The 72,089-nt window shown below is 46.8% G+C and overlaps 1 protein-coding gene across 2 annotated transcripts; it reads right to left on the reverse strand.

The window, feature by feature from the left end:
• Positions 1 to 9,912: 9,912 nt before the first annotated feature.
• lfng (LFNG O-fucosylpeptide 3-beta-N-acetylglucosaminyltransferase) lies at positions 9,913 to 41,922 on the reverse strand. Of its 2 annotated transcripts, none has more exons than XM_078240061.1 (8): positions 41,259 to 41,922; positions 23,227 to 23,275; positions 21,080 to 21,182; positions 17,929 to 18,082; positions 17,092 to 17,177; positions 15,720 to 15,885; positions 15,525 to 15,610; positions 9,913 to 12,234 (listed from the first exon to the last, which is right to left on the reverse strand). In XM_078240061.1, exons 1-8 carry the CDS (start codon positions 41,700 to 41,702, stop codon positions 12,168 to 12,170), a joined length of 1,155 nt encoding a protein of 384 aa, XP_078096187.1. In that variant the 5' UTR covers positions 41,703 to 41,922; the 3' UTR covers positions 9,913 to 12,167. The 2 variants fall into 2 exon arrangements, with proteins under 2 accessions (XP_078096187.1, XP_078096186.1); XM_078240060.1 differs by having other exon boundaries at positions 21,080 to 21,179; positions 41,259 to 41,851.
• Between the last annotated feature and the right edge of the window lie 30,167 nt (positions 41,923 to 72,089).

Below are 72,089 nucleotides of genomic sequence, written 5' to 3' on the forward strand. Positions count from 1 at the left end.
CCCCGTAACCCCACAAATTTACCCTTCTAGTCCCCCGACACTAAGGGACAATTTAGCATGGCCACATCTTTGGATTGTGGGAGGAAACCGGAGCACCCGGAGGAAACCCGGGGAGAATGTGCAAACTCTGCACAGACAGTGACCTGAGGCCAGAATTGAACCCGAGTCCCTATCGCTGTGAGGTAGCAGTGCTAACCACTGTGCCTCCATGCCACCCCACGAAGAAAGACAGCTGGATGAACTATTGACGGGGTCCTTTTCCCACTCCAAAAACACATTTAAATCACTGCGGAGTTCAGTTTTTTGATTTGATTTGATTGGATTTATTATTGTCACATGTATTAGTATACAGTGAAAAGTATTGTTTCTTGCGCGCTATACAAAGCATACTGTACATAGAGGAGAGGAGAGAGTGCAGAATATAGTGTTACAGTCATAGCTAGGGTGTAGAGAAAGATCAACTTAATGTGAGGTAAGTCCATTCAAAAGTCTGACAGCAGCAGGGAAGAAGCTGTTCTCGAGTTGATTGGTACGTGACCTCAAACTTTTGTATCTTTTCCCCGATGGAAGAAAGTGGAAGAGAGAATGTCCAGGGTGCATGGGGTCCTTGATTATGCTGGCTGCTTTGCCAAGGCAGCGGGAAGTGTAGACAGAGTCAATGGATGGGAGGCTGGTTTGGGTGATGGACTGGGCTTTGTGTGATGGACTGAACATGCATGCAAACATACAAACCAATTGCACTTAACCCGCACATTTTTGGATCAACGTAGCGCGGGGTAGATCCATGGAAAAGTCTGACGGCAGCAGGGAAGAAGCTACTCTTGAGTCGGTTGGTACGTGACCTCAGACTTTTGTATCTTTTTCCCCATGGAAGAAGTTGGTGGAAGAGAGTGTGTCCAGGGGGACGTGTGATTATGCTGGCTGCTTTTCCGAGGCAGCGGGAAGTGCAGAGGGAATCAATGGGTGGGAGGCTGGTTTGCGAGATGGACTGGGCTTCATTCACGACCCTTTGTAGTTTCTTGTGGCCTTGGTCAGGGCACGCAGTTGCCAATCCACATTAGTTGTCTTCGAAGCTGCTAAAATTAAAAATACACAGGATGTACACAGTATGGCCTGGGGACCTGCAGATACTTTATCTTTTGGAGAATTGAGTAAAGAGGGCTGATAATAAGGCAGAAAAGTATTGTAAAGATTGCTTCAGCAGGTGGACTCCCTCTCTATCAGTTTTGGGCACTGTATACTTCACCATTGAACGTGCGAGAGGGACATATGAAGTCGAGAGAATTGTTCTTGTCTGTTGATTCAACAAAAAGTGGATTTATTGAAGTTAATGTTCATGTTTTCCTTCTTTACACCAGGCTAGGCATATCACCTGCTTCTTTGATTGAGCTTGCTTAAGCTTCTTATAGATGGGGTATTAACTGATGAACAGGTGAACATATTAGTTTGATTTTAATCCAAGTACAAACAGTTCAGTGATATCAGTTACTGCGAGCAGATGCTCCCTACCTACTTGCGGTCATTTCTGGACCTAATAATAGGAACGTGCGGAGGCCAGCCATAAATAAACAGTAGTTTTAGTCTAGTGCACGCTTAAATGAGTTCAAACTATTCTTGAACAAATAAAGGATTTCCCTCAGGGAAGAGTGAAACAAGAAGGTTATCTTCTCATCTCTGTTCTGTAGGATATCCGCATCTTTGATCTTCCATAAACATTTTACATGGGAGAAAGAAAATAAAGTTAAACCATTAAAATCAGTCCTTAGTCAAATCTCAAGGAGAGACAATATCAACATTTATTGCCATGGGATGCATTGAAGTAAGACCCTATCTTTTGTGTTAAATGAATGATTTTCTTTTCCCCTCTTCCTTTCTGAAGATGTTGATTTGCTGCTGAGCTTGACAAGGCCCAAGAACTTACAGTATCTCACCCAAGAGGTATCTTGCCCTTGCAGTCGAGGGCGCATTAACTGAGCTCTTTATTTGCATTCTTACATGGGATGTGGGCATCGCTGGCTGAGCCAGCATTTATTGCCCATCCCTAGTTGCCCTTAAACAGAGTGGCTTGCTAGGCCATTTCAGAAGGCAGCTAAGAGTCAACCACGGGGCGGCACGGTAGCACAGTGGTTAGCACTGCTGCTTCACAGCTCCAGGGACCTGGGTTCGATTCCCGGCTCGGGTCACTGTCTGTGTGGAGTTTGCACATTCTCCTCGTGTCTGCGTGGGTTTCCTCCGGGTGCTCCGGTTTCCTCCCACAGTCCAAAGATGTGCAGGTTAGATTGATTGGCCATGCTAAAATTGTCACTTAGTGTTCTGAGGTGTGTAGGTTAGAGGGATTAGCGGGTAAATGTGTAGGGATATGGGGGTAGGGCCTGGGTGGGATTGTGGTCGGTGCAGACTCGATGGGCCAGATGGCCTCTTTCTGCGCTGTAGGATTTCTTTCTACATTGCTGTGGGTCTTAAGTTTAAGTTTATTTATTAGTGTCACATGTAGGCTTGCATTAACACTGCAATGAAGTTACTGTGAAAATCCCCTAGTCGCCACACTCCTGTTCGGGTACACTGAGGGAGAATTTAGCATGGTCAATGAGTCACATGTAGGTCAGACCAGATAAGGACAGCAGATTTCCTTCCCTAAAGAATATTAGTGAACCAGATGGGTTTCAATGACAATTGACAATGGTTTCATGGTTATCAGTAGACTTTTAATTCCAGATTTTTATTGAATCCAAATTTCCCCATCTGCCATGGTGGGATTCGAACCCAGGTCCCTGGTATGTTAGAGTCATTGAGTCATAGAGTCATAGAGGTTTACAGCATGGAAACAGGCCCTTCGGCCCAACTTGTTCATGCCGCCCTTTTTTTTTAGACCCTTAAACTAATCCCAATTGCCCGCATTTGGCCCATGTTAAGCTGGGTCTCTCGATTACTAGCCCAGTGACAATGCCACTGCCTTTTGATCAACATCCAAGCACACGCTTCCAAGAGAGAGTCCAACTTTTAAAAGATATATATTTTTCTCCTTTGTCTTTCTAAATGCCAACCTTTATTGCTTAAAACAGTTGAAGCAATTCCTTTTGGGAGGAATGTAAAAACCAGACAGGTAATGAGTCCTTGGCTGGTTTTCTCCTCCTTGTCTGTCAGTGAACAGTGTGGACAAGCTCCAGAACTTCCCACACAGAGACCTCAGTACAAAGTGTGGGTGTCCAACACACCCCATCGACTCAAAGCAAAATACTGCAGATACTGAAAATCTGAAAGAATAAAAACAGAAAATGCTGGATAACCTCAGCAGGTCTGGAAGCATCTGGCAGAACTGTAGAAGGGTCATACGAAATTGAAATGTTAGCTGCGTTTCTCTCGCCACAGATGCTGTCAGACCTGCTGAGTTTATCCAGCATTTTCTGTTGTTATACCATATAATCTGTTATTTAACATTCAACCAATTTGTCCTTCCGTCTTACACTTGGAACATAAGGTGGCGATGCCGGTGTTGGGCTGGGGTGGGCACAGTAAGAATTCTCACAACACCAGGTTAAAGTCCAACAGGTTTATTTGGAATCACGAGCTTTCGGAGCGCTGCCCCTTCATCAGGTAAGTGAAGGATGAGATGAAGGTGCTCCGAAAGCTCGTGACTCCAAATGAACCTGTTGGACTTTAACCTGGTGTTGTGAGACTTCTTACTTAGAACAAAGGAACAGGAGTAGATACAGCAGTAGGCCATTCAACCCATCAAACCTGTTCCACCATTCAATGAGATCATGGCTGATCTGTCACCTAACTCCTTATACCTGCTTTTGGCCCATTTTAAATCCCTGCAGTACAGAAGGAGGCCATTCGGCCCATCAAACCTTCACCAACAACAATCTCACCCTATCCCCATAACCCCACATATTTACCCCCAACAGTAAGGGGCAATTTATCATGGCCAATCTACCTAACCTGCACATCTTTCGGACTGTGGGAGGAAACCGGAGCACTCGGAGGAAACCCACGCAGACACGGGGAGAATGCACAGACAGTCACCCGAGGCCGGAATCTAACCCAGCTCCCTGGCACTGTGACAGTGCTAACCTCTGTGCCACTGTGCCACCCTAATATCCCTGAATACCTTAATTAACAAAAATGTATCTACCTCAGATAAGGATAGCAACAGATCTAGCATCAACTGCCATTTGTGGAAGAGAGTTCCAAACATCTACCACCCTTTGTGTGTAGAAGTGCTTCCGAACATCTCTCCTGAATGGTCTGGACCTCACTTTTAGACTATGCCTTCTAGTTGTAGAATTCCCATCCGGTGGGAATACTTTATCTTTATCTACCCTGTCTTTTGCTGTTAATATCTTGAAGACTTCGGTCAGATCACCCCTTAACCTTCTAAATGCGAGAGAATTTAGAAGTTTAATCTGTGTAATCTCTCTCCTCTCTCTCTCTCTCTTCTTATCAAGATATTGAGTGGTACTTGTAAACTTTCCCAGAGCAAGGCTTATTTTTGGAGAGAGTGTTTCAATTATACGCAGCTGCAGAGCGAATATTTTGACGAGTAGCCTAAACTGACCATTTGTGAGAGTTTTCCAATCTTTCCCATCAGAGGTCAGGTTGGAAAAGTGGTGTTGAAGCCATTGATGGCAATGAAGTTTAAAGTTTATTTATTAGTGTCACAAGTAGCTTACATTTACACCGCAATGAAGTTACTGTGAGAATCCCCTAGTCGTCACACTCCTGTTCGGGTACACTGAGCCAATACACTTAACCAGGACGTCTTTCGGACTGTGGGAGGAAACCAGAGCACCCGGAGGAAACCCACACAGACATGGGGAGAACGTGCAGACTCCGTACAGACAGCCAAGGCGGGAACCGAACCCAGGTCCCTGGCACTGTGAGGCACAGTAAGAAGTCTCACAACACCAGGTTAAAGTCCAACAGGTTTATTTGGTAGCAAATACCATAAGCTTTCGGAGCGCTGCCCCTTCGTCAGATGGAGTGGAAATCTGTTCTCCAACAGTGCACAGAGACACAGAAATCAAGTTACAGAATACTAATTAGAATGCAAATCTCTACAGCCAGCCAGGTCTTAAAGGTACAGATAATGTGGGTGGAGGGAACATTAAACACAGGTTAAAGAGATGTGTATTGTCTCCAGACAGAACAGCTAGTAAGATTCTGCAAGATCAGGGGGAAAGCAGTGGGGGTTACTGATAATGTGACATAAATCCAACATCCCGGTTTAGGCCGTCCTCATGTGTGCGGAGCTTGGCTTGTGCGAGGCAGCAGTGCTAACCACTGTGCCACCGTGCCACCCCACTATATAGTGCAGCACTTTTGAAAGAAAGCCCACGACATATTGCTGACGGGCAGCCTCCGAGTCACCCACCCCGCCATCATAATCCAGGGTGCCATTTTTAAAGGCCTCTCCAGTGCACAGCATATAAACCGGTTACCCAGGTGTACTCCCCTGGCACACCCCCCTCCTCCCCCAGCACTATCCTGACATCAAGCTGGCACTACCTAGGCAGGGTAGTGTTAACTTAATGTCAGGGCACTCGCCAGGCGTGACCCTCTTCCCTCACTGTGCGCTGTGTTCACCTGAGGTCCCCGGGAGGTCCGCTCGCCAGGTGCGTGCCTCTGGAGACCAGTCATGCTTCCCACCGTCATGCCATCACGCCACCATGGGTGGATTTTTTGACGTGGAGGGATGATTCTGGGGTATCAACCTGATAGCAATATGTTAATTTATTATAATAATGTTCCCGATGTTCAATATCAAGAAACGTGGCCCTTCACTGACGGGGAAGGGGACAATTGTGTCACGCTTTGATATAAAACACAACTTTGCACATCTCGTGATATTTCCCGCTCCTGGTGCTGAACCTGCCCGATACAAATAGGAGCAGAAAATCCCGGCCATAGAGTGAAACAGCAGAGAAAGAGCCCGTCCAGCTGTAATCTTAGGTAAATCTATCTAATCGGTCCTCTTGCCTGCTCTTTCCTCATAACCGCAGAATTATTTTCCCCTTCAATGGTTTATCCACTTCTACCCTGAGTGCCGTTATTGAAACTCCTTCCACCACCCTTTCAGACAGTGAATTCACATCACAACCACAAAAACCTTCCTTTAGCCAATCTGCTTATCAGACTGAAGTTAATGGATGTGTCCTGGGAGACAAATTAAACTTCAATTTTTAAAACTAATACATGGGAATGGCTATAGTATAACACAGTAACATGTCTTTAATGAGTGTAGCTAAAAACTGGTACAGGGATGATTTTACAGTTCAGTGGAATGTTCATGATGCCGTAGAGGTGTTTAACATTGAATAAGTCATATTTAATACATATAATAAGAGCCTGGTGCAGTTTGATCTCAGGATGCAGTTGAACCATAGAATCCCTGCAGTGCAGAAATCCAGCCTGCACCAACTCTCTGAAAGAGCATCCCACCCAGGCCCAAACCCCACCTTATCCCCATAACCTCACACATTTACCATGGCTAATCCACCTTAACCTGATTTGATTTGATTTGATTTATTATTGTCACATGTATCATTATACAGTGAAAAGTATTGTTTCTTGCTCGCTACACAGACAAAACATGGGAAGGAAAGGAGAGAATGCAGAATGTAGTGTTACAGTCATAGCTAAGGGGTAGAGAAAGATCAACTTAATGCGAGGTAGGTCCATTCAAGAGTCTGATGACAGCAGGGAAGAAGCCGTTCTTGAGTCAGTTAGTACGTGATCTCAGACTTTTGTATCTTTTTCCCGACGGAAGAAGGTGGAAGAATGTTCGGGGTGCGGTGGGATCCTTGATTATGCTGGCTGCTTTTCCGAGGCAGAGGGAAGTGTAGACAGAGTCAATGGATGGGAGGCTGGTTTGAGTGATGGATTGGGCTTCATTCACGACCCTTTGTAGTTTCTTGTGGTCTTGGGCAGAGCAGGAGCCCTACCAAGCTGTGATACAACCAGAAAGAATGCTTTCTATGGTGCATCTGTAAAAGTTGGTGAGTGTTGTAGCTGACATGCCAAATCTACACATCTTGGGGCACTAAGGGGCGATTTAGCATGGCCAATGCACCTAAACAGCATGTCTTTTGGACTGTGGGAGGAAACCCATGCAGACAGGGGGAGAATGTGCAAACTCCACAAAGTAAGAAGTTTAACAACACCAGGTTAAAGTCCAACAGGTTTATTTGGTAGCAAAAGCCACACAAGCTTTCGGAGCTCCAAGCCCCTTCTTCAGGTGAGGAAGGGGCTTGGAGCTCTGAAAGCTTGTGTGGCTTTTGCTACCAAATAAACCTGTTGGACTTTAACCTGGTGTTGTTAAACTTCTTACTGCGTTTACCCCAGTCCAATGCCGGCATCTCCACATCAAACTCCACAAACACAATGACCCGAGCCGGGAATCAAACCCGGGTCCCTGGCGCTGTGAGGCAGCAGTGCTAACCACTGTGCTAAAAAGTGTTGGGCTTAGTTAGCATTTGGGTGGGAGACCACCCGGGAAAGTTTCTCGATTGTTTAAAAAAAAGACAAAAGGTCAACCATACAATGGGAACTAAATGGTGAGCAAAGTCCACTGGGCAAATACCACCTTCAGTTGAGAAGGATGTAACCTTCAATCAACTCAGTCAACTCCTGCTTCTGGCTAGACCATAAAGGACAAAGCAGAGGCTAATTTAACTCTACCTCTTGAGCGCACGAGCAAATAACAGGTCACAGAACAGTGACAAGGAGAACATGCTTGCAGATTTTGAGCGATACACTGGATAATGAAGAGTTACTCAAAGAAATATCATTTTAAAAATTGCTGCATTTAACTGAAGTGCAAGTGGAAAATAGAACTTCAAAAAAAACTGTAAGAGGAGCATGCTATAAATAATGTATTGTCAGGAATTCACTATTGTTGCCAGCGCCGTCTCAGCAACAGACTCCCTTAAGACCAGTATGGAATGCAGTGTGATTGGATTGGCTGTCAGACACATTCACACAAAGCAGACCGGGCGAACCTATCTTCTCCTCCCCAGCAACTCCCAAATTGAGCAGGAGTTTTGAACATCGATATGGGGTGAAATACTGCACTATTGTGGGACAGTAGGAGGAGCTCTAATGTAATTCTCTGCAAATACAATTTGCCAGCTTAAAGTGCAGTATTAAAGATCTTCTCAAAAGAGCTTTGTTAAAACCTATTGTGCCTCAAATTCTAGCATGAAAACCTTCCAAATTCAAGCCCTCCTGGTCGGGAAAGAGTTTAGGTTATCTTTACGTCTGATGCTATCTACATCACTATAATTGCATGCACTATCTTTGCTGCCAGGTTTAGCAAGACTATTTTACAATCCGTCAACACAATCATATGGACCATCTAGCTCTCCTTACACAAGCAAAGACCAGTCACTTCCAATGATCCACTCCAGCTATGAAATGCAAATGGTGGATATTGGACGAGCGCGTCTTGTGGCACAGTGGGTAGCATCGCTGCCTCCGAGCCAGAGGCTCTGCGTTCGCGCCCCACTCTAGGGGGCCGATTCTCCAGGAGAATTGCATGGGGGGGTGATGTACGGGGTTCCTGCGAGTGTTTGCTAGTGTCTCCCAGTGCCGGATTTCCAGCGCGGTCTGTTCCACTGGGTGCAGGGCCTATTCCCACCTGTTGGTTTCAGCCTCCCAGGTGGGAATAGGCCCCACCCCCTGAAATTTAATGCGATTCAGAGACTGGTGGCCTCTGCAGTGCACAGAGTGTGGGAGATTCGAGTGCGAACTCCCACTGAAAAAACCAGCGCGAATGACTCCAGTTTTCCCGCAAATTCAACACTTCAAATTTTTTGGGGAGAATTCCACCCGAGGACATTGTGGCCAAGGTAGGTGCGTTCATAAGATGGATGTCATCAACCTGTAAATCCTCCCAATTTGCTTCTAGCAGGTAAGAGCGGGAGTGTATCCTGGTCAACCCAAACCTGAAGAAGACAACAGCGAACGGTGGCACAGTGGTCAGCACTGCTGCCTCACCGCGCCAGGGACCCGGGTTCAATTCCAGCTTCTGGTGACTGTGTGGAGTTTGTACATTCTGCCCGTGTACCCGTGGGTTTCCTCTGGATGCTCCGGTTTCCTCCCACACTCCAAAGATGTGCAGGTTAGGTGCTAAATTGCCCATTAGTGTCTCAAGATATATATAGGTTAGGGGGATTAGCGGAGTAAATAGATGTGGTTATGGGGATAAGAGTCGGTGCAGATTCGGTGGGCTGAATAGCCTCCTTCTGCACTGCCGGGATTCTATGGTTCAAACCACTGTAGCAGTACCAAGTATAATGTAAATCCATGGCTGTTCCTGCCTTCTTGGGGCATAGCAACTGGAGAGAGAGATGTTGGGCCTCGAATAACATATCACAAGTTATACTCAGCAAGGATGTCACTACAAATGTTGTTTTCCAGGTGACATGAAGGCTAGAACTGCTACCTCACAGCACCAGGGACCAGGTTCAATTCCAGACCTGGGCTCAATTCTGGCCTTGGGTGACTGTACGGAGTTTGCACGTTCTCCCCGTGTCTGCGTGGGTTTCTTTCCGATGTTTTGGTATCCTCTCTCAGTCCAAAGATGTGCGGGTTGGGTGGAATGGCAATGCTAAATTGCCCCTTAAATGTCTAAAGATGGTGTAGATTCGGGGGATTAGTGGGATAAATGTTTGGAATTACGTGGATAGGGCAGGGAGGGTGGGCCCGGGTAAGACGCTCTGTCAGAGAGCCGGTGCACACTCGATGGACTGAATGGCCTCCTTCTGCATTGTAAAAATGATATTATTTTTGTTGCAGGTGTACACAGCAAAGCAATGTTACAGCAGCTCTGACATTATACTGAAGGCTTCAGCTGCTGCAGAGACTGTCCCCAGGAGCATAGGAAATGAGTCAATACGGTTTCAGTTTTTTCAAGCAATGAAGTCCTTTATTAGAAAGGAAAGGATGGGTCCCCATCAGCTTTCACTGTAACCATTCAGGTGCCATCCCTGAGTATCAGCGATTATATTTACAGTGCTTTACAGTCATTTGTTTCCAGATACTGGAATATAAATAAGCAATTAAATCTAAGCGTTCAAACATTGCGTTTTTACAGATCAGAAAGCTTTCTGAATATTAAGCAACCATTTCAAATATACAGCAACACAAAACAACAGTAAATACTGTCCAGATAATTATATACAATACAAATAACCCAGTATGGGTCACTGTCTCAGAGCATAACATGACTGATATCTGCTGCTCTAAGTGCTACACACACAATGGGATCATTCTTAACCCTTTCATTCCCTCCCTTATTCTGAAATCAAGGAGCAAGGATTCACGCAGCTCTAAGAGCTGTTGAGGGGGCACGAATGAAAGGGTTAGAAAAAAATGATGCAATTTTATGTTAAAAGACGATGTCAAGAAAATATTAAATGTGCTCAATGCAAATCAGGTTCGATCTTTAGCCTGCGCTGAGTAAACTTCTCTCAGTGAGAAGGAGGCAGGCTACAATCTTAACGTCCTCAGAGTAAGATGGGGAAGTTCCAATTTCTGCTTCTCGAGCCTGGAATCAAGTATCAATAGTAAAAGTACATGGGCATAAGTGGGATGCACGGTGGCACAGTGGTTAGCACTGCTGCCTCACAGTGCCAGGGACACAGGTTCGATTCCAGCCTCGGCTCACTGTCTGTGTGGAGTTCGCACGTTTTCCCCGTGTCGGCGTGGGTTTCCTCCGGGTGCTCCGGTTTCCTCCCACACTCCAAAGATGTGCGGGTTAGGTTGATTGGCCATGCTAAATTGCCCCTTAGTGTCAGGGGGATTAGCGGGGTAAATACGTGGGGTTACGGGGATAGGGCCTGGGTGGGATTGTTGCTGGTGGGCCGAATGGCCTCCTTTTGCACTACAGGGATTCAATGATACCATGAGAGCATCTCTGATGCGCCCCCAAATTAAATACTGTGTCATTTTAGACAGTGGCCTCAGGTAATCCATCTGATCCACACAAATGATTGGAGTGGGTGGGTTAAAAACAGGGCAAAGGTCAAGTGGTTTTTAAGAAGGGACAATGATTCAACGATTTCTTTTTAGAAAAAAAATCTCTCTTCAACTAGGCTCAGTTATTTGACGCAGAATAAAAAAAGATTTGCAAATAAGTGGCCTTATGACTTTTATAAAAAATTACAGTGTGTAACACCATTTTGAAGTCATTTTGCAATGGAGTGATATTTCGCAATACCAAACATTACGATTAATAGAATTAATCAAACAGAATTTTCAGTCAGTCTTCCATTAACTGTTAGTGCAGCACATTTTCCAAATTAATTCCAAAAGAGTTTCACGAGTAGCCAACTCCTTTACACGCCATTAATTCATAGGATTCTAACAGCAAGGGAAGAAAAGTGCTTTCACGTAGAGACAGACCTCAGGAATAATCAGAGGCCGCGTCTAAGAGCCTCCAACAGCCAGCCTTGAACACAAGCTTTACCAGTGACATCGTACAATGAACACAGATAGTAAAGTAAGAGGAATCCTTTCAGGAAATCTCAAATTATCTTTTAATCCCACCTCGGGCAGTCTTGAGACAAAATCATTCTCCAGATTTGACGAGAAATTGGAAATTATTCAACATTCTTCAGGCATGTTCAGTCCCATGTTTTAGCATCCACTGAAATGGAATCTTTGAAACATCATGGCACTGCCTAGCATCTGAAATAGTGGCTCCAACTCAGAGCAGCCTTCCTCAGCAGGTTGAGCAGAACCTGCTCCTAGCGTCTGGCTTTTTAAGTGTCACAATGAAAAGCAGTGAATGTTTAAGGTTGGCTCAGGGAGGAGTCGTTTACATTCCTAAAGATTAGCCGATACATCGGCAACACTTGCAATTTCACACTCGGGGAAAATTAATTACACAACATACATACACACACACACACACACGCACAATCGCGCAACCTCTGTGATGTCTGTTAGCTTCCTGTTCTGCTCAGACTCAGAGCATGGCTCTGTTCCGTACCAAACAGGAGGGAGACACTAAAGACGATTGATAAATTTGGGCCGCACAGCAGCCCTAACATCTGGCAGTGTGCATTAACACTGCTACAACAACAAAAAAGCTTCACAGCTAAGTATACAGTGGTCACCACAGCCCCTTTAGATACCGGGGTTACATGGGACGAGGTTAGAGGTTAGTAAGTAACGTTGCGAGGACACCACGGGGTATCAGGATACAGGAGGCAATGGATTGAGCGAAACCTAGAGAAAACAAGAAAACAATCGATTAGTTTAATGGTACATGAGACAAATAGTCTTCTTAAAGCTAAAGTTTATTTATTAGTCACAAGTAAGGCTTACATTAACACTGCAATGAAGTTATTGTGAAATTCCCCTAGTCGTCACACTCCGGCGCCTGTTCGGGTATACTGAGGGAGAATTTAGCATGGCCAATGCACCCTAACCAGCACATCTTTGGACTGTGGGAGGAAACTGGAGCGCCCGTAAAAAACCCACGCAGACACGGGGAGAATGTGCAGACTCAGCACAGACAGTGACCCAAGCCGGGAAATCGAACCCGGGTCCCTGGCGCTGTGAGGCAGCAGTGCTAACCACTGTGCCACCTCTTGCAACTTACAGTTAAAATGACTTGCAATCAGAATTGTTTCCACTTCAAGTTAGTGACTGATATTGAGTGGAAAGATCTGAATATAATTCAGAGCTTTGTGTGGCGCAAGCTTTACAGTTTAAACTTGTTCATTTATCACCTTGTGCTGCTGAACTAATCTATCACTGCCTCTGGACAATGAACTGCAGACAGAATTACTGCCACGCCAGAGTTATCACACTCAATTGTTTGCTCAATAAAACAAGCCAAGGTTCTTATCACAGCACAAGTATTTGGTTTCGTTCCAGTTACCCATTTGTTCGGAATGGCTAGGGTGACAACTGGCAGGCTGGATGCTTCCGAGACTTCTGATACAGAAGTGATTGGAGTTGCAAATGATTCCAACTTAATAACAGCCTGGATTAAAGTTTTTTTTAAGTTCACTTATTAGTGTCACAAATTGGCTTACATTAACACTGCAATGAAGTTACTGTGAAAATCTCCAAGTCGCCACACTCCGGCGCCTGTTCCGGTACACTGAGGGAGAATTTAGCATGGCCAATCCACCTAACCAGCACGTTGTACGGACTGTGGGAGGGAACTGGAGCACCCGGAGGAAACCCACGCAGACACGGGGAGAATGTGCAGACTCTGCACAGACAGTGACCCAAGCCGGGAATTGAACCTGGGTCCCTGGCACTGTGAGGCAGCAGTGCTAACCACTGGGATGCCCTTAATTGTGTTGAACTCACTAAGTGCAGCCACTTTAATGCTGCAGGGATCGGTGCTGGGGCCTCAACTGTTTACCATATACATAGACGATCTGGAGGAGGGGACCGAGTGTAGGGTAACAAAGTTTGCAGATGACACAAAGATGAGTGGGAAAGCGAATTGCGTGGAGGATGCGGAAAGTCTGCAGAGAGATTTGGATAGGCTAAGTGAGTGGGCGAGGATCTGGCAGATGGAGTATAACGTTGACAAGTGTGAGATTATCCACTTTGGAAGGAATAATAGTAAAATGGACTATTATTTAAATGGTGAAAAATTACAACATGCTACTGTGCAGAGGGACCTGGGGGTCCTTGTGCATGAATCGCAAAAATTCAGTTTGCAGGTGGTCAAGAAGGCAAATGGAATGTTGGCCTTTATCGCGAAGGGGATGGAGTATAAAAGCAGGGAGGTCTTGCTGCAATTGTACAAGGTACTGGTGAGGCCACAACTAGGGTACTGTGTGCAATTTTGGTCCCCTTATTTGCGGAAGGATATATTGGCCTTGGAGGGAGTACAGAGAAGGATCACCAGGTTGATACCGGAGATGAGGGGATTAGCTCATGAGGAGAGATTGAGTAGATTGGGCCTGTAGTCGTTGGAGTTTAGAAGGCTGAGGGGAGATCTTATAGAGACATATAAGATAACAAAGGGGCTAGACAGAGTAGAGGCAGAGAGATTCTTTCCACTTAGAAAGGAAACAAGAACTAGAGGACACAGCCTCAAAATAAGGGGGAGTCAGTTTAGAACAGAGTTGAGGAGGAACTTCTTCTCTCAGAGGGTAGTGAATCTCTGGAATTCTCTGCCCATTGAAGCAGTGGAGGCTACCTTGTTAAATATGTTTAAGACACAGGTAGATAGATTTCTGATCAATAAGGGAATTAAGGGTTATGGGGAGCGGGCGGGTAAGTGGAACTAAACCACTATCAAATCAGCCATGATCTTATTGAATGGCGGGGCAGGCTCGAGGGGCTAGATGGCCTACTCCTGCTCCTATTTCTTATGTTCTTATGTTCTTATTAGTGCTCCACTGTCAATGCTTAGCTTACTGAAGGCAGATAATCTGCTCCCTCACCCCTCACCACCCCCCCTTCCACCCCACCCACCACCCAAGCAACGTCTATGGAAATAGTTCTGCTACGTGCACTGCCCACAATATCCTGATCATTTCCGTTAACAGCTAGAAAATCATGGGCCCTCCGCACCAATCTCTTCAATTTGTGCTTCTAGCTAGCAAGCTTTTCCAAAAAGAGCTTTGACTCATCAGCAACCCCCGCCCACCCCTTCCTACATTGACCAATATCGTCAAAGCATAAAACGTAGTAAAGAAAATGCCTTGAGTATACAACAGAACCCAGATAGCTCTTTATACACCACAAGGTGCTTGCTTAATGCAATTGGTATTTGTCTCTTCAGTGGTTCTCCAGCAAGTTAACTACAAAGAGGAAACCACCTTTATAAGAATTAGTTTCTGCACACTTTATAACAAGCAGAAATGAGTTTTTCAGCAGCGATTGGAATGGAATTAGAGGTTTTATTGGTGATGAGGGCTGTGTGACTTTGAAACTCTCTGCCTCAAAAGGGAGGGTCATTGAATATTTTTAAGACAGAGGTGGACGAGGGCTGGAATTCTCCGGCCGTTCACGCCGGCGGGATTCTCCGGTCCCGCTGGGAGCCCATGGGTTTCCCGCCGGCTTGGGGTGATGTCAATGGGAATTCCCATTGGAAGCGGCGGGACCAGAGAATCCCGCCACCAGCAAACAACACGCCACCTCCCGCTGGCGGGAAACACACGGCTTGGAGGCCGGGGAATCTCACCCAAGGTTCTCGTTAGGCAGGGGAGGTAGATGGGAATGTGGAATTCGAAACATAACAGATCATAGAAACAAGAAGCAGGAGTAGGCCATTCGGCCCTTCGAGCCTGCTCTGCCATTCATTTTGATCATCGAATTCAATATCCTGATCCCCCCCCTTTCCTTTGACCCCTTTAGCCCCAATAGAAACATAGAGCCCATGGTCAGCCATGATCTTAAGGCAGAGCAGGCTTGAGGAGCTGAATGGCCTACTTTTGCACCTAATTCTATGTTTGGAGCATCTCTGTAACAAAGCACATGCTTAATCTCTAATGTTAACTAGGCTGCTGAATTCATGCATGGCAATGGAATCTCACACTTACCGAGATGGATCCTCCTCAATGGAGAAACCTCCCTTCAGGTTAATCGCATTCCTTTTATTTTCAAATGTGCCGTAGCTCAACGTGACCTGAAATACAGAGCAGTTCAATTCTTAACAGCGTGACATTTCTTCCTGAGGAACGGGCACAATCTCTTACTGAAATACTGTCAGGCTGGTTGCCATGTCCGCTGCTTACCTGGTTGGGAATGTCAGCTCTCATGACTTGCTGCAGGTTCTCCAAGTGCGAGTGGAACAGGTTACTCCGAATCAGTCTCACGCCCAGAATGGCCTCGATGATGTAGCCAATGGTACAGTCGTCGGGAAGGCGGATTTTCTCCGCAGTGTTCATGAAGTGCCCTCCGCTGTGGAGAAATGTAGGAAGCAGAAATTGGGATACGGTGCTTGGTTCAAGGCAGCTCACCCCAGCTGGGGAGGCTTGTAACAAAATATTCAAATATCCAACAAATCCTCAACAATTAGATTAGGATGTAGATTTATATAGACAATCTTATATTTTAATTCATTGGATGTGGGTGTCGCTGGCTGGGCCAGTCTCTAGGGCCTAATTACCCTAGAAGTGAGCCCATTTCAGAGGGCAGTTAAGAGTCATAAAATCCTTACAATGCAGAAGGAGGCCACTTGGCCCATCGAGCCTGCACTGATGACAATCCCATCCAGGCCCTATCCCCGTTACCCCATGTATTTATCCTACTAATCTCCCTGACACTAGGGTTAATTTAGCATGGCCAATCCACCCAACGAGCATATCTTTGGTCTGTGGGAGGAAACCAGAGCACCCGGAGGAAACCCATGCAGACACGGGGAGAACATGCAGACTCCACACAGACAATCACCCAAGCCAGGAATCGAACCCAGGTCCCTGGCATTGTGAGGCAGCAGTGCTAACGCTGTTCCATCATGCCGCCCCTGGAGCACTCAGAGGGAACCCACGTAGACATGGGGAGAATGTGCAAATTCCACACAGTTACCCAAGGTTGGAATTGAACCGGGACCCCTGACACTGAGGCAGCAGTGCTAACCACTGTGTCGCCCCACTGTGCCACCCCAGTCTTTTAACTGCTCTCTGAAATGGCCCCAGTAATCGCTGTGGATCTGGAGTCACATGTAAGCCAGACCAGTTAAGGATGGCAGATTTCCTTTCCTCAAAGACATTAGTGAACCAGATGGGTTTTCCCTACAATTGACAATAGACTTTTAATGCCAGATTTTTCGACCATAGTGGAACTTGGACCCAGGTCCCCAAAACATTACCCCGGGGTCTCTGGATTACTAATCCAGTGACAATCACAACTGTATCAGGCATAGGGATGTGATGGCAAAGTGGTATTAAATATTTCATTTGAACTTTTAAAATATATACAAGCAGTATTACGTCAAGCTTGAAATCGATTTCTCACTTGGCTGTTTGGGAAGGGAATCAATGTGTGTCACTTGTTTGAATAAATGTGGGAAAATTGGTTTATTATTCAAAAAGGTCCCAGTCAGAAAACAGCTACTGCGGACAACATGCAAATGCTCAAGGCGTGTGTGTTTGGCAGTGCCCATACCTTGCCCAGGGACTCATCTTCAGCGCCAGTCCTCGGCTAATACAGAATCCAGCCCCACCAGTCGCAAACCAGAAATGTACTGGGCGCTGCGAGAAAAGAACATCATTAAATAAAATACCATCCTCTTTCAATGCCCTCACTGCCCAATCAACTCTAAGAAACACAAAGGCACTGGCACAAAGATGTAGCAAGATACCCAAGTTAGCTTATCCAATTTTCAGGGAGGGGGTGACCCAGGATGCCAAACCCCTTCCCCAAAGATTTATTCTTTGCCTTAACCATGGTTTAGTTGGTGGCACCCTCACCTCCGAGTTAGGAGCTTCTAGATTGTTCCTCCAGTGACTGGACTCCAGAAACCTAGGCTGGTATTGCCTCTCCGTGCAGTACTGAGAGAGTGCTGCGCTGTCGGAGGTGTCCGCTTTTGGATGAGGCCCCATTTACCCCCTCAGGTGGGGGTAGAAGATTCCATGACACTGTTTCAAAGAGTAGGGGAGTTCGCCTGAGCGGACTGGCCTCTATCAATACCTGGCCATTGTCGCACTGTGGGATCTTGCAGTGCACAAATGGGCTGCCACATTTTATACATTACAACAGGGGCCACACTTCAGAAAGAGCTTTGTTGGCTGTACAAAAAACTCTGGGGTGTCCCGAGGTTCTGGAAAGTAATGCAAGCCTTTCTTTTAAACAGCTAAATGTTAACTCTTGCTCTGCCCACTAAAGACCTTGGCAAATTATGTTAAACAGCCATCTGTGCCAAGATAAAAGAACCATCTGTGCCAATCTCCACTAACGATTGATTCACTCCATCATTTCTTTCATCAGTGTCTCCACACCTACCATTTTATTTTCGCTAATCCTTTCTGTGGCCTCGATGGGTCTGTCCAGACTTGGTTTCCCAATGTAAATGTCCTGGGTGTGTGGGTACTGTGCCAACAGCTTCACCAGAGTGCGGGTATTCACATAATTATCATCATCAACATGACAAAACCACCTGTAAAGGTAGAATGGTAACATCAGTTCACAGCTCCGGAGATCCCAACAGGCAAAACATTGACTTGTCAAATGATCTCCATGCTTCTCTCCTCACTCCATCTGCCTCTCTCTCTCTCTCGCACATATGCTCTCCCTTATTTTTTATTCTCTCGCCCTCTTTCAACGCCTCACCAACTCCTTCTTAATCTCATTCTCCACCTCTCTCACCTTAGAATCATCGAACCCCTCCAGTGCAGACAGAGGCCATTCGGCCCATCAAATCTGCACCGACCACAATCCCACCCAGGCCCTATACACGTAACCTCACATATTTACCCCACTAATCCCCTGACACTAGGGGCAATTTAGCATGGCCAATCAACCTAACCCGCACATCTTTGGACTGTGGGAGGAAACCGGAGCACCCGGAGCAAACCCACGCAGACACGGGGAGAAAGTGCAAACTCCACACAGACAGTGACCCGCGGCTGGAATCGAACCCAAGTCCCTCCCTGAGATTGCGAAGGCGAGAGTGAGGAACAGGTAAGAAGGTGGCACGGTGGCACAGTGGTTAGCACTGCTGCTTCACAGCGCCAGGGACGTGGGTTCGATTCCCAGCTTGGGTCACTGTCTGTGTGGAGTTTGCACATTCTCCCCGTGTCTGTGTGGGTTTCCTCCAGATGCTCCGGTTTCCTCCCACAATCCGAAAGACGTGCTGGTTAGGTGCATTGGCCATGCTAAATTCTCCCTCAATGTACCCGAGCAGGCACCAGAGTGTGGCGACTGGGGGATTTTCACAGTAATTTCATTGCAGTGTTAATGTAAGCCTACTTGTGACACTAATAAATAAGCTTTTAAACTTTAAACTATAAATAAATAAACTTGAATCGGGGAAGAAGGAAGGGGGACCAACCTTAACATTGAAAATAAAACATTTACGTAAAGCATATTCCCACCAGATTACAGCAGCCCTCTAACCAAAATATCAAGTACTTTCCGGAATGTTCCAGTTTTATGATAGCTTAGCCGAGAGTTTGACTGGGCTCAGATTTCGTCCCACTCTACACCACATTTTCTGCATTTCCTTCCTTCCCCTTCAATCCCCTTTTCTCCAAGGTGCTGACTTTAGCTGCTCTTTGGGTCACTTCAGCTCCCTAGTGCTTTGCCCTCTTGGCTATTCTTCATATAACCCCAGGAATGCAGAGATATATTCTACGCCGAGGGTCCCCCCCATAGCATCGCCTGAACCTGTTCTCACTCAAATTCCTTACATGTAATGGAGTCAGTGCACAATAGGGAGCAGCCAGGATCCTGGCTGAGATTATTTCCTCTCCTTAGAATCCCTACAGTGCAAGATGAGGCCCATCAAGTCTGCATTGACTCTCCGACAGAGCATCTTACACCCAGGCCCTATCCCCACAACTCCATGTATTTACCACACTAATCCCCTTAACCTACACATTTTTGGACACTAAGGAGCAATTTAGCATGGCCAATCCACCCAACCTGCAAATCTTTGGAGTGTGGGAGGAAACCGGAGCACCCAGAGGAAACCCAGGCAGACACGGGGAGAATGTGCAAACTCCACACAGACAGTGACCCAAGCCGGGAATTGAACCCGGGTCTCTGGCGCTGTGAGGCAGCAGTGCTAACCACTGTGCCACCCTTAGGACAGGGATGGTGAAGCTGAATTCTAGCTCTTCCTCTAAATTCATATCACTTTTGGAAGGATGCGGAGGCATTGCAGGAAGTGTAGAAAAGATCCACAAGAATGGTTCCAGGGATGAGGAACTTCAGTTATGAAGATGGATTGGAGAAGTTAGAGCTGTTTTCCTCAGGGAAAATAAGATTCGAGAGGTGATTTGATAAGAACGAGGAGTGGGCCATCTGGCCCCTCGAGCTTGCTCCGCCATTCAGTAAGATCATGGCTGATCTTTTCATGGACTCAGCTCCACTTACCCGCCCGCTCACCCTAACCCTTAATTCCATAACTGTTCAAATATTTATCTATCCTTACCTTGCAAACATTCAATAAACTTGATAGAGGCATTCAAAACCTTGAAGGGTCGAGACAAATTCTAGATAACTGTTATCAATTTCTCAGAAGGCTAAGGAAATTCAGCATTTCCGCTACAACTTTCACCAACATTTACAGATGCACCATAGAAAGCATTTGTTTCCATTTGTATCATAGCTTGGTATGGCTCCTGCTCTGACCAAGACCACTAGAAACTACGAAAGGTTGCAAACGTAGCCCAGTCCATCATATAAGCCAGCCTCCCATCCACTGATTCCATCTACACTTCCTGCTGCCTCGGGAAAGCAGCCAGCATAATCAAGACCGCACGCTAACCCGGACATGCTCTCTTCCACCTTCTTCCGTCGGGAAAAAGATACAAAAGTCTGAAAACGCTTACCAACTTATGCTAAAACAGCTTCTTTCCTGCTATCATCAGACTTTTGAAGAGTCCTATCATATTTTAAGCTGATCTTTCCCTTCACCCTACCCGTAGCTGCAACACTATGTTCTGCATTCTATCCTTTTCCTATTCCCCTGTGTATTTTATGAACAGTATGTTTTGCCTGCATAGTGCGCGAGAAACAATACTTTTCACTGTATCCCAATACATGTACAGTGGCATAGTTCCAGGGATTCCGGGTTCAATTGGCTTGGGTCACTGTCAGTGTGGATGAATAACTGTACATTCTCCCCATGTCTGCATGGGTTTCCTCCGGGTGCTCCGGTTTCCTCCCACAGTCCGAAAGACGTGCTGGTTAGGTGCATTGGCCATGCTAAATTCTCCCTCAGGTGTAACCGAACAGGCGCCGGATGTGGCGACTAGGCGATTTTCACAGTAACTTCATTGCAGTGTTGTCAGCTTATTGTGACACTAAACTTAAACTTTAATGTGACAATAATAAATCAAATCAGTATAGCATGTGATGCAGTTCTCTATAACACCACTGGAGGAGCTACTGCTCTCGTGCCTTGCTGCTTTCCCCCTCCGTTACTTACTTTTTTCCTGATTCAATAAACTTGTCGTATTCCACCGCCATCTTGCAGGAGAGAGCTTGTCGACTGTGAGCAGCTGAGCAGTTAGTGTTGACCATGTGGCCTGCTAGTGGGGAAAGGAAACTCACATTAGCAATGACATAGAATCCCTACCGTGCAGCAGGAGGCCATTTGGCCCATTGAGCTTGCATCGAACACAATCCCACCCTGACCCTATCCCCATAACCCCAAATATTTACCCTGCTAGTCCCTCTGACACGAAGGGGTAATTTAACATGGCCAATCCACCTAACCCACACATCTTTTTGTACACTACGGCACAATTTAGCATGACCGATGCACCTAACCTACACTTCTTTGGACTGTGGGAGGAAACCGGAGCACCCGGAGGAAACCCACGGGGAGAATGTGCAAACTGCACACAGACAGTGACCCAAACCGGGAATCGAACCCGAGTCCCTGGCGCTGTGAGGCAGCAGTGCTAACCACTGTGCCACCATGCCACTCCCAATGCTTTACACAGAGGACACTGGGCAAAGGCTACAGATGGACACAAGCACATGACACCAGTGTGCGTCACGCTCGTTGAACGACAAGTTCAGGAATCCTGGCGTCAACACAATTCCTGCTCGGATGAACGAGAATCCGGCTTTCCAACTCATGCTGGAAAAGGAAGTGAGATTTTGGAATGGCCTCACCACAAAGCAGAGCCAAAACTCCAGTTAACAAACAAAGTTTCTTTCTATCCTCCTCCCTCCCCCTCCTTTCTTTCACCAGGTCTGTGCAAACTGACCCACGGGTGAAGCGGCTTAGAAGCATTTAAGTTGCAGCGTTTGGTAACAACACAATCAAAGTTGCAGACAGCTGCAGTCTTGCAGCAAGCAGCAGGGGGGGGGGGGGGGGGGGGTGAATCAGGGCTCGGAACTTAAATGTTCCTGCTCAGTCTGGAGTCAGGGCAGCCACAATCCCCATGGCAACCAGCCTTTTTTTTCTTCTTCTCCCTCTCAATCAATTTTATTCAAGGGCATCCCACGCGACAGGTGGTAGATAGTGGGAAAGTTTGAGTTGAATAGGGTCCGAGTTATGAGACGCTGACAACTATCTATCATAATCATCACTTTGGGACTTCAAAATGCAGGGGCATTCAAAGGTTCACAGAATCCCTGCAGTGCAGGAGGTGGCCATTCGGCCCATCGAGCCTGCACCCACAACAATCCCACCCAGGCCCTATCCCCATAACCTCAAGTATTTACCCTGCCAATCCCCCTGACACTAAGACACAATTTAGTATGGCCAATCCACCTAACATGCACATTTTTGGACACTGAGGGGCAATTTAACATGGCCAATCAACCTAACCTGCACATCCTTAGACACTAAAGGCACAATTTAGCATGGCCAATCCACCTAACCTATACATCTTTGGACACTGAGAGGCAATTTAGGATGGCCAATCCACCAAACCCGCAAATCTTTGTACACTAAGGCACAATTTAGCACGGCCAATCCACCTAACCTGCACACCTTTGGACCGTGGGAGGAAACTGGAGCACCTGGAGGAAACCCACGCAGACGTGGGGAGAACGTGCGAGCTCTGTACAGTCACCCAAATCAGAATGGAACCCAGGCCCTAGCGCTGTGAAGCAGCAGTACTAACCACTGTGCCATTATGCCACCCACGGTGCTCAGACAATGGCCTGAAGGCACCCATCTCTACTCAAATCAACTCCCGGGGGGGTGGGGTCTCTGTTGTAACAAATCCACAATTTTAATCAAATGGCAATCACACTAGAAACCAAATCGCTTCATCTGACCACAGTTTTATTTTACTCCTGGAACCAATTAGTCAATACATTTACCACAATTGAATAATCGCTCACAACCAGAATGGTGGGCTCGTTTACAGGGGTAAAATCAATCCCCCTCAACTCTCTAACGCTTTGCAGCCTCAGTGAACGAGAGATTACTCCTGACAGCAGAAGGATACCCTTGTTTCTTTTTTTGCTAATTGATCTCAGTGAACAGATGGCCCTCCGAAATGCTGGGGAATTTCGTCATTAGTGGTTATGAGATGAGAGTCCCTTCCAGATAGAGGGGCAGGTGTACAGCAAGGACCCCGTGCGACCCCAGAAAGAGTTCCCACGACTCACCTGTCTTTTTCTTTAGTTCCTCGTCCTCTCCATCAGTGAAAATATACGTCTGGAAAACAAAATTAGGGAACATGAACTTCAAACCAGTCCACTAAGAGCCCGGCTGCTATTTCTCAGGGTCTTTAATGCTGCGATGGCGTAGTATTATGGAAGGGATGTAGAAATAGAAAACTTGTGGACGTGGCTATGTACAGACTTTATGCCTTAATTATTTCACTGTATGTTCATGGATTCCATACAACACAAAAAGTTGCCGTCATTATTTTATGGACACAATTGCATAGAAATTCATGGGTTGTTTGTTTTGGGGCTCTTATTGCTGAGAATAACTTGCGCAAAGTGATTCAAAGTCTTGTTATCTGATCCTTCCCCCCACCCACTTCCCCCCAGGACAAGCCTCTGCCCAAATCCACCTGCTCAGTTTACCCTCTCCCACCCCCTCCAACCCCTTTTTGTCAGCCTTGATTTTTATTCCCAGACTACCCAGCGTCAGTAGAGTTTGCAGTGAGTCGGAATAATGCTAAATTTATTCCAAACAGAGCTTAAACAAGTCAAACAAGCTCAAAATGTGAAGGGGGGGGGGGGTTGGCAGCGGTGAGGGGAGGGTCGGGGGGGGGGGGGGGGTGTGAAGAAATGGGAAGCAATGAGAAGCAAACCTCCCCACATAAAGATCTGTTGTGTCGCTTTCTGTGTTTAGCCGCTGCCTCTCCATAGCAACCTGTCCAGAGCTCCACAGCATCCCAGCTCTACAAGTAACCGAGGACAAAGGGGAGAGGTGACCCCTGGGATCCCTTAACATAAGGACCATTGTAACGTAGCCTGTCACCAAGAAGCACAACCATTCACCAATAGCCTTACAGCCAGTGCCTCAAAGTGCCAGCGTGTTAACCATCAAGTGACTGCAAGTCGCAATCCAGCAGCTCATTGAAGAATTATTTTTCTCTTCGAATGTAACTCGGCTTTGTTCATTCAAGAACCATTAAAAGGCACGATACTCCACGGTACAAGTGCGACTCCAGCATCGTGATAACTCGTCTTTCGATGTTCCTCGAGTTTTTCTTCCCTGCGACCACTTTCCTTTATTTAGAAAGTGATACACTGTGGGTGGGGCAGGATAACACCTCAGGCGGCACGGTAGCACAGTGGTTAGCACGGCTGCTTCACAGCTCCAGGGACCTGGGTTCGATTCCCGGCTTGGGTCACTGTCTGTGTGGAGTTTGCACATTCTCCTCGTGTCTGCGCGGGTTTCCTCCGGGTGCTCCGGTTTCCTCCCACAGTCCAAAGATTGCGGGTTAGGTTGATTGGCTATGCTAAAATTGCCCCTTATTGTTCTGAGATGCGTAGGTTAGAGGGATTAGTGGGTAAAATATGTAGGGATATGGGGGTAGGGCCTGGGTGGGATTGTGGATGGTGCATACTTGATGGGCCGAATGGCCTCTTTCTGTACTGTTGGGCTTCTATGCTTCTATGAGGCACTGTGGCACGGGCTTTACGCCAGCTCTGACAAAGCGTCATGGCCGGCACGGTGGTTAGCACTGCTGCCTCACAGCGCCAGGGACCCGGGTTCGATTCCTGGCTTGGGTCACTGTCTGTTCTACCCATGTCTGCGCGGGTTTCCTCTGGGTGCTCCAGTTTCCTCCCACACTCCAAAGATGCGTGGGTTCGTTGGATTGGCCATGTTAAGTTGCCCCTTAGTGTCAGTGGGACTAGCAGGGTAAATACGTGGGGTTAAGGGGTTAGGGCATGGGTGGGACTGTGGTCAGTGCAGCTTCGATGGGCCAAATGGCCTCCTTCTGCACTGTCAGGATTCTATGAACATCTCTGGCACTGCTGCCAGTCTTATGCCACTTGACTTGTTTTATCTTTAGGCCAGACCTGTTTACATAGTCAACAGCCGACATATTTCTACAGTGACACGGCTGCAGTGAGTCACTTAGGGCCGGTTGCAGGGAGCAGGAGCTAACCCCTCTGTGTGTGTATATGTGTGTCTTTGAGCTGATGCCAAAGTGCATTCGCGCCACTTACCTGCCTGTTTGAACAGCTAACTGCAGGCAGCTGGTGAGCAGTTCAGAGAGGCTGCCATTGTGTTTGCACTCAGGGTGGAGTTGGTTGTGGTGTGCGGGAGGAGGGTGTGTGTGTGTGTAGAAGAGTCGGCAAGTTAAGACAGCTGAGGACTCAACTCCCAGCGGGAAAAACAAATATTTAAGGAAAGGCGGGGGGCGGGGGGGTGAAGGGAGGCACGCACTGCATAACCATCTGTCGACTTCAGATACCAGAACAATACAGAGGGATAGAGAGAGAGAGAGAGAAAGGAACTGGGGAGGGGGGAGGGGGGGGGGCAGAAGGAAAACAGAATAACTTCTGCTCCAGTGCCACACAAGCCCCTGTGTATTCAAGGCATACCACTCCCCAACCCGCATTAAACTCTCCTCACAATGGCAAGGATTCCGTGCTTGAATTAAGTCGTCAGTAAGGAAAGTAAAAACATGTTTTAGCTGATTAGCATACAGCTGAGCGATTTAAACAAAGGTGGGGGGAGGGAGGGGACCAAGCTCGCTCTTTTAAGTTAAAGGGACGCCTTCTGGCCACCTGTAAGTTTCATTACCAGCTTTCATGTGACAACACATTCTGCTGTCGTCTGTAACTTGGCAAGATTCATTGTGCTTTATTTCATGGGAGAGCTGGTGGAATTTGGGACAAAGCGTTGTCCAAATTTTTTAGCAGCTTATGCACATTAATGACCCACTGAAGTGCACCTTTGGGGTTGATGTAGATCCTTCTATTGCTAACCTCCAAATGCAAATCATAGAATACCTACAGGACAGGAGGAGGCCAATCAGCCCATCAAACCTGCATCAACAACAATCCCCCCCCCCCAGCCAAGCTCTATTCCCGCAATCCTGCTTGTCCCCCTGACACTAAGGGGCAATTTAGCATAGCCAATCAACCGAACCCATGCATCCCTGGAGTGTGGGAGGAAACCCACGCAGCCACAGGGAGAATGTGCAGGCTCCACACAGACAGTCACCCAAGCCAGAATTGAACCCGGGTCCCTGGCGCTGAGGCAGCAGTGCTAACCACTGTGCCACCGTGCACCTAAACAGCACACACAGGGTTTGTTGCCAACTTTACCCAAAGGCTTTTACGGAAACGCCTTCATACGCCACCAGACATCACATAGAAAATAGGAGCAGGAGGCCATTCAGCCCATCGCACCTGCCTGCCATTCAATGTGATCATGGTTTATCTCAAACGCCAACATCCAACTCTTTTCCCATACCCCATGATGCTTTTAGTGTCTAAAGTTCTATCTCTTCTTTAAATCCTCTTATCAGAATGATTCATCAGGTGCTGGGCATGCACAAATATTTTCATTGTTGGATAACAATGGCAGTCATTTTGATACAAAGCCATGGTGTATCAGTGCTTAGAACGCACCAGGCTGCTTGTTTGTGTCTGATCGGAATTTAGCAATTTTCCTTCCAAATTTCAGCTTCGAGCTCACCTCCCCCCCGAACGTGGTAACTTGTTTAACAGGTGCCAACAGTTCTCATCAATTGGCCATTCCTCTTGTGCAAGCCAAAATGGGTGGAAAGTTGGCAAGCTGTTTGACCATGAAGGGCATCGTCACTATACCCACACTAACCCCTCCCTGCAGACCAACTGACTTGGTGCACATTTAACCTGCAGAATCCAGCATCGGAAAGATATTAAAGCTATGGGTGGTGTCAGAGGCTCAGGTCATCCAACTGGGACTGGGCAAGCAATCCCAAAGGAAGGCTTGGATCTTCAGGAATCCTGCCAGCCACCTGAAATGATGCCAAACATAAGGCTTGCAGATTTTGCAACAAATATTAATGCGGAGCTTCCCAATGGCGTTGCGTGGTACTAAGTTGCACTGATCATGAAGAATCTTGGTTTGGAGGCAAGTCTATCCAGCTGTGAACGATATGGGGTGATTTGGGGGGAGGTAGGGGATTGATGCATTGCAATCAATTGGCCTCAGCATTCCTGTATTTGGGAAGAGGGAGGTGTAGGCAATGGTCTCCTGATTACTATCCCGCGATTCCTGCTGCAGGTTGTAGGTTACATAGAATCTGATACTGCAGAAGGAGGCCATTCGGCCCATTGAATCTGTACCAACCACAATCCCACCCAGGCCCTATCCCAAAACCCCATGCATTTACCTTAGCTAGTGCACATGACACGAAGAGGCAATTTAGCATGGCCAATCCACCTAACCTGCTTATCTTTGGACTGTGGGAGGAAACCGGAGCACCTGGAGGAAACCCACTTAGACACAGGGAGAATGTGCAGACCCCGCACAGACAGTGACCCAAGCTGGGAATCGAACCCGGGTCCCTGGCGCTGTGAGGCAGCAGTGCTAACCACAGTGCCACAGTGCCGCTCTTTGAGCACAGGACCAAACGAGGGTTATGATTAAACCTACGATGCCCTCCCCAGTGGAATAGCCAGCCGATGGACACACGAAGAACCGTCAATGTCGGTTCATTATAAGATAGCTCCAAATGTCCAGGGGACCACATCTCTGTCTCCCACAACATCAGTGCTAGTTCTTGCAAACATCAATTAGCTTGGTTGGGTTGTCACAGGGTTTATCCACATTACAAGCCCAGAGGTGTGGAGTGGGCAGGATTTGGGTTTACTTAACATTTTTAAAAACTTGAGAAAACAAATGCGACTTTAAGTTGGGGCGTTCGAGCAAAACTGACCCTTCTGCATCTTTCAGCATCAAAAACAGTTTTGCTCGCTGGGAAACCTATTACAAAAAAAGGAACAAAAATATTGAAAGGCAACAGCATCCAGTTCCCAATGAGGAAAGCGATGCTCTAAGCTCTTTGATTAAGATTTCATCCATATGTTCAGAACTGTGTCAATAGCCGTCACTTCTTTCCCTCCTCCTCACAATGTGCTAAAGAGGGATTCGCTGCCAACCTCTCGTATGCAGGAAAGCTCGCATTGGTCCCTCTGAAAGCAGCAACCGGCCAGGCTGCCTCCTAAGAGGGATGCCAGACAGGAAAGGCAAGGCCGGCAGGGCTTGCAGCGACAGCCCCTTCGGAGCCACTTGCTGAACCCTGCATTTATCAGTTCCTACACTCCTACCCTTCTTCCTGCCGAACCTTCACCAGCACTCAGTGCTGCTGGGAGCATGCCAGGGACAGCGTGACAGAACAGCTCATTTTGGTCCAGTCTTCCATTTTTCCCCCTGCCCTCAGACATTCGGGGCAGTTTGATGCCAGGGGTTCCAGCCTGTCCCCTGCTGAAGTACCCATTGCAAGGAAATGGTTAACACTCAAACTGATCTTTAAGACATTGCTAAGGCCTCACTTGGAATACTGTGTCACTCTATGTTTTTTATTATTCATTCGTGGGACTTGGGCATCGCCGGCTGGCCAGCCCATCTCTAATTGCCCGAGGACAGTTGAGAATTAACCACATTGCTGTGGCTCTGGAGTCACATGTAGGCCAGACCAGGTAAGGACGGCAGATTTCCTTCCCTAAAGGACATTAGTGAACCAGGTGGTCTTTCTGACAATCGACAACAGTTTCATGGTCATTAGTAGATACTCAATTCCAGATTTTTTAAACTGAATTCAAATTCCACCATCTGCCATGGCGGGACAATAGAAAGGATATTATTAAACTAGAAAGAGTGCAGAAAAGATTTGCTAGGATGCTACTGGGACTTGATGGTTTGAGTTATAAGGAGAGACTGGATAGACTGGAACTTTTTTCCTTGGAATGTAGGAGGCTTAGGGGTGATCTTATACAGGTCTATAAAATAATGAGGGGCATAGATCAGCTAGATAGTCAATATCTTTTCCCAAAGGTAGGGGAGTCTAAAACTAGAGGGCATAGACTTAAGGTGAGAGGGGAGAGATACAAAAGGGTCCAGAGGGGCAATCTTTTCACACAGGGTGGTGAGTGTCTGGAACGAGCTGCCAGAGGTAGTAGTAGAGGCGGGTACAATTTTGTCTTTTAAAAAGCATTTGGACAGTTACATGGGCAAGATGGGTATAGAGGGATATGGGCCAAATGCGGGCAATTGGGACTAGCTTAGGGGTTTAAAAAAGGGGCAACAAGGACAAGTTGGGCCGAAGGGCCTGTTTCCATGCTGTAAACCTCTATAACTCCTCTATGATCTGGCCACAATGAACTCAACCATAGATTAACTGCGGGGGATTGTTCTGCTCCTACATGTTCACACTACAGGAGATCTTGTGACGCAGTGGGTTAGCATTTCAGCCTCTGAGCCAGAAGCTAAGGGTTCGAATCCCACCCCAGTACTTGATGGTCAAGGAAGATGTGTTCATAACCCGGCCAAACAGGCTGAGTGCCAACCTGCAAATCCTTCCAATGGCTGGTGCTAAGAGCGGGAGAGACTCCTGGTCAGCCATGTTTGATGTGGAGTGGCACCCCTCAAACTATAAGCCCCCTGGCGACAGACTAGCGACCTGTTCCGGGAATTACTAGCTGTGGAAGCAGACAAAAGTCTGCCTTAGTGCATCACTAAGTGCAGGAAGAGAATTGGAATGTTCAGGCTTTATGCATTAACTTTGTGTTTTGTACATCTGGGCATTTAGAATAGGAGTCAGCTGGGGGACTGAGCCTTCATTCCCAGGTGTTAAGCAATTTTGCCAGCAATAAAAGCAATACCAGTGTCAAGGGAATTAATGAATCCACATTCGGTTTAAACTATGTGGTTTGCACACCTCATGAACTGTTGTCACACTGAATACTCTTTGTTTCAGTTGGTGATATAATAATTACCCTCACATTAATAGATTCTTTCTGGTTCACTCACGTCCTTTGGGAAGGAAATCTGCCGTCCTTACTACATGTGACTCCAGACCTACAGCAATGGGTGGCACAGTGGCTAGTACCACTGCCTCACAGTGGCAGGGCCCCGGGTTCAATTCCAGCCTCGAGTCACTGTCAGTGTGGAGTTTGCAAGTTCTCCCCGTGCTTGCACGGGTTTCCTCCGGGTGCTCCGGTTTCCATCCACACTCCAAACATGTGCAGGTTAGGTTGATTGTTCATGCTAAGTTGCCCCATAGTATCCAAAGATGTAAAGGTTAGGTGAATTGGCCATTCTAAATTGCCTCTGAGTGTCCCAAGATGTGTCGGTTAGATTGATTAGCAATGGCAAATGCGTGGGGTTACGGGGATAGGGCGGGGGGGCCTGGATAAGATGTTCTTTCAGAGAATCAGTGTAGACTTGATGGATTGAATGGCCTCCATTTCCACTGAGGGGATTATATTCACTCCTGCAGACTACAAGAATGTCCAACAGGCAACCTTTCCTCGGGATTAGCACACTTGCACAAACCCAACCCCTTCTGAAGAATGGGACTTTTATCTTGAATAAATCTATTTACAAGATACCCTGCTCTGAACCAAACATTCATTGTTTTGTGGTCCTATTGTTGTCCTGTACTCTATTCTTCTCTTCCAACTGGGAATTACTCATTGTTTTCTCTCAGCATTCATTCCAACCAACACAGGAAACCTCACTGAAGGAACCAGGAACAATGAAGCCAGCCAGAGCTGAGAAAAAGACAGGAAGTCATTTTCTGTGGATAAGCTCAATAGCACAAGGCCGTGAAGGGAACATAGGAAGCATGGTAATATTAAATAAAAGTTCTACTCAAAATTTTAGTTTAAATCAACACATCACTGACAAGAAGGAATGCATTAATATTTGAAGCTGTGTTTAGATCTTATTTTTTTGACTGGGCCAATTTGCACATCATCCCTTTAATTCTTACTTATTGTGACAGATTGTATATCAAGAGCAGAATGCCAATGGCAGTCAAATCCAGCAGACAATGTATAATTCCAATATTAAAATAACCATCTGAAAATCTGTTAGAGTGCTCCCACACTCTTGCCAACATTAGCCTTATGGTCAGAGCCAGGTACAGTCACAGTCTGAATACATTTGAGATCACAGAACCCTACAGTGCAGAAGAAGCCATTCAGCCCATTGAGTCTGCACCAACTCTATGACATAGTATCTTATCCAGGCCCTCTAACCTATGCTATCCCCGTAACCCCACACATTTCCCATGGCCAATCCACCTAACCTACACATCTATGGACACAAAGATACAGAAGTTTGAGATCATATACTAACTGACTCAAGAACAGCTTCTTCCCTGCTGCTATCAGCCTTTTGAATGGACCTACCTTCTATTGAGTTGATCTTTCTCTACATCCTAGCTATAACTGTAACACTATATTCTGCACCCTCTCCTTTCCTTCTCCCCTATGTACTCGGATGCTTTGTCTGTACAGCACAAGAAACAACACTTTTCATTGTATACCAATACATATGACAATAATAAATCAAATCAAAACAAAAAGTAAAGGGCGATTTAGCATGACCAATTCACCTAACCCACACATCTTTCAGACTGTGGGAGGAAACCGGAGCACCCGGAGGAAACCCACGCAGACACGAGGAGGACATGCAAACTCCACATAGAGAGTGACCCGAGGCCGGAATTGAACCCAGGTCCCTGGCGCTGAGGCAGCAGTGCTAACCACTGTGCTGCCCACGGTGCATGAAAATCGTTTGCCAGTGCTTCACATTGGCGGTGCCACCCCATCGTGGCGACAAAGTACCACGCCTGCGAATACAATAGATGTCCAACACAACTAATATCTATCCTATCACAGGCCAAAGAATCACAGGTATAAAATAATCGGACGGGCTTTATTTTCAAATATAGAATAAAATCTGTTGTGACTCATGAAAAAAATGTGGCAAGTGTGTAAGCGTGGACAAAGGCCGCTTCTTTCCGTTCCCTCCCACCTTTCTTAAAACAAAATCACTGAACTGTGTGGCCTTCAGCGTTTGAGGATACTTTTAACAGGTTTTCTCAAGAATTTGAAGCATCTGTTCTTAAAGATGATGTGAAAGCATTGGCTGCTTTCAGTCTGTGCCGTTCCCAACTTGCTCACACTTCCAAGGTGCCTCAGGGGCGGAGAGCGTGCCTGTTGAAAGCTGAGACGATCCCAACCCAGTGCAGCACACGCTGAGCCGGGAGCCGATTGCAAAGCCGCTCCTCCCAACCCCTGACAGGTGAATTGATAGCTGGAGAAGGGAGGCTCCAGATGCTGCCGCGCTCTCTCAAACAGCAATCAGTTAATATTGCCACACGCTGCACACATTCCCGGTCCCACAAAGGTAAACAGTCGAGAGGCTTTTCTCCTCACTCGCTCAAAGAAAGAGAAGCTGCCGGCATTAACCGGTCGCAACCAGCTTGATCTGGCCCGAGGTGCATCTTGGATGCTGAGCCACCTAGTTCAGTGTTTATACTGTACACAGTAAACAGAATAGTGGTCCAACGGCTAAGCAGACATTGAGAAAGGCACCAGGGCAAGAATGCAAATAGCAACACAAAGCTGCAGGTTCAAATTTAAACAAACCCATATTTGGTACAACGTCAGAGCAGTTTAGAATAACACACTACCTTTCCAAAAAAATCTTTTACCTGTAACCGCTGCAAATATTCAGCATCAGCAAAGTGATATGCAACGCCCATCGCTCTAAACTTTTCCCACCTGACAACCTTCCCAGAATACTGCATCCCTCACAACTCTAGTCTTGTGCATTCCCACAATGGGCCACACCTTTAGCCAGCAAGACTTTAAACTCTTGAATCCCTCCCTAAATCTTCATCTTTCTCACTCCTCTCCTACAGGAGAGTCATTGATTACACTTAAGGATGAGGTAGACAGATTTTTAATTAGCAATGGGTTGAAGGGTTACGGGGAGCGGGTGGGTAGGTGTAGATGAGGCTGAGATGAGATCAGCCAGGATAGTATTGAATGGCGAAGCAGGTTCGAGGGGCTAAATTGCCTACTCCTGCTCCTAGTTCATATGTTCATACACTCCTAGTTCTGAACACAAGAACTAGGAGCAGGAGTCGGCAAATTAGCCCCTCGAGCCTGCTTCACCATTCAATATGATCATGGCTGATCTCATCTCAGCCTCATTTACACCTCCCTACCCACTCTCCATAACCCTTCATTCCATTGCTAAGTAAAAATCTGTCTATCTCCTCCTCAAATTTACTCAATGTCCCAGCATCCACCAAACTCTGGGGTAGTGAATTCCACAGATTCACAACCCTTTGAGCGATGTAATTTTAAATCTCCATTTTAAATCTGCCATCTCTTATCCTAAAACTATGACCTCTCATTCTAATTGCCCCACAAGAGCTGACATCCTCTCCACTTCTACTTGTCAATCACCTTGACATTCCTACATACCATCTTCAACAAGAGGGAACCTTACCATCTCCCCTTGATATTCAGCATTACCATCGCTGAATTTCCCACTATCAACATCTGGTTACCATTGATCAGAAATTGAGCTGGACTAGCCATATAAATACTGTGACTGCCAGAGCAGGTCAGAGGCTGGGAATTCTGCGGCGAGTAACTCACCTCCTGACTCCCCAAAGTCTGTCCACCATCCACAAGGCACAAGTCAGGAAGTATGATGGAATACTCTCCCCTTGCCTGGATGAGTGCAGCTCCAACAACACTCAAGAAGCTTGACACTTTCCAGGACAAAGCAACCCGATTGGTCAACATTCACTCCCTCCACCACCTATACATAATGGGAGCAGTGCGTAACATCTATAAGATGCACTGCAGCCACTTACCAAAACTGCTTCAACATCATCTTGCAAACCCAGGACATTAACAGCTAAGACAAGGGCAGTAGACACTTTAGAACACCACCACCTGCAAGTTCCCCTCCAAGCCACACACCAACCTGACCTGGAAATATGTCGCCGTTCCTTCACTGGCGCTGGGTCAAAATCCTGCAACACCCTCTCTAATAGCACTCTGGGTGTACCTACACCTCAGTGATTGCAGCGGTTCAAGGTGGTACCTCACCACCACCTTTGCTGGGGCAAGTAGGGAAGGGCAATAAATGCTGGCCTAGCCAGTGATGCCCACATCCCGTGAAAGGATAAAGAAAAAGGTGCGTACATCTCACAAATTGGTAAAATACAAGTTGAGAAAGTGAATCACTTCCACATTACACGCTTCCCACTTGGGCCTCCTGGACTCCTACCCCTTACTTTCATTGCCCCTCCCTTTACCCTCCCAAATCTTTGTCCCCTGCCATCCCCACCAGCTGTTTGAGCCCAGCAATTTAAAAGCCTTGTCTGTTAGTTTAACTAAAATTATCCACTGCAGTTAGTACATTCAATGCAGACACAGCCAGCCCCTTCTGCGATTAAAACCCACCATTGAGTCTGCTTGCTGAGGGGGAAGAGGGAGGGCTCAGCAAAAGGCCACAGATCCCACCCCTCCTGAGAGACGTGCAGACCAGATCACCTCTGGGGGGAGTGGTGGGGAGGAGGAGGAATTTATTTTGTTTGATGGATAGGGCAAAGGAACACTTGACAGATGCTTCACGCAAGACTCAAGAGAGGCGTCTCCTCTTCCAAGACATTCCCCCACTCCAAAAAAAATGCAGTCAGTGCACATGTTCACCGCTGGGTTTTGTAAACACAGCTCATCTATTTCAATTAAACATCTAGCTGGTCAGCAGAAAAATAATAATCAAACGCTCTTTATTGCTGCGTTTGATTAAAACAAAAAGGGAAGAAATTGGATTGCATTTTCTTTTTAATGCAAAAATGTGGCTAAAAATAACTTGGACCAATGCCTAGTGACTTCCTTTCTGAACCCAATACCACTATTTTTAAAAATTAAGGGAAAAAAAACTGAATAGAAGTCAAAAGAAACAATACAGCAGTCACTCAGCTGCGGACAGTGCACAGATCACACACGTGGGACTAACACAGGTGGCAGCTGCGAGAACTTTCCAAACAGCCCCAAAGGTTAATGTTGCACTAGAGGCGCATTCTCAACATGCATGTTGCTCAGTACTCTGGGATTCTCTGCATTTACGTTACAAATGGATCTGGGGGACACTGCGGGCAATACTGAAAGACTGCACAGCAGTAAGCATTGGGATTTAAAGGCTCCTTCGTATGTGTGTCCAGGACAACTATCGTCCAATGCAGAGTTAGCAACAGGACTAAGCTCCTCAGCCTTCCCAAGTCTGATTTCACTTTGCAGTTACATCCTGCTTCACCTGCATCTCAATGGTGGCACAGTGGTTAGCACTGCCGCCTCACAGCGCCAGGGACCTGGGTTTGATCCCCAATTTGGGTCACTGCTGTGTGGAGTTTGCACATTCTCCCCGTCTGTGTGGGTTTCCTCCGGGTGCTTTGGTTTCCTCCCACAGTCCAAAAGATGAGCAGGTTAGGTGCATTGGCCATGCTAAATTCTCCCTCAGTGTACCCGAACAGGCACCGGAGTGTGGCAACTAGGGGATTTTCACAGTAACTTCATTGCAGTATTAATATAGGCCTACTTGTGACACTAATAAATAAACTTACAACTTAAACTATGTACCCATTTCTGTTCCACGTCCCTTATCACCTTTACTTATCTATCTCAGCTTTCAGATTTTCAATCGACTTTGTCTCAGCTGGCTTTTAGCAGGGGTGGGACACATTGCTTCCTGGCAAGTGTTTATGGAATGGCTAGCTATAATGTAAAGGTTATGCCTCATTCATTGGAGGAGTTAGGATACACACACACACGCGTGCACACACTCAATCTACCCTATCAAATGCTTCAATTACTTCGAAATAACTTAATTAGATCACCATTTAATCTTGATGCTCGGGGAGTACAAAGTCTAGTCTGGGAGAATGGTCTTCCGAATTTAACTCTGGCTTCACTCTGTGCTGTGTCCCCCTCCGAGATCGACATCTTCTTCCTATGCAGCAGCCAGAATTTGCCACCACATTTTTGACTTTAGAAGCTCACCTCCGTTTGACAAGCAGTTTACCCAGTTAGCAGTGATAAAATATTGACCAAATTAATGGACAATGCTTTGTCTGTATAGCGCGCTATATATCACAATGGTTGTCTTTATGCTCTCACCATATAATTACAAAATATTTGATCCCCATGGCACTTACAGGAAAAAGATACAAAAGTCTGAGGTCACGTACCAACTGACTCAAGAACAGCTTTTTCCCTGCTGCCATCAGACTTTTGAATGGACCCATCTTATATTAAACTGATCTTTCTCTACACCCTAGCTAAGACTGTTAGACTAAGACTATTCTGCACCCTCTCCTTTCCTTCTCCCCTATGTACTCTATGTACGGTATGCTTTGCCTGTATAGTGCGCAAGAAGCAATACCTTTCACTGTATCCCAATACATGTGACAATAATAAATCAAATCAAAAGGGTCAAAATCAAATAGCCTCCTTCTGCACTGTAGGATTTCTATGATTCTATGGTTATACAGGTACATCAAATAGCCATACTTATGTTGTCGATACTCCAGTGAAGTATGTGTAATGTGGCTAAAAAGTTTCTTTTGCAGCTGTATTAACATAACCCAAATCTTCCACAACTGTAGACATTAAGCACACACAGGCAATGTTGATCTGGCTGTGAGGAGGTAACCGTTTACTGTCATTCTCTCAGCATCAGTAAGCTGGGAACTCCTTCCCATCGCCAGGCAACCTGACCTCCGCTTCTTTCCTTTCCAAATCCACGGCTTCGTCTCCTACGTTCCCATGGAAAGCCCAGGACAAGAGGCCAGAGCGCCTTTCTCTAGTTTCAGAAAAGAGCATTGTTATCCCTCAAGGAGACAGCGTGAGAGCTGCGCTTCGATCACTCAGGCTGGGGATGCTGGCTTGAACCGCTCACAAAAAGCCCAAAGCATCACACCCAGAGTTTTTTTTAAAAACACACACTCTCTATCACAAGTGTTAAAAAAAAATCCTTCAAAAGGTGATTGTCTTGTCAGACCATACAGCCTTGTCTTAATGAAGATTCTGGGGCAGAGTATAGACATCTAGGAACATTAAAGAATGTGAGCATCCTTCACATCATACAGGATCGACATTTACAGTGTCACTTCACTGCTATAACTATAACAAACTGGGGCCTATTACCAGGTGAGAGATTCGATCCAAATGCTTATTAGTAATTCAATTTAAATGAGCTTCTGTTGATGGATTAGCCTAAATGCAATCTTCTAATCTGATTACCATACAGGCCTCAAGTAGCTCTATTCAATTACACTCACTCTCAGTGACATCAACAGAAAATGATCCATATAACAGACCTTTCCACCAGATTTAACTGTCAGGCGTTTAGATACACAAAATGCCACTCATGAAATGTTAAATGCTGTTGTGTGTTACTAACTACAACTCAGAGGGTCCTATCAGAAGCCAGGTACAAAATATTGACCTGAGTTCAATATGAGGTGGCACGGTGGCACAGTGGTTAGCACTGCTGCCTCACAGCGCCAGGGACCGGGGTTCGATTCCCGGTCTCGGGTCACTGTCTGTGCAGAGTTTGCACGTTCTCCCCGTGTCTGCGTGGGTTTCCTCTGGGTGCTCCTGTTTCCTCCCACAGTCCAAAAGACGTGCTGGTTAGGTGCATTACCAATGCTAAATTCTCCCTCAGTGCACCCAAACAGGCACTGGAATGCGGTGACTAGGGGATTTTCACAGTAACTTCATTGCAGTGTTAATGTAAGCCTACTTGTGACACTAATAAACGAACTTTAAAAAACTTATGGTTTTCAATATGGTGGTTTCGAAATTCTAAATCTGCTGCTGCAGTGCACACAGCCTGTAATCAATGGGCCGAAGGGCCTCTTCTGCACTGTGTGATTCTATATTACCACCCTCCAGCCTAGGCAAGGATCCTCCTGGCATTGACATCCTCCCTTTGGGAGCCTTTTTGCCTTTCAAGAATTGTGTTCTAAATGTTTTCTCTCCATCCCCCCCACACACACACCCCCGGACTCGAAGGGAACAATTGTCCCATCGCTTCTTCCCACGGCACGGAAGCTGTTCAAATTCTACCGCCTTTTTCATTTGTTGGAACTAGCTGACTCAATGCGCGACAGTCAGATCCCAGAATCTGTTTTACATCTGACAAGTGCGCTCAAGTCAAAAAGTGAGCACCGTCACTAATCACATTATATGGGCCAATTCTCCAAATTCCCAGGAGGCTGGGAGGAAGAGAGAAGCGGAGGATGGTGTGTGTGTGAGAGACCGAGAGAGGGAGAGAGAGACAGAGAGAGGGAGAGAGAGAGAGGGAGAGAGAGAGGGAGTAAGAGACAGAGAGAGGGAGAGAGAGGAAGAGAGAGACAAAGAGAGGGAGAGAGACAGAGAGAGGGAAAGAGAGACAGAGAGGGAGAAAGAGACAGCGAGAGGGAGAGAGAGAGACAGAGAGGGAGAGAGACAGAGAGAGGGAAAGAGAGACAGAGAGGGGGAGGGAGAGAGAGAGAGACTGACACAGAGAGAGAGAGAGAGGGAGATAGAGACAGAGGGACAGAGAGAGTGACTGATGGAGAGAGAGGGACAGAGAGAGCGACTGACGGAGAGAGAGGGACAGAGAGAAAGACGGAGAGAGGGAGAGAGAGAGACAGAGACTGACAGAGGGAGAGAGACAGAGAGAGGGAAAGAGATCAAAGAGAGGGAGAGAGACAGAGGGAGAGAGAGAGAGATAGAGGGAGAGAAAGAGGAGAGAGAGGCAAAGGCAGCGAGGGGGAGAGAGAGAGAGAGACAAGAGAGAGGGAGAGAGACTTTACAAGGCTAAGGTTTAGTGCCAGATAAATATTTCCACTGTCCTTTGCTGAATGATCTGGTTCTCTGTGCTTAAAGATTACATTCTTTTTAAAAACTATTTAGGAAAGAACAAATTAAATAAAAGCATTTAACCAATAGCCATTTAGAAACAACACATGGACATCCCATGTCTACACATGGAGGGATTTTCTTCACTCTCCCACTCAAGTAAATCCTCAATCCTAGAAAGTTAAGAGCTCCTGACCCCCTTGCCTCACACATTCTTCCACTGTCTTCCCTATTGTTGTTTCTGTCACCGGTCTCTGGGAACTTAAACTCATGCCCTCTGCTCCCAACCTAATTCTGCATTCAGCTCAGGCGAGTTGTTTAAAGCCTCTGGTTTCTGTTAAACCCTCTAATTAATCAGGTTAGGGCTGACAGAGCGTGGAAGTCCTCGTTTCAGGACTCCAGAGGTCCTGCAACAGCAAATACTGTGCTCTTTCCACTCACCCCACATTAGTAAGAACAAAAAGCAGGAAACTGCCCCCTCCCCATACACCCAAGATACATCATCATTTATTAACAGTACTCAAAACAAATTCAGTAGAATACGCCAAACCAGTGTAACTTTAGCATGGATACATTATCAATGAACCCATACTCCAATATTAATCCCTCTTTAAACAAAAGATCAGGAGTACTATGTTATTACAATAGCCAAGACATCAACAATAGATCTACATTCAAAAACAGAAAATCTCAGCAGGTCTTACAGCATCTGTGGAGAGAGAATAGAGCCAATTTTTCGAGTCTGGATGACCCTTTGTCAGAGAGGTTCTACCTTAAAGGTTTAAGGTGACTGTGTTAGTCTGTGCTCCCAGTTCCAAAGATGCTGCTACAAAGTGTGTTCTGGACACAGGACATTGAGAACACAGCCTGCTCACAACCACCTGGCAGTCAGTACAGAAACAAGCAGAGAATGAGATACCAGGGCAAGGTGAAATGGAGACAGAAGGGGCAAAGGGGAATTAAACTGGAGGAAGGTTTAGCCCAGGAGCAGCAGAGGGGAGCTTCAGTTACAGCACATTGCAGCAGGAGACTGGCCGAAGGTGCTTTAATCTCAGCCTCTCGGTCTGCCAGACCGGGGGAGTGGGGGTGGGGGGGGGGGGGGGGGGGTGGCAGAATAGGCTCCACATCCCTCCCGGCTCCAGCACGGTTAGCCCGAGTGTCAGGTTGAGCAGCTCAGCCTGGCAGAGGGGCAGTGCCCCACTACGCCCTTCCAATTTTATTCAAAGTCAACTACAATGTTCCAAACAACAGCAGAGCTGAACAGCCAGGAGTCTGTGGACTTAACCAAAGCCCACTTCATCCCAAATCTGCTGAAGACTGAATTGTGCCCACCATGCGCTACCCTGCACCCCTTCACCCACCCTGCACCCCCTCACCCGCCCTGCACCCTCTCACCAATACGGAACCCCTTCACCCACCCTGCACCCCTTCACCCACCCTGCACCCCTTCACCCACCCTGCACCCCCTCACGCACCCTGCACCCTTTCACCCACCCTTCACCCCTCACCCACCCTGCTGCACCTGCACCCTTACCCACCTGCACCCCGTCTGCACCCCCTCACCCACCCTGCGCTACCCTGCACCCCCTTACCCACCTGCACCCCTCACCCACCCGCACCCCTCACCCACCCTGCACCCCCTCACCCACCTGCACCCCTCACCCGCCCTGCACCCCCTCACCCACCTGCACCCCCTCACCCACCCTGCACCCCTCACCCACCTGCACCCCGTCGTCCACCCTGCACCCCCTCGTCCACCCTGCACCCCCTCACCCACCTGCACCCCTCACCCACCTGCACCCTGTCTGCACCCCTCACCCTGTCTGCACCCCCTTACACACCTGCACCCCCTCAATCACCCACACCCCCTCACCCACCCTGCACCCCCTCACCCACCTTGCACCCCCTCACCCACCCTGCACCCCCTCACCCACCTGCACCCTGTCTGCACCCCTCACCCTGTTTGCACCCCCTCTGAACCCCTTAGCCCACCCTGTGCCCCATCGCCCACCCTGCACCCCTCCACCCACCCCGCGTCCCCTCCGCCCACCCTGCGTCCCCTCACCCACCCTGCACCCCCTTCAGCCACCCTGCACCCCCTTCACCCACCCTGAGCCCCATCTGCGCCCCTTTACCCTGTAACCCCTTACCCACCCTGCAGCCTTTGCCCACTCTGCAGCCCCCACCAGATTCCTGGTGAGGGGTGGGGGGGGGGGGGGGGGGTGGGTTGCTGGGGCAGTCCTGCAGCTTTGCCCCTGTTGCTGTAGTTTGGATGTGTGGATCTCACTGACCTGTTCCCGGTTGCGGGAGATCCAGGTATCCAGCAGCAGCTCCAGCCTGGCCCGGTGGAATTTCTTGGTGGTTTTCACCGCGATGAACAAGTCCCCGGCGCCAATATCGTCCCGGAAAGGTGCGGCAGTGGCGGCCGCCTGCGAGCGCTCCTGCTCCCGCGGAGAGGGCAGCCCCTGGCCGGAGCCTTTGCCCCGGCTCAGCTCACTGAAATACTGCTTGAAGCTCCTGGCCGGCGGCTCCGGGCTGCTGGCGGCTCCCCGCGGCTGCAGCCTCTCCTCCGGCTCCCCGGGGCTCTCCCAGCTCTGCAGAGAGCGGCTCCGCAGCTCCAACCCTCCCTGCACCAGTTCCTGTCCCTGTCCCTGATCCAGCAACAACACCAGGAGACAGGTTAACATAGCACCCAGCAGCGAGAGCAACACTTTCCTCACACACAGCCTCAGCATTTCCCTGTGTGTGTGTCTGTGTGTCTCCCTGCTTGCTGAGATCCCAGTCTGTCTGTGTCTTGCTAAATTTCTGCACACCTCTGTGTGTTTCTGTCTCTCTCTCGCTCTCTCTGTGTCTCTGTTTCTCTCTGTCCGTCTCTATATATCTGTGTCTCTGTCTGTCTCTCTTTCTCAATGTGTCTCTCTGTCAGTTTCTCTCTGTCTTTCCACAATCACTACCGTCCTTACTCAGTCCCGGCTCCTTTTATAACCTCCCTGGCTGATGTCAGCCTCTTGAAAGCCCGCCCCTCGGTCACTAACAGCGCTGTTATCCCAGTGCAAGGCGACAGGGTTGAGTGCCCATCAGCACAGAAGGCAATGAGAGTACGGGAAAGAGATAGAGAATCCGGTGAAATGTTGCGGATAATCTCTCCCTCAATGCAAATCAAAGGAGATAGTTTCATTTCATTGGGCGGCACGGTGGGACAGTGGTTAGCACTGCTGCCTCACAGCGCCAGGGACCCGGGTTCAATTTCGGCCTCGGGTCACTGTGTGGAATCTGTACGTTCTCCCCGTGTCTGCGTGGGTTTCCTGCGGGTGCTCCGGTTTCCTCCCACAGTCCAAAGATGTGCAGGTTAGATTGATGGGCCATGCTAATTTGACCCTTAGTGTCAGGGCAATTGGCAGGGTAAATGTGCGGGGTTACCGGGATTGGGCCTGGGTGGGATTGTGGTTGGTGCAGACTTGATGGGCCAAATGGCCTCCTTCTGCACTGTAGGGATTCTATGATTCTATTTATTAGTGTCACAAGTAGGCTTACCTTAACACTGCAATGCAGTTACTCTGAAAATCTCCTAATTACCAGACTCCGGTGCCTGTTCGGGTACACTGAGGGAGAATTTAGCATGGCCAATGCACCTAATCAGTATGTCTTTCAGACTGTGGGAGGAAACCGGAGAACCCCGAGGAAACACGGGGACACGGGGAGAACGTGCAGATTCCACACAGACAGTGACCCAAGCCGGAATTGAACCCGGGTCCTTGGCACTGTGAGGCAGCAGTGCTAACCACTGTGCCACCATAGTCATTGACTTCAGGAAATATAGTGGAGGACATGCCCCTGTCTACATCAACGGTGACAAATTGGAAATGGTCGAGAGCTTCAAGTTTCCAGTTGTCCAGATCACCAACAACCTCTCCTGGTCCCTCCATGCTGACGCTATAGTTAAGAAAGCCCAGCAACACCTCTCCTTCCTCAGGAGGCTAAGTAATTTCAGCATGTCCACTATGATGATGAACATGTGGCTGAGGAACTGGTGCAGGGGGCAGGGTTTCCAATTCTTGGATCATTGGGACCTCTTCTGGGGCAGGTGGGACCTGTACAAGAGAGACGGGTTACACCTAAACTACAAGGGGACCAATATACTTGCAAGGAGATTTGCTAGTGTTATTGGGGAGCGTTTAAACTAGATTTGCAGGGGGATGGGAACCAGAGTGCCAGAGCAGATAGTGGAGCAGGGGTAAAAAGACAGGTTAGTTCAAGCAAAATCACAAATGGAAGGGTAGAGTGTGGTGGAAATAATTTTTTGAGGTGTGTCTATTTCAATGCCAGGAGTATTGTGGGGAAGGCAGATGAGCTGAAGGCGTGGATAGGCAAATGGAAATATGACATTATAGCCATTAGTGAAACTTGGCTACAGGAGGGGCAGGACTGACAGCTCAATGTTCCAGGGTTCCAATGTTTCAGGCGGGATAGAGGCAGAGGGATAAAAGGTGGGGGGGGGGGGGGGGTGGCATTGTTGGTCAGGGAAAATGTTACAGCGGTACTCAGGCAGGATAGATTAGGGAGCTTGTCTACAGAGGCCCTATGGGTGGAGCTGAGAAACAGGAAAGGTATGACCACATTAATGGGCTTGTATTATAGACCACCCAATAGTCAGCGAGAATTGGAGGACAAATCAGCGGAGAGATAGCTGACAACTGCAAGAAACACAAAGTTGTGATAGTAGGGGATTTTAATTTTCCACATATAGATTGGGACTCGCATACTGTTAAAGGTTTAGACGGGGTAGAGTTTGTAAAATGTGTTCAGGAGAATTTTCTACATCAGTATATAGAGGTGCCAACTAGAGAGGATGCGATATTGGATCTCCTATTGGGAAATGAGTTAGGGCAGGTGATGGATGTGAGTGTGAGGGAACACTTTGGATCCAGTGATCATAATGCCATTAGTTTCAACCTGATCGTGGATAAGGATAGATCTGGTCCTCGGGTTGAAGTTCTGAACTGGAAAAAGGCCAAATTTGATGAAATGAGAAGGGATCTGGGAAGTGTGGATTGGCACAGGCTGTTCTCTGGTAAGGATGTAAATGGAAAGTGGGAGGCCTTCAAAGGAGAAATTTTGAGAGTGCAGAGTTTGTATGTTCCTGTCAGGATTAAAAGCAAAGTAAATAGGAATAAGGAACCTTGGTTCTCGAGGGAGATTGTAACACTGATTAAGAGGAAGAGAGAGTTGTATGAAATGTACAGGCAGCAAGGAACACATCAGATGCTCGAGGAGTATAAAAAGTGCAAGAAGCTACTTAAGAGGGAAATCAGGAGGGCTAAAAGAAGACATGAGGTTGCTTTGGCAGACAGAGTGAAGGAAAATCCAAGGAGCTTCTATAGGTATGTTAGGAGCAAAAGGATAGTGAGGGATAAAATTGGTCCTCTTGAAGACCAGAGTGGTAGACTGTGTATGGAACCAAAAGAGATGGGGGAGATACTAAATGGTTTTTTTGCATCCGTATTTACTGAGGAAACGGGCATGGAGTCTACGGAAATAGGGCAAACTGGTAGGGAGGCCATGGAACCTTTACAGATTAAAGGGGAGGAGGTGCTGGCTGTCTTGAGGCAAATCAGAGTGGATAAATCCCCAGGACCGGACAGGGTATTCCCACGGACCTTGAGGGAAGCTAGTGTTGAACTTGCAGGGGCCCTGGCAAACATATTTAAAATGTCAGTATTCACGGGGGAGGTGCCGGATGATTGGAGGGTGGCTCATGTTGTTCCGTTGTTTAAAAAAGGTTCCAAAAGAAATCCGGGAAATTATCGGCCAGTAAGTTTGACGTCGGTGGTGGGCAAGTTATTGGAAGGTGTGATAAGGGATAGGATCTACAAATATTTGGATAGACAGGGACTTATTAGGGAGAGTCAACATGGCTTTGTGCGTGGTAGGTCATGTTTGACCAATCTATTAGAGTTTTTCGAGGAGGTTACCAGGAAAGTGGATGAAGGGAAGGCGGTGGATGTTGTCTACCTGGATTTCAGCAAGGCCTTTGACAAGGTCCCTCATGGGAGGTTAGTTAGGAAGGTTCAGTCGCTAGGTATACATGGGGAGGTAGTAAATTGGATAAGACACTGGCTCAATGGAAGAAGCCAGAGAGTGGTTGTGGAGGATTGCTTCTCTGAATGGAGGCCTGTGACTAGTGGTGTGCCGCAGGGATCGGTGTTGGGTCCATTGTTGTTTGTCACCTATATCAATGATCTGGATGATAATGTGGTCAATTGGATCAGCAAGTTTGCTGATGATACAAAGATTGGAGGTGTAGTGGACAGTGAGGAAGGTTTTCAAAGCTTGCAGAGGGATTTGGACCAACTAGAAAAATGGGCTGAAAAATGGCAAATGGAATTTAACGCAGACAAGTGTGAGATATTGCACTTTGGAAGGACAAACCAAAGAAGAACGTACAGGGTAAATGGTAGGACTCTGAAGAGTGCAGTTGAACAGAGGGATCTGGGAATACAGGTACAGAATTCCCTAAAAGTGACGTCACAGGTGGATAGGGTCGTAAAGAGTGCCTTTGGTACATTGGCCTTTATAAATCGGAGTATCGAGTATAAAAGTTGGAGTGTTATGGTAAGGTTATATAAGGCATTGGTGAGGCCGAATTTGGAGTATTGTGTACAGTTTTGGTCACCTAGTTATAGGAAGGATGTAAATAAGATTGAAAGAGTGCAGAAAAGGTTCACAAGGATGTTGCCGGGACTTGAGAAGCTGAGTTACAGAGAGAGATTGAATAGGTTGGGACTTTATTCCCTGGAGCGTAGAAGATTGAGGGGAGATTTGATAGAGGTGTATAAGATTTTGATGGGTATAGATAGAGTGAATGCAAGCAGGCTTTTTCCGCTGAGGCTAGGGGAGAAAAAAACCAGAGGGCATGGGTTAAGGGTGAAAGGAGAAAAGTTTAAAGGGAATATTAGGGGGGGTTCTTCACGCAGAGAGTGGTGGGAGTGTGGAATGAGCTGCCGGATAAAGTGGTAAATGCTTTTAACATTTAAGAAAAACTTGGACGGGTTCATGGATGAGAGGGGTGTGGAGGGATATGGTCCAAGTGCAGGTCAGTGGGACTAGGCATAAAATGGTTCGGCACAGACAAGAAGGGCCAAAAGGCCTGTTTCTGAGCTGTAATTTTCTATGGTTCTATGACTCTCGATTTTTACAGATACACCATAGAAAGCACCCTTTCTGGATGTATCACAGCTTGGTATGGCTCCTACTCTGTCCAAGACTGCAAGAAACTATAAAGGGTCGTGAACATAACCCAGCACACAAACCAGCCTCCTATACATTGGCACTGTCTACACTTCCCACTGTCTCGGAAAAGCAGCCAGCATAATTAAGGACCCCACACACCCCGGATACACTCTCTTCCACTTTCTTCCATCCTGAAATAGATACAAAAGTCTGAGAACACATACTAACTGACTCAAAAACAGCTTCTTCCCTGCTGCCATCAGACTTTTGAATGGACGTACCTTACATTAAGTTGATCTTTCTCTACACTCTAGCTATGACTGTAACACTATATTCTGCACCCTCTCCTTTCCTTCTCCCCTGCGTACTCAATGAAAGGTATGCTTTGTCTATATAGTGCGCAAGAAACAATACTTTTCACTGTATACAAATATATGTGACAATAATAAATCAAATCAAATCAAGTGTGAGTGTACTGTATAAGGATATGTACAGTGTGGCAGTGAGCTTTCAGTGTGGGATTGTGTGTGACAATGTGACTGTGAATTGTACAATGTGCGATTCTGTGACAGTGAGACTAACTTTCAGGGCACACGCCAGTGAGTACATGCAGTGAATGTGCACACTGTGTATGCCAGAATTTGCACAGAAGAAATGGTGTACGTGTATGACAATGAGCATGTCAGGTGAAAGGGAGCGCATGCAATAGCGTGTTTCAGGAGTGACATTTGGAGACACTTCCACACACATGAAGGGTGGGGGAAGTTTGGAACTCTCTTCCAAGAATGGCAATTATAGAATCATAGAATCTACGGCACGGAGACAGGCCCTTCGGCCCAAACTGATCCATGCCAACCAGAAAGCCCATCTAAGCTAACCCCATTTATCTCCATTTGACCCATAGCCCTCTAACCTTTCCCATCCATGCATCTGCCCAAATGCCTTTTAAATGTTGTCAATGTCCCTGCCTCAACCACTTCCTCCGGCAGCTTATTTCACATACGTACCATCCACTGTGTAAAAAGTTGTTCCTCAGGTTCCCATTTATTCTTGCCCCTCTTGACCTAAACCTATGCCCTCTAGTTCTCAATTTCCCCAACCCTGGGAAAAAGACTGAGTGCATTCACCCTATCCATGCCTCTCATGATCTTATATTCCTCTATAAGATCACCCCTCAGTCTCCTAGCATCCAAAGAAAAAAATCCTAGCCTGTCCAATCTCTTCCTACAACTCAGTCCCTTGAGCCCTGGCAACATCATTGTAAATCTCTTCTGCACTCTCTCCAGTTTAATAACATCTCTCCTATAGCAAGGCGACCAAAACTGAACACAATACTCCAAGTGCGGCCTCACCAACGTCCTGTACAACTGCAACACAACTTCCCAACTTCTATACTCAATGCCCTGACTGAAGAAGGCCAGCATGCCAAAAGCCTTCTTCACTGCCTTATCTACATGTGACTCCACCTTTAGAGAACCATGCACCTGAAATCCAAGTTCCCTCTGTTCCACGATAGTCCCTAAGGTCCTACCTGATCAATTGTTAATTTTAAATCTGAGCTTGATATTTATTTTTACCCAAAGATATGTTGGGATATGGGTCAAAGGTGGGTTCATGGAATGGAGTCACAAACAGTCATGACCACATTGGGCTGGTTCAAGGAGGTAAATGGCCCCCTCCTGTTCCTTGACTTTTAGATTATCACATTCCAAGTAGAGTTGGGGCTGGGGGGTGGCGGGCGGATGGGTAGTTTCCCTTCCTCCAAACCAGAAGCTCCGGGTTTGAGTCTCATCCCAGGATTTGATGGTCATGGAAGTTACATTGATAAAGTTGCCAAACAATCAACCTATAAATCTGTCCAATACACGACAATAGCAGGTGGTAAGAGTGGGAAAGATTCCCTGCGTGATGGAATGAAAATGGGAGCCTCTACCCTCGCTATCCATAACTCCAGACTGCAATGTGAATGTAAAGGGGCAGCATGGTAGCACAGTGGTTAGCACTGCTGCCTCACAGTGCCAGGGACCCGGGTTCGATTCCCGGCTTGGGTCACTTGGTGGAGTCTGCACGTTCTCCCTGTGTCTGGGTGGGTTTCCTCCAGGTGCTCCGGTTTCCTCCCACAGCCCAAAGATGTGTGGGTTAGGTGGATTGGCCATGGTAAATTGCCCCTTAGTATCAGAGAGATTAGCAGGGTAAATACGTGGGGTTATGGGGAAAGAGGCTTGGTGGGATTGTGGTCGGGTACAGGCTGAATGGGCTGAATGGCCTCCTTCTGCACTGTAGGATTCTATGATTCTAAAAGTGCCTGTTGCCACAGCAACTCGAACTGATTAGCTCGGATGGCCGGTGTGGATCAGAATGGTGCCAACAGCACAGGGTTTAATCCCCATTCCTGCCTGGGGCGGATTGGGGACCTGTCTCCTTGCCCCACCCATGGTGGTGGCCATGATGCTGTGGGTCAGACCCACCTTTGGATAGAGATCTCAAGACAATTCCTATATAATGGGGCATGAGTGAGAAGATAGATCTGGGCTGGAACTTACCAGCCATTTACACCCCTCTGCCATTGCAAGTGAGAATTTGGCGCTCAGCCAAATCTCCACTCACTGCAGCGGGACCGGAGACTTCCGCCGGCATGAACGGGCTAGAAACTTCTGCCCCGGGTTAAAGAGTGTGGGAGATGGTGGGAATGGGGAGGAAGTTAATGTGTCCCACCTGCCTGCTTTCTACCAATCCTGATTTTAACTGCTCTTGCTGTGGTGTTGGCTTCCTGCTACCCACGCAACTGCCACTCTCCATCCATTTCAGTTGGCAACTGGTGAGGCCAAGGAGTTAAACTCGCCTGGGCCTCACACTGCTAATATCGGGCACGCTTGATGCTCACCTTTAGCCTGGCCTACCCAGTTAAAAACTCTCTCGTGTGTGTACAATAATAATGGCTGCATATGGCATTCATGATGTGGAGATGCCGGCATTGGACTGGGGTAAACACAGTAAGAAGTTTAACAACACCAGGTTAAATCCAACAGGTTTATTTGGTAGCAAAAGCCACACAAGCTTTCGGAGCTGCAAGCCCCTTCTTCAGGTGAGTGGGAATTCTGTTCACAAACAGAGCATATAAAGACACAGACTCAATTTACATGAATAATGGTTGGAATGCGAATACTTACAACTAATCAAGTCTTTAAGAAACAAAACAATGTGAGTGGAGAGAGCATCAAGACAGGCTAAAAAGATGTGTATTGTCACGGGCATTCGGCCTCTGATATTCGGGTAGGCGTTCTCCAAGGCGGCCTTCGCGACACACGACAGCGCAGAGTCGCTGAGCAGAAACTGATAGCCAAGTTCCGCACACACGAGGACGGCCTCAACTGGGATATTGGGTTCATGTCACACTATCTGTAACCCCCACAGAGTTTCACTGGCTGTCTTGTCTGGAGACAATACACATCTTTTTAGCCTGTCTTGATGCTCTCTCCACTCACATTGTTTTGTTTCTTAAAGACTTGATTAGTTGTAAGTATTCGCATTCCAACCATTATTCATGTAAATTGAGTCTGTGTCTTTATATGCTCTGTTTGTGAACAGAATTTCCACTCACCTGAAGAAGGGGCTTGCAGCTCCGAAAGCTTGTGTGGCTTTTGCTACCAAATAAACCTGTTGGACTTTAACCTGGTGTTGTTAAACTTCTTGCATATGGCATGACAGAGGGAGAATGTGAAGGATAGTCAGTGTGTGATAATGAAAGTCAACAGGATGAGAGAACATTGTGTGTGTGCGCATTGTGTGAGTGAGCTTCAGGTGAGTATGTATAAGTGAGTATATGAGAATGAGAGCTATTCGGAGTATGTGAGATTGAATGTATATGTAAGAGCGGAGAGTGAATATGTACAGTGTTAAAGATTGCCTGCACTGTGAAAATGTGCACAGCATGAATTAGCTTGTCAGAATGAATGTACAAATGTTTATGATAAGAGTGATTAAATACAACATGATTCCAATAAGCCAATGTAAGTCAATGCTGATCAAATCTTTGAATCTACAAGTACCTTTTGTAGTCGCAGGAAAGAAGTTTCATTCAGAAGAGAAAGTGATCTTTGCCAGTATTGATCAGCGCTAATCAGTTCTGATTAGTTCTGGTTGAATATAGAGCTTGGAGTCTCCTTTTAATGTTGATATGTTATTTTCCTTTTTTCTAACAAATATGACCTAAATTAGATTATATAAAATTCAACAAAAAAGCCTTTTATAAGTAGGTCAACAAGTCTTGGTTGCTAACTATTTATGGAGAAGATTTCCCTCTGTGTAGTCCGAGTGAATTATAACGTTGAGAAATGCGAGGTTATACACTTTGGAGGAAATAATAACAAATGGGATTACTATCTCAATGGAAACAAATTAAAACATGCTACCGTGCAAAGGGACCTGGGGGTCCTTGTGCATGAGACGCAAAAGCCCAGTCTGCAGGTACAACAGGTGATCAAGAAGGCAAATGGGATGTTGGCCTATATTGCGAAGGGGATAGAATATAAAAGCAGGGATGTCTTGATGCACCTGTACAGGGCATTGGTGAGGCCGCAGCTGGAATACTGTGTGCAGTATTGGTCCCCTTATATGAGGAAGGATATATTGGCATTGGAGGGAGTGCAGAGAAGGTTCACCAGGTTGATACCGGAGATGAGGGGTTTGGATTATGAGGAGAGGCTGAGGAGATTGGGTTTGTACTCGTTGGAGTTTAGAAGGATGAGGGGGGATCTTATGGAGACTTATAAGATAATGCGGGGGCTGGATAGGGTGGAGGCGGAGAGATTCTTTCCACTTAGTAAGGAAGTTAAAACTAGAGGACACAGCCTCAAAATAAAGGGGGGTCGGTTTAAGACAGAGTTGAGGAGGAACTTCTTCTCCCAGAGGGTGGTGAATCTCTGGAATTCTCTGCCCACTGAGGTGGTGGAGGCTACCTCGCTGAATATGTTTAAAGCGGGGATGGATGGATTCCTGATCGGTAAGGGAATTAAGGGTTATGGGGATCAGGCGGGTAAGTGGTACTGATCCACGTCAGATCAGCCATGATCTTATTGAATGGCGGGGCAGGCTCGAGGGGCTAGATGGCCTACTCCTGCTCCTATTTCTTATGTTCTTATGTTCTTATGAATTCATAATCCCTTGCATTAAAAGCCAAAATGCTACCTGCATGCAAACTTTTGTAAGGATACAGGCAAATCCCTCTGAACATCAACATTTACAAATTCCACATCTTTTAAAGAATAAGCTGCTTTTCTATTCTTATGACCAACACGAATGAACTCACAATTCCCTACACTCTAATTCATTGGCCATCTTATTGCTCACTCACTCTTTGCTTCTTCTCTGTGTTCGCCTCACAGCTTAAATTCCCGGCTAGGTTTCTATCATCAGCAAATCTGGATACATTACTCTCTGTCTCTTTCATCTAAGTCATTAATATAGATTGTAAACAGCTGGGGTCCTAGCACTGATTCTTGTAACACTCCACTAGAGTCATAGAATCAGAGAATCCCTACAGTGCAGAAGGAGGTCATTTGGCTCATCAAGCCTGGACTGGCAACAATCCCACACAGGCCCTATCCCCGTAACTCCACATATTTACCTTGCTAATCTCTCTGACACGAAGGGGCAATTTAGCATGGCCAAACAACCTAACCTGCACATCTTTGGACTGTCGGAGGTAATGAGAGCACCCGGAGGAAACCCATGCAGACACGGGGAGAATGTGCAAACTACACACAGACAGTCACCGAAGGCCGGAATTGAAACCAGGTCCCTGGCGCTGTGAGGCAAAGTAAGAAGTCCCACAACACCAGGTTAAAGTCCAACAGTGTTATTTGGTAGCACAAGCCACTAGCTTTCAGAGTGCTTCATCAGGTGAGTGGGAGTTCTGATCACAAACAGAGCATATAAAGACGCAAACTCAATTTACAAAATAATGGTTGAAATGCGAGTCTTTGCAGGTAATCAAGTCTTAAAGGTACAGACAATGTGAGTGGAGAGAGCGTTAAGCACAGGTTGAAGAGATGTGTATTGTCTCCATACAGGACAGTTAGTGAGATTTTGCAAGCCCAGGCAAGTCGTGGGGATTACAGATAGTGTGACATGAACCTAAGATCCCGGTTGAAGCCATCCTCATGTGTGCGGAACTTGGCTATCAGTTTCTGCTCAGCGATTCTGCGTTGTTGTGTGTCGTGAAGGCCGCCTTGGAGAACGTTTACCCGAAGACCAGAGGCTGAATGCCCGTGACTGCTGAAGTGTTCCCCAACAGGAAAAGAATGCTCCTGCCTGGTGATTGTCGAGTGGTGTCCATTCATCCGTTGTCGTAGCATCTGCATGGTCTCCCCAGTGTACCATGCCTCGGGACATCCTTTTCTGTAGCGTATCAGGTCGACAACATTGGCCGAGCTGCAAGAGTATGTACCGTGTACCTGGTGGATGGTGTTCTCATGTGAGATGATGGCATCCGTGTCAATGATCCGGCAGTGCTAACCACTGTGCCACCGTGCTGCCCACTTGTTATAGCCTGTCAATTTGAAAATGTCCCATTTATCCCTCTCCTTTGCTTCCCATCTGTTAACCAATGCTTTATCCATGTTGATATATTACTCCTAAATCTATGAGCCTTTATGTTTTGTATCAAGTTTTTTTATGCCACTTTATCAAATTTTGGAAATCCATCTACTGGTTCTCCTTTGTCTATTCTATGTGTCACACCCCCCAATCCTGCACCCACAACATCTAATAGATTTATCAAATATGATTTCCCTTTGCCCAACTTTGTTGACTTCGCCTGATCATACTATGATTTTCTAAGTTCATTGTTAAGACTTTCTTAACAATGAATTCCAGCGTGTTCTCAATGACTGATGTCCGGCTAACGGACATGTTGGTTCCCTATTTTCTCTCTCCCTCCTTTCCTGAGCAGAGGATCTATGTTGGCTGACTTCTAGTCTGCTGGAACCAGGCTAGAATCTAAGGAATTTTGGAAACCGCTATTTGCGCAGGCACATCTTTTAGAACACTAGGATGTACCCTGGTGATTCATCGGATTTTAGTCTCTCAGGTTTTTCAGCTGCTATTAATTATCTTAATGTCCTCACTCTCATTAGCCCCTAGTTTATGCTCAATGTTTAGCATGTAGTTAATGTTTTTTTACAGTAAAGACAGTCAGAAAACATTAATCAATGTATTTGCCATTTCCTCATTCCCCACAATGATATCTCCTGACTCTCCTCTAAGGGATCAATTTAATTTAGCTACTCTCCTCCTTTTGTCATGCTTGTAAAAACTATTGCAATCTGTTTTTAAATTCCTGACTAGTTTACTCGCTAGTTTTCTCTTTTTATCAATTTTCTTCTCATTTATAAAACATCCTCAGGCTTACTACTGTTCTTTGCAACATTATAAGCCTCTTAATCTAATACAACCACTTAACCTCCTCAGTAAGACACAGATGGATCTTTCTCACGAGTTTTTATTTTTCAAAGGAATGTATTTTCGTTGAACATTTTAAAATACTCCTTTACATGTTTTCCACTGTTTAATTATGGTCATAACATTTAGTCTATTTACCAATCAGTCCTAGGCAACTCTCCCCTCATACCTATGTAATTGGCTCTGTTTAAGTTTAGGATTCTTGTTTGGGACTCAAATATATCACTTTTACTCTTAATATGGAATTGAATTGTATTATGATCACTTTTTCCCAGTGGATATTTTCCTATGGACATGACTAAATAGTCCTGCCCATTGCACAACACCAGGTGTAAAATAGTTTTATCCCAATTGATTCTGCAATGTATTGTGCCAAGGAACTGTCATGAAAGCATTCTGCAAACTCATCTTCCAGGCCACCTTTGCCAATTTGATTGGTATAGTCTATATACGAAGCTGAGTCTATATGGGCGGCACGGTGGCATTCCAGTTAGCACTGCTGCCTCATCGTGCCAGGGACCCGGGTTCAATTCCGGCCTCGGGTGACTGTCTGGAGTTCGCACGTTCTCCCTGTGTCTGTGTGGGTTTCCTTCGGGTGCTCCAGTTTCCTCTCACACTCCAAAGATGTGCGGGTTAGGTGGATTGGCCATGCTAAATTACCCCTGAGTGTCGAGGGACTCTAACAACACCAGGTTAAAGTCCAACAGGTTTATTTGGAGCAAACGCCACTAGCTTTCGGAGCGCTGCTCCTTCGTCACTCCATCTGACGAAGGAGCAGCGCTCCGAAAGCTAGTGGCGTTTGCTACCAAATAAACCTGTTGGACTTTAACCTGGTGTTGTTAGACTCCTTACTGTGTTTACCCCAGTCCAACGCCGGCATTTCCACATCATGTCGAGGGACTAGCAGGGTAAATACGTGGGGTCACAGGGATAGGGTGTATTGTTGTCAGTGCAGGCTCGATTGGCTGAATGGCCACTTTCGACACTGTAGAGATTCAATTATAGTTACTCGATGCCTTTTGGTACTGCCTCCAATCATTTCTTCCTTAATGCTCCATCCAATATTTAATTACTATGAGGGGACCTATAAGTTAATCCCATCAACGTTTTCTGTATGCCTAAAGTTGAAACGATTTTTACAGTTTCGACCCCTATTAAGTCGAGGCATACAAATCAGAACTTCAAATATCTTAATGTTTCAGAAATTATCTAATTCTGTATGAAAACTGTCTCTTGAAATGGCTTGGTTTAGAAAGCCTAGAAGTCCCTAGTTTGTGTTGAATTAGACTATGGCAGCCGCAGGAGTTCTATACAATGCTCGGAGACTGTTACACTCTGTTATAGTGTTCCACTACTTGATCACTGCCCAAAAGTGTACATGTATGGACATCTGCTGAAACCAGCATTAGGCTCTGATTCCTCAGCTGAATGTCCTAATGGCCGACCAACTCCTGTGGAACCGCTTTCACGACTGCCTTGAGTAGAGGAGTAAAATTAATTGTAGGAAAAACATGAAAAGCATATCTTTCATTCCAATCTATTTCAATTATATTGAATCATCTACAGTTGTCAACACACTGGGAAAGAACCACATTGTGAGGTTCTGAAACATGCTGATGTACAGCCACAAGGCTTGTCTTCAGTAATAAATCTTCCGCTCCGTACAATGCATTCATTCCTTTCAAAGGGTTTACCAAAACAGTGAATGAAAAAACAAGCGTTAGAAACCAGGCTGGATGGAACACCCCCCCATTGCCCCATCTTGTTTGCATGAGTGGACTTTTTATTTTTATTATTTTGTTTTTCAATTCCTCCCTCCTCAAGTCCTGAACACTGATCGATCCTTAGAACCAGTTGACATGAGCTGTTGTTCACTTGATGTGTGGATTACATCTTGTGCCCATAAGTCTATAGGATTTTGCATCCTCCATAAATCCTTGCTGAGTCTTTGGTAATAAGAGGAAAGGGGGGGAGTGAACAGCTTATACTAAGTCCCAGAACTGATCCAAACTTCTCCAGGGCAATCAACAGTTTCTATATATTATCGACCAGTAAGACGTGGATTCCTCGTTCTAAGAAGCACTAACAATTTTAAACTGTTCTTATTCACAGATGCTTAGCTTTCTGGACGTGCGAAGAATTAAATCCTCACACCACCATTTTTCAGTTTATTCAACAAATTGGAGGGAGTTACAAAGAAACATCACAGTGAAGCAAAAGGAAAAAAAGAAAGAAATTGCATTTATATAGCATCGTACTTGACCTCAGGATGACCCAATGAACTCTATGGCTTGTGAAATGCTTTTGAAGTGTGGTCAAAGATATATTTATTAGTGTCACAAGTAGGCTTACATTGACACTGCACTGAAGTTACTGTGAAAATCCCCTAGTTGCCACACTCGGCGCCTGTTTGGGTACACTGAGGGAGAATTTAGCATGGCCAAAGCACATCTTTCGGACTGTGGAAGCTGGAGCATCCAGAGGAAATCCATGCAGACACGGGGAGTACATACAAACTTCGCATACCCAAGGCCAGAATTAAACCCAGGTCCCTGGCGCTGTGGGGCAGCAGTGCTAACCACTGTGCCGCCCCACTATTGTAATAGAGGAAACAATTGGCATCCTTCCATCTACATGAGATTTTTTTTTATTCATTGGTGGGACATGGGCGTCACTGGCTGGCCAGCATTTATTGCCCATCCCTAGTTGCTGAGGGCAGTTCAGAGTCAACCACATTGCTGTGGGTCTGGAGTTACATATAGGCCGGACAGATTTCCTTCCCTAAAGGACATGAGTGAACCAGATGGGTTTTTCTGATAATCGACAATGGTTTCATGGTCATCAGTGGATTCTTAATTCCAGATATTTTTTATTGAATTCAAATTCCACCACCTGCCGTGGCGGGATTCGAACACGGGTCCCCAGAACATTAGCTGAGTTTCTGGATTAATAGTCTAGCAATAATACCACTAGGCCATCGCCTTCCACACAGCTGATAATCCATTTAGGTGGCATGCCTCTATTTGCTGTTGGCTGTGCAGGCCAGTCCTTTAGAGGCAGTTTCTGCAACAAGTGTCACACATGAATCTGCCAAGTGATGCTGCAGGTTGTTGTTTTCAGCCTTGCCGCCTGTTGCCAAGCTGCTGTAGCCACTGGCCATGTTGGGGATGCAAGCCAGCCCACAGAAGGTGTCGCCATTTCCCTCTTTCACCACCAGCCAGTTACTGCAGGTGCGGTAGTCAATGTTTGGGGCCTTCGTGACAAGCTTACAAGCATCCTTGAAGTGGAGATAATGGATTGAGATTATTTCATGCACAAAAAGGCCTTTTCACGATATCTGAATCCATCAGTTGTAATCTATTTTTGATCATTTTGACCAAAATTATTTTCACAAAATATGCTGTTTGCTCTTACTTCAGACAGCTTGCCAGCGCAGAGAATTTTTCCAGATATTAGCCGTGAGGAACGGATGATGATAGTGTCTGGAAATTGCAAGCATTTATTACTTAAGCCCAGACAAGTTCAGTTCATTATATGAAAGGTAGGTGATTAAAGTCTTTTTCAGTGGGATGCATGTCGTAACCTGCAGTGAACAATGACAATTATCCTTACAAGTGAGGCTGGCAGTAATTTACTCCTGACAAGATCTTAAGACAGCCACGATCGGCCTTGCACATCATGACATTTGTAGAAATACTCTCAGGAGACATAATCAATAGAATGGATTTTGCTCTGGATTTGATCTTTTGCAAGAAGTTTTCTATTTCAATTAAAAAGTCTACTTTCATTGTAAGTGGGTCATTAGCTAATGATTCTTGTAGCTCGGAATCTCTTATATACTTGGGGTCGCTCTCTGGCCTCTGAGTCAGAACTTAAAATCTTTACTGGGCTAGGGGCATTGCTGCAAAGGCCAACATTTTGTTGCCCATTCCTAACTGCCCTTGAACTGAGTGGTTTGCTGGCCCCTTCCAGAGGGTAATTAAGCATCAACCACATTGCTGTGGCTCTAGAGTCACATGTAGGCCAGACCGGGTAAAGACGGCAGATTTCCTTCCCTAAAGGACATTAGTGAACCAGATGGGTTTTAACAGCAACAATGGTTTCATGCTCACCATTACTGAGACTGGCTTTATATTCCAGATTTAGTGAATTTAAATTCCATCAGCTGCCATGGTGGGATTTAAACCCATGTCCCCAGAGCATTAACCTAGGTCACTGGATTGCTAATGCAGTGATATTACCACAATCTTCTCTGTACCCATTCTCATTCCATTGAGTACAAAATTTACGCTGACCCTCCAGTGCTGCACGGAGGGAGTGGTGCATTGTTAGAGATGTCATTTGTCAGAGAGATGTTAAAGTGATGTCCCGTCGACCTTGTAAAATAAATGCAAAGGCATTCATGCGCTATATTGAAGAGGAACAGGGGAGTTTCCCCCGGTGTCCTGGTCAAAAGTTGACCCAAAGTCAACAACTAAAAATAAATCCTCTGCTCTCATTGCTACTTTGGTGTTCATGGGGCTTTGGTGTTTACAAAATGGTTGCCATATTTTCCGAGACGCTTCAAAAAAGTACTTCATTGGCTGTAAAGTCCCACAGTCCAAAGATGTGCAGGTTAGGTGAATTGGCCATGCTAAATTGCCCCTTGATGTCCCTAGATGTGCAGGTTAGGTGTATTGGCTATGCTAAATGTACGGGATTACAGGGATAGGGCAGGGGAGAGGGCTTGGGGTAAGGCACTCTATCAGAGAGTCAGTGCAGACTCAATGGGTGGCACAGTGGTTAGCACTGCGGGTCCCGGGTTCAATTCCGGCCTCGGGTCACTGTCTGTGTGGAGTTTGCACATTCTCCCCTTGTCTGCGTGGGTTTCCTCCGGGTGCTCGGTTTCCTCCCACAGTCCAAAAACGTGCAGATTAGGTTGACTGGCCAAGCTAAATTGACCATAATGTCAGCGGGATTAGCAGCGTAAATGAGGGAATAGGGCCAGGGTGGGATTGTGGTTGGTACATACTCGATGGGCCAAATGGCCTCCTTCTGTACTGTAGGGATTCTATTCTACTGGGGCAGTACGGTGGTATTATGGTTAGTGCTGCTGCCTCACAGCGCCAGGAACTTGGGCTCAATTCCAGCCTCGGGTGACTGTGTGGAGCTTGCATGTTCTCCCCAAGTCTGCATGGAGTTCCTCCAGATGCTCCTGTTTCCTCCCGCACTCCAAAGACATACTGGTTAGGTGGATTGGCCATGCTAAATTGCCCCTTAGTGTCCCAAGATGTGCAGGTTAGGTGGAGTGGCCATGTTAGATTGCCCCTTGGTGTCCCAAGGTTAGGTGGATTGGCTATGCTAAATTGCCCCTTGATGTTCCAAGATGTGCAGGTTAAGTGGAGTGGCTATGTTAAATTGCCCCTTAGTGTCCCAAGGTGTGAAGGTTAAGGGGATTGGCCATGGTAAATGTCTGGGCTTGTGGGGATAGGGCGAGGGAGAAGGCCTGGGGTAAGATACTCTTGATGTGGAGATGCCGACGTTGGATTGGGATAAACATAGCCAAGTTCCGCACACATGAGGACGGCCTCAACCGGGATCTTGGATTTATGTCACACTATCTGTAACCCCCACGACTTGCCTGAGCTTGCAAAATCTCAATAACTGTCCTGGCTGGAGACAATACACATCTCTTTAACCTGTGCTTAACCCTCTCTCCACTCACATTGTCTGTACCTTTAAGACTTGACTACCTGTAAAGACTCGCATTCCAACCATTATTTTGTAAATTGAGTTTGTGTCTTTATATGCCCTGTTTGTGAACAGAACTCCCACTTACCTGACGAAGGAGCAGTGCTCCGAAAGCTAGTGGCATTTGCTACCAAATAAACCTGTTGGACTTTAACCTGGTGTTGTTAGACTTCTTACTGTAAGATACTCTGTCAGAGTCAGTGTAGACTCGATGGGCTGAATGTCCTCCTCTACACTGTAGGGATTCTATGATCTATTTCGGGAGGCTCTGAGAAAATTGGAGAGAAGCAAGTCTGCCTGTATTTTGTTCATTCTCCGACTGAGTCATTGGATGAGGCACAAAAGTCTTCACTTCCCATTTGATTCAGGAAAAATTCTGCTTACCCGAACACAGTTGAAGAATGTCTGCTCTCTCTAACGCTTGGCTCTGATTGGATCCTTGAAGGGATGATTCAAGTGAAGTGAATGCAGTGGAAAATTGGCGTGTCTGAGGAATGAGCTGGTATTGAGGATCCCCTATTGCCCTTATTTACATAAAGCTGTCGCCCTCTGATTAGCCCGCAGTCACTGCACTCGGTACTTTAACCTCTAAGTGTCCAGACATTGACTTGTGATGTGCAAAGTCAATACTTGTCTAGTTATGATTAATTAATGTTTTTTTTATTTTATTTAAACACACCAGATAGTCACAGAACAACAGACGTCATTGGAGGTGTCAAATGCCGATAAGATCACGTAGCCGTGGTTTCCATGGGTTTAGTCGTTTTTACTTCACGTTAAGCACGGACATGAGAACATTTCCAATATAACGCGCTCACCTTAGTCAAGGTTTGTTGATGAACAAAAATAACATTATAAGCAATAAATTGTCACTGATACATAAAACAGGAGAAACACAGAAAGACGTGCTGGTTAGGTGCGTTGGCCATGCCTAAATTCTCCCTCAATGTAACCAAACAGGCACCGGAGTGTGGCGACGCGGGGATTTTCACTTCATTGCAGTGTTAATGTAAGCCTACTTGTGACACTAATAAAAGAAAACATTGTCGGTTGTCGTAAAAACCTATCTGGTTCATTAATCTCCTTTAGGGAAGGGAATCTGCCGTCCTTACCTGGTCTGGCCTACCTGCGGCTCCAGAGCCACAGCAATGTGGTTGACTCTTAAAAGCCCTCTGAAATAGCATGACAAGCCATTCAGGGCAATTAGGGATGGGCAACAAGTGCTGGTCCAGCCAGCAATGCCCACATTTCACGAACGGATAAAAGGAGCTAACTCACTAATGCTTTTGGTCTCAAACTAGAGGGCAAAGTGTTAAGTTTAATGTATATTTATTAGTGTCACAAGTAGGCTTACTTTAACACTGTAATGAAGTTGCTGTGAAAATCCCCTAGTCGCCACACTCCGGCACCTGTTCGGATACACTGAGGGAGAATTTATCATAGCCAATCCACCTAACCAGCACATCTTTCAGACTGTGGGAGGAAACTGCATGGATTTCCTCCGGGTGCTCCGGTTTCCTCCCACAGCCTGAAAGATGTGCTGGTTAGGTGGATTGGCCATGTTAAATTCTCCCTCAGTGTACCCGAACAGGCGCCGAAGTGTGACGACTAGGGGATTTTCACAGTAAATTCATTGCTTCAATATTAATGTAAACCTACTTGTGTCTAATAAATAAACTTCTAAAACACTGGAGCACCTAAAGGAAACCCACGTGGACACAGGAAAAACGTGCAAACTCCACACAGATAGTGACCCAAGCAGGGAATTGAACCCAGGTCCCTGGCGCTGTGAGGTAGCAGTGCTAACCACCGTGACGCCCAAAGAATGCTGAAGGACAAATTCCTATCTTTGTGAAGAGTGGGAGATGTTCTGTTCTTCTGAGGGAGACTAGTTCAGATGCTACAATTAATCTCAGCGTTGGATTAGGGAGCAATTAAGCAGGGTTTCTGCTCTTCCTCAACATCCATAGATATTCCCACCACCCCATTTCCAATGGAGATGGGCAGAAACCAAGATCAGACTAGCCAGAGGTGGTTTCTAGTGAGTGTGAAACAGTATAAAATATTCACGAAAACACGCACCCACGATAAATGGTCCCTTCACATAGTAACAAGTGGTGTGCAGGACTGTGCCACCGAACCCCAGCTAGATTGGATGCTTTCATAGAACATAGAACATAGAACAGTACAGCACAGAACAGGCCCTTCGGCCCACGATGTTGTGCCGAGCTTTATCTGAAACCAAGATCAAGCTATTCCACTCCCTATCATCCTGGTGTGCTCCATGTGCCTATCCAATAACCGCTTAAATGTTCCTAAAGTGTCTGACTCCACTATCACTGCAGGCAGTCCATTCCACACCCCAACCACTCTCTGCGTAAAGAACCTAGCTCTGATATCCTTCCTATATCTCCCACCATGAACCCTATAGTTATGCCCCCTTGTAATAGCTCCATCCACCTGAGGAAATAGTCTTTGAACGTTCACTCTATCTATCCCCTTCATCATTTTATAAACCTTCAGGAGAAGAGAGAAGGCGGAAAACAACTACTAACTCTGGCCGACAATCATGAGGCTTTGGCAGAATTTTACTTAAAATTTTGTGCATAACTTGTCACCTGGGAAAATAAAGCCTGGGAAATTTAGGACTGAGACTTGCATCCTATGGAGGTGGGTAGTGTGGTTTGGGAAATTTCCAGGCCTGACCTGCTATCCTCAGGAGAAAATGCCAGCAAAGACTGGAGTCCCTGGAAAGCGTTCAGAGGCAGCCACGGGAGCTGCAGAGTGCCAAGGTGGGTTGTTTGAAAGGTCAGCCTTGCTGCTTTGGGACAGAACAGCACTCTAGCGACTATCCCTCACACAACCCCACCCCACACACTCCCCATGCCCCATCCATGGCACCTCATGATCCCTCCACCCCCCCACCCACCCCCCCCCCCCCCCACCCATTTACCACTTGTGCTTTCTTTCTCCAACACCTCAGCTGTATGTTGAGAAATCGGTTTTCGAATCTTAGAATCATAGAAGTGCAGTGCAGAAGGAGGCCATTCAGCCCATCGAGTCTGCACTGACTCTCCAAAAGAGAGTCTTACCCAGGCCCATTGGCTGATCTGTGCTAATGACATCAAGGGATAGAGGGATAGCTCAGGTAAGTGGTGTTGAAAGAGATAATCAGCCATGATCTAAGTGAATGCCAGAGCAGGCTCGATGGGTTGAATGGCCTATTCCTGCTTCTATGTTCCTACCTCAATTCTATCCACCCATCTTTGTTCAATATCTCTTAATACCCTTACTAATCTCTTTAATTTACAATTTACCCAGCCTTAACTGTTGTTTGGGAGAGAGTTCTGGGTTTCCACTACCCCTTGCGTGAGGAAGTCCATTCTGATGTCACCCATCTAAGCCCAGGGATGGGATTTGCTGGCCGCACTTGCGTCAATGCTGGAAAGTCCCACCCAAGGTCTACAGACCTTAGCATGGTCCGAGTCCCGCCCCCTATCTAATTTTAAAGTTATGCCTTCTTGTTTTGGACCCCGCCCCCAACAGGCGAAAAAGATTATTTCCATCTCCCCTATCAATATCCATATCACCTGCTGCCTTTCAGCGCCAGGGACCCAGGTTAATTCTGGCCTCGGGTCACTGTCTGTGTGGAGTTTGCACATTAGAAGGTACGCTGGACACAGCCTGCAAGAACTCGCCATGCTCCAGCGCCATCTTGGATTGTCTTACTCGCTCCACACTCCCAACTACAACTACCCTCCCAGGGTGGTTCCTGGGCAGATCACCCCACACCCAGGGTCACCTGACCCTTCCCTTAAAGGGCCTTTGCTCCAACATACACAACAGAAGCCCTCTCTCTAAGATCAGCTGGGTCTCCCTGTTCCTGGCCTCGCTGTGTTTCCCTCTACACCTTCCATTAGAATCAGTGCCTTTGTTCCCGTTTCTTCATGTTCCTAAGACAATCATGGTGTGATTGTCCCCCACACTGGCGGGAAAGGCCCTGCATCAGTAGCACACAAGCAGACATGAAAGGTCTTAGTGCTCCCTGACTGGCCTCATTCAGCTAGTCCTGGCAACACCAGAAATCCAACTTTTTGCGGGTCTAGGTTCAATAACTCCATGAGGGCGGCACGTTGACACAGTGGTTAGCACTGCTGCCAGTGACCCAGGTTCAATTCCCGGCCTTGGGGCACTGTCTGTGTGGAGTCTGCACGTTCTCCCCGTGTCTGCATGGGTTTCCTCTGGGTGCTCCATTTTCCTCCCACAGTCTGAAAGACGTGCTGGTTGGGGTGCATTAGCCATGCTAAATTCTCCATCAGTGTACCCAAACAAGTACCGGAGTGTGGCAACTAGGGGATTTTCGCAGCAACTTCATTGCAGTTTAATGTAAGCCTACTTGTGACTAATAAATAAACTTTAAACTTTCTTTCTGTCCTGAGGTGGGTGGATGGAAAGGTAAATGAGGCAGAGTGGTGGTAGGAGTCTCGTACCTCTGCACTCCCTATTAGCCACACAGATAAACAAAAGCACTTGACACTGTACTTTACTGCTTTTGGAATAATTAAATGTATGAGGTATTATATGTATGAGGTATTAATTGAGTACTTTGCGTCAGTATTCACCAAAGAGAAGGACTTGGTGGATGATGAGTCTGGGAAAGGATGTGTAGATAGCTTGAGTCATGTTGAGATCAAAAAGGAGATGGTATTGGGGTTCTTGAGAAACATTGAGGTAGACAAGTCCCCAGGGCCTGATGGGATATACCCCAGAATACTGAGAGAGGCAAGAGAGGAAATTGCTGGGGCCTTGAGAGAAATCTTTGTATCCTCACTGGCTACAGGGGAGGTCCCAGAGGATTGGAGAATAGCCAATGTTGTTCCTTTGTTTAAGAAGGATAGCAAGAATAATCCAGGTAATTACAGGCCGGTGAGCCTTACATCAGTGGTAGGGAAATTATTGGAGAGGATTCTTCGAGACAAGCTTTATTCCCACTTGGAAATAAGTGGATGTATTAGTGAGAGGCAACATGGTTTTGTGAAGGGGAGGTCGTGTCTCACGAACTTGATCGAGTTTTTCGAGGAAGTGATGAAGATGATTGATGAGGGTAGGGCAGTGGATGTTGTCTACATGGACTTCAGTAAGGCCTTTGACTAGGTCCCTCATGGCAGACTGGTGCAGAAGGTGAAGTCACATGAAATCAGAGGCGAGCTGGCAAGGTGGATACAAAACTGGCCCAGTCAAAGAAGACAGAGGGTAGCAGTGGAAGGGTGGTTTCTGAATGGAGGGCTGTGACAAGTGGTGTTCCTCAGGGATCAGTGCTGGGACCTTTGCTGTTTGTAACATATATAAATGATTTGGAGGAAAATGTAACTGGATTGATTAGTAAGTTTGCGGACGACACAAAGGTTGGTGGATTTGCAGATAGTGATGAGGACCATCAGAGGATACAGCAGGATATAGATCAGTTGGAGACTTGGGCGGAGAGATGGCAGATGGAGTTTAATCTGGACAAATGTGAGGTAATGCATTTTGGAAGGTCTAATACAGATAGGAAATATATAGTAAATGGCAGAACCCTTAAGAGTATTGATAGGCAAAGGGATCTGGGTGTACAGGTACACAGGTCACTGAACGTGGCAATGCAGGTGGAGAGGGTAGTCAAGAAGACACACAGCATGCTTGCCTTCATCGGCCGGGGTATTGAGTTTAAAAATTGGCAAATCATGTTGCAGCTTTATAGAATCTTAGTTAGGCCGCACTTGGAATATAGTGTTCAATTCTGGTCACCACACTACCAGAAGGATGTGGAGGCTTTGGAGAGGGTACAGAAAAGATTTACCAGGATGTTGCCTGGTATGGAGGGCATTAGCTATGAGGAGAGGTTGGAGAAACTTGGTTTGTTCTCACTGGAGCGACGGAGGTTGAGGGGAGACCTGATAGAAGTCTACAAGATTATGAGAGGCATGGACAGAGTGGATAGTCAGAAGCTTTTTCCCAGGGTGGAAGAGTCAATTACCAGGGGGCATAGGTTTAAGGTGCAAGGGGCAAGGTTTAAAGGGGATGTACGAGGTAGATTTTTTACACAGAGAGGAGTGGGTGCCTGGAACTCATTGCAGGGGGAGGTAGTGGAAGCGGACACGGTAGTGACTTTTAAGGGGCGTCTTGACAAGTACATGAATAGGATGGGAATAGAGGGATATGGTCGCCGGAAGGGTAGGGGTTTTTAGTTAAGTCGGGCAGCATGGTTGGTGCAGGCTTGGAGGGCCGAAGGGCCTGTTCCTGTGCTGTAATTTTCTTTGTTCTTCATTCTAATGTATTGAGGATCCTGTTAAAATATCGTGCAGTAGACTTATTTTTTGCAGTATGTCATGAGGTGTTTAAAATAATTTGCAAATGGCATCTTTGCAACAACACATAGACAGTGAAGCTGCAAGGGATAGCTAAAAATAGAATGGGAACACAGGCAGTCTGCAAGTTTGAATAACCTGAGAGAGAGTGAGTTGGAAGTTGTAATTTAATCCGAGTTCAGACGCAGTTTATGTTGTCAATGCAATACTTCAATGGTACGATAGCAGTGTCTGTCTCACACATTTGCCATCCTGCATTCATTTGAAAATACAATATAGGAAGTCTTAAGAGTTTGTTGTGGGGATCATATGGTTGTGATTGATAGACAACTAGCATTGTTGAAGAGAAAGAATAATTTTATCAGGCCCCAGGGTGGATTTTAACTCTGAGCAGACAGCAGGAACGGCGCTCAACCAATGAGGACTGAGCCATTTAAGGGGCCGGGTCCCTTTAGTTCCTGCTCTGAGCAAAATGTCGACACTCACAACCTTGTGTGGAAGACTGGGGGAGGGGGGGTGGGGGGGGGGGGGGGAGGTGGCAAAGGAGGAGATGAGCTGATGGCAAATTGCTGCTGGTAGGGACTCAAACTAACTAACAGACAGGGTCAGATCCATGTGTGATGCACCATCAATCAAGCAAAGACTAGTTTGTAGGCAAGAACAAATAGGCTTTTATTAGCAAAAGACTTGGAGCACACCCATGCCGATGAACTGGTCCAGAGACTGAGCAGGGGGTGGGGAGCAGTCACCTTTATACCTGGACCGGGGGGGGAGGAGTCCCGGACAGGGCCGGCAGGGGCATGTCCAGGCATGTCACACACACAGGCAATAAGCTAACAGTGGTTTACCACATTCACCCCCTGTTTTTAAAAAAAGAGTCCGGCGGGGGTGAGGTGGGTGGAACGATATTTACAGAATTACAAATTTACAAATTCAGTCTCTCTGGGGGCTTGATCTGCTGCTGCGACTGCCATAGTGCCGGTTGTGGTGTCGGTTCCGGTGGCCGCGGTGTTGGTTCAGGTGCCAGGCCGTAGTCGCTCGAGTCGTCTGTAGTCCTTTCCAATTGTCGGGTGCGTGGTGGTGGCTCCTGGGGCTCAGGCGTGCTGTATACAGGGGTTGGGGTGTGGGGTTGTGGGTCGTAGTGGTCCCTGGGGCACCTGCGGGTGCCAGGTCTCGAATGGAGACCGTGTCCTCCCGCCCATCGGGGTACGCCACATAGGCGTATTGGGGGTTGGCGTGGAGGAGTTGGACTCTTTCGACCAGGGGGTCCGACTTATGGGTCCTCACATGCTTCCGGAGCAGGACAGGGCCTGGGGACGTCAGCCACGATGGTAGTGAGGTCCCCAAGGAGGACTTTCTGTGGAAAACGAACATTCTTTCATGAGGGGTAGCATTGGTAGCTGTGCAAAGGAGTGATCTAATCGAGTGTAGTGCATCAGGGAGGACCTCTTGCCAGCGGGTGACTGGAAGACCTTTAGATCTCAGAGCTAGTAAAACGGCCTTCCAGACTGTCGCATTCTCCCTCTCTGCCTGTCCGTTCCCCCTGGGGTTGTAGCTGGTGGTTCTACTCGAGGCTATGCCTTTGGAGAGCAGGTACTGTCGCAGCTCATCACTCATAAAGGAGGATCCCCGGTCGCTATGGATATAGCTAGGGAAACCGAACAGGGTGAAGGGGCTGTGCAGGGCCCTGACGACCGTGGCCGAGGTCATATCCGGGCAGGGAATCGCGAAGGGGAAACGTGAATATTCATCAATGACGTTGAGGAAGTATATGTTGCGGTCAGAAGAGGGGAGGGGGCCTTTGAAGTCGATGCTTAGGCGTTCGAAAGGGCGGGTGGCTTTTCTGAGGTGTGCTCTGTCTGGCCGATAGAAGTGCGGCTTGCACTCTGCACAGACCTGGCAGTGTCTGGCTATAGACCTGACTTCCTCAATGGAGTAGGGCAGGTTACGGGCTTTAATGAAGTGAAAAAACCTGGTGACCCCCGGGTGGCAGAGGTCGTTGTGGAGAGTCTGCAATTGGTCTATTTGTGCGCTGGCACATATTCCCCGGGACAGGGCGTCTGGGGGCTCATTGAGCTTCCCGGGCCGGTATAAGATGTCGTAATTGTAGGTGGAAAGCTCCTTTATACCTGGACCAGGGGGGGAGGAGTCCCAGGCAGGGCCGGCAGGGACGTGTCCAGGCATGTCACACACACACAGGCAATAAGCTGACAGTGGTTTACCACAATGTGCACGACTTTAATGTTTAAGTAAGGCAAAATTAAGTATGGTACTTGGAGCTAAGGATTAATATGGGACCAGCTGGGTGACATAAATGGGCCAATCTCTCTTCATCCAAGGCTCAGTTGGGAGCACTTTCACCTTTAAGTCGGAAGATTGTGGGTTTGGGTTTCAGTTGAAACTGGAACGCAGCATCAGGACCAGCACCCTGTGCAGTACTGAGGGAGCACTGCACTGTCCGGGATGCCACTTTTGGATTAAATGGTAAACAGTGGATATAAATGAGCTCATTGCACCATTTCATCTCCAATACCCTGGTCAATATTTAATCATTCAACCAACATCACTTAAACAGACTATTCAGTCATTATCATGTTGCTGTTTGTGGTCAGCACGGTGGCGCAGTGGTTAGCACTGCTGCCTCACAGTGCCAGGGACCTGGGTTCGATTCCCGGCTTGGGTCACTGTCTGTGCGGAGTCTGCACTTTCTCCCCATGTCTGCGTGGGTTTCCTCCGGGTGCTCCGGTTTCCTCCCACAGTCCAAAGATGTGCAGATTAAGGGCATTGACCATGCTAAATTCTCCCTCAGTGTACCCAAACAGGCGCTGGAGTGTGGTGACTAGGGGATTTTCACAGTAACTTCATTGCAGTGGTAACGTAACCCTACTTGTGACTAATAAATAAACTTTAAAAAAAGCTTGCTATGGATAAATTGGCTGCAGTGTTTTCTTCATTACAACAGTGACTACATTTCAAAAGTACCGAATTGGCTGTAAAATGCTATGGAACATCCTGAGGTCATGAAAGACACTATATAAATGCAGATCTTTGTGTTTTTTTGTTCATGTTCTATGGTGCCAGCAGGTCTATAAGTTGCCTATGTCGCATTAGTTGTGTGGAAGGTGTTTCAGACCAGTATTGTTCCTCAAGACTGTTAAATCTGTCTTTGGGATTCAGCTTGATGAAAGAAGTTGCCCGGTCACGGAACTCCTTGCTTCAGAATGCTCGTGGTTTTCAACTCAGACAGTTGTAGCGCTGCCGTGACCGAAATATAGCTGTCACTGCTGGGGTGGATGCTCTGTCCTCAGTTGGACTGGGAGATGACACGTCATTCTGTGAAAGAATGCTGGATTAGGGGTGGGCAGAAGAATCTGGTTAATCTGTGCTTGCTGCATCCTGCCTGCCGATTGTGGTAACATGTTTGCTCCAGCTGTGAGAGACTTTTATATCGCCACTTGGACTTGGGCGGCACAGCGGCACAGTGGTTAGCACTGCTGCCTCACAGTGCTAACAGTGGCCCTCACTTGGGTCACTGTCTGTGCGGAGTTTGCATGTTCTCCCCGTGTCTGCATGGGTTTCCTCTGGGTGCTCTGATTTTTTCCCACAGTCCGAAAGACATGCTGGTTAGGTGGATTGGCCATGCTAAATTCTCCCTCAGTGTACCCGAACACTGGGCTGCCTCCCTTCACGATAGGCACAAGTCTCCAGAGTGCACCTTGAACCCACAATCTCATAAATGCCTACCCTTGAACTATGGCTGACACTTATGAAAAGAAACCTGGCTGGTTAGCGCTGCTGCCTCTCAGCGCCAGGGATCCGGGTTCGATTCCTGGCTTGGGTCATTAGCTGTGCGGAGCCTGCACGCTCTCCCCGTGTCTGCGTGGGTTTCCTCCGGGTGCTCCGGTTTCCTCCCACAGTGCGAAAGACGTGCTGGTCAGGTGGATTTCCCCTCAGTCCACCCGAACAGGAGCCGGAGTGTGGCGACTAGGGGATTTTCACAGTAACTTCATTGTAGTGTTAATGTAAGCCTACTTGTGACACTAATAAATAAATTTAAACTTAAACTAGAAAACTAGGGTGCGGCTAAATGACACAATGGGCCCAGTAGATAGGGGACATTTTCTATTCGTCCAATACCTATTCACTGGACCGTACCAGAGGATGCACAGAATTCACCTTTTCCTATGAGCGGGCATCCTCAGCTGTAGCAGTACTTGCAATGACAGGATTGTAATGTCTGGATGGAGAGTGGTGGTTCCTGTTGGAAGGAGGAATAAACAAAACAGTGAAGAACTAAGTTACTAAAATATCTTTTGGGATCCGCTGATGGCTCAGGTAGTGTATTCAATGAACCATGAGACTGTGATAGAGATAGCAGTGTTAGCCGTAACTCAATTCCAGAGTGCTATCACTTTGGGTGGCACAATGGCACAGTGGTTAGCACTGTTGCCTCACAGTGCCTATGAATTCCTTCCCTAAAGGACATTAGTAAAACAGATGGGTTTTTACAATTGTTTCAGATTTATAAAGTGGATTTAAATTCCATCAGATGCCATAGTGGGATTTGAACCCGTGCCCCCGGAGTATTAACCTGAAACAAAGACAGAAAATGCTGGTAAATTACAGTGCAAAACTTGTAGCATGAATGTAATGTTCTAACCATGTTAGGGGTTATGGGTTTTAACAGAAAAAGAAAAGACTTGGTTTGCACATGTAGATTCAATCTAACACACAACTGGTTTTAAAGAAGAGCTGCTCTCTGCACTACATCAGAATATAAAACTGAAAGTAAAATGGCAGCATAAACAAGCACCCTAATGACATCACCATCAAATCATGTGATCAGCTCTTAAAGCAACCTTCATCCTTTTTAAATACATAACAATGCAAGTACTTAGGAGACTGCTGAGTAAAATAAGGGCCCATGGTATTCGAGGCAAGGTACTAACATGGATTGACGATTGGCTGTCAGACAGAAGGCAGAGAGTTGGGATAAAAGGTTCTTTCTCAGAATGGCAACCGGTGACAAGTGGTGTCCCGCAGGGTTCAGTGTTGGGGCCACAGCTGTTCTCTTTATATATTAACGATCTAGATGACGGGACTGGGGGCATTCTGGCCAAGTTTGCCGATGATACAAAAATAGGTGGAGGGGCAGGTAGTATTGAGGAGGTGGGGAGGCTGCAGAAAGATTTAGACAGTTTAGGAGAGTGGTCCAAGAAGTGGCTGATGAAATTCAACGTGGGCAAGTGCGAGGTCTTGCACTTTGGAAAAAAGAATAGAGGCATGGACTATTTTCTAAACGGTGACAAAATTCATAATGCTAAAGTGCAAAGGGACTTGGGAGTCCTAGTCCAGGATTCTCTAAAGGTAAACTTGCAGGTTGAGTCCGTAATTAAGAAAGCAAATGTAATGTTGTCATTTATCTCAAGAGGCTTGGAATACAAAAGCAGGGATGTACTTCTGAGGCTTTATAAAGCACTGGTTAGGCCCCATTTGGAGTACTGTGAGCAATTTTGGGCCCCACACCTCAGGAAGGACATACTGGCACTGGAGCGGGTCCAGCGGAGATTCACACGGATGATCCCAGGAATGGTAGGCCTGACATACGATGAACGTCTGAGGATCGTGGGATTGTATTCATTGGAGTTTAGGAGGTTGAGGGGAGATCTAATAGAAACTTACAAGATAATGAACGGCTTAGATAGGATGGACGTAGGGAAGTTGTTTCCATTAGCAGGGGAGACTAGGACGCGGGGGCACAGCCTTAGAATAAAAGGGAGTCACTTTAGAACAGAGATGAGGAGAAATTTCTTCAGCCAGAGAGTGGTAGGTCTGTGGAATTCATTGCCACAGAGGGCTGTGGAGGCCGAGACGTTGAGCGTCTTCAAGACAGAAATTGATAAATTCTTGATTTCTCGAGGAATTAAGGGCTATGGGGAGAGAGCGGGTAAATGGAGTTGAAATCAACCATGATTGAATGGTGGAGTGGACTCGATGGGCCGAATGGCCTTACTTCCGCTCCTATGTCTTATGGTCTTATGGTCTAAGTAAAAAAAAATATTGCCCTTACCTCTATGCTTCAACAGTACACTAAAACATAAATTGAGATATAAATTAATGCAGTATGCTGGTAATGGTTCTGGATAACATCTTATTTGTTTCCAGTTGGTGGAGTAACAATTTGTATAACACCAGAAAGTTCCGGCTAATGGAGAATTCCAATTGGTGGAGTGCCGGATAACACAAAGGCCACGATTCTCCCATCTTGCTGAGCTAATTTTTCAGCGTGGTGAGCCGGGATATTATCACAATAGCTGATTCGTCGAGCATTCACGTGTGCTTACGTCTCCAGCG

The sequence above is a fragment of the Mustelus asterias genome, chromosome 23, assembly GCF_964213995.1.
Source record: "Mustelus asterias chromosome 23, sMusAst1.hap1.1, whole genome shotgun sequence".
Taxonomy (NCBI): Eukaryota; Metazoa; Chordata; class Chondrichthyes; order Carcharhiniformes; family Triakidae; genus Mustelus; species Mustelus asterias.

Excerpts from the sequence above, each read along its gene's own strand:
- lfng (XM_078240061.1), bottom strand. The coding sequence starts at position 41,702 with ATGCTGAGGCTGTGTGTGAGGAAAGTGTTGCTCTCGCTGCTGGGTGCT. Across the intron at positions 21,183-23,226 it reads GGAACTAAAGAAAAAGACAG|CAGGCCACATGGTCAACACT; the intron begins GTGAGTCGTGGG and ends TTTCCCCACTAG. Across the intron at positions 17,178-17,928 it reads GGATTAGCGAAAATAAAATG|CGCCCAGTACATTTCTGGTT; the intron begins GTAGGTGTGGAG and ends CTTTTCTCGCAG.